This window comes from Salvelinus namaycush, chromosome 10, assembly GCF_016432855.1.
Source record: "Salvelinus namaycush isolate Seneca chromosome 10, SaNama_1.0, whole genome shotgun sequence".
In the NCBI taxonomy this organism is placed as follows: domain Eukaryota; kingdom Metazoa; phylum Chordata; class Actinopteri; order Salmoniformes; family Salmonidae; genus Salvelinus; species Salvelinus namaycush.
The window spans coordinates 12016768-12071631 of NC_052316.1; the positions used below are offsets into that span (position 1 = coordinate 12016768).

A 54864-nucleotide genomic window follows, 5' to 3' on the forward strand; every position below is an offset into this window, starting at 1 on the left:
AGTTCTTGTGTTGACATTGCTTTCAGAGGCAGTTTGGAACTTGGTAGTGAGTGTTGCAACTGAGGAAAGGCGATTTTTACTCGCTACGGTCCCATTCTGTGAGCTTGTGTGGCCTACCGCATCGCGGCTGAGCCATTGTTGCTCCTAGACATTTCCACTTCACAATACCAGCACTTAGAGTTGACCCGGGCAGCTCTAGCAAGGCAGAAATTTGACCAACTGACTTGTTGGAAAAGTGGCATCCTATGACGTTGCCACTTTGAAAGTCACTGAGCTCTTCAGTACGGGCCATTCTACTGCCAATGTTTGTCTATGGAGATTTCATGGCTGTGTGCTCGACTGTATGCACCTGTCAGCAACAGGTGTATCTGAAATACCCGAATCCACTAATTTGAAGGGGTGTCCACATACTTTCGGCCATGTAGCGTATTTCACACCTAGCCACCTGCCTCTTGCAACTTCAATAGTGACACAAAAGTGTGTAGACTATAGTGGAAATCAGTTTCCATTAATAGCTCAGTGTTCATGCAGACGGATCTTACATCCACAAGGAATTCCCCCAAGTAAAGCATTACTTCAAAGCCGCTGCCAATCTAAGCATAAAAACGTTTAAAACATAGAAAATTATCCGCTGAACAGCACAGCGGGCGACATCTCATGTCACCCCACCCCCCCTTTCAAAAGATCAAAAAAGGCTTTGCTGCAACTTCAAATAATATTGAGGTAATATTATTCAATGCTGGTCATTTTTCAATTAAATATTTTTTGCCTTTTGCGCTCTGCAATAAGAAAGGTACTTCAAAAACAAATAGTCTCACGATTACAGATCTCTTGGATCCAGAGCTCACCACTTCAGAAACTTTCCTCTGATATCCCCATGCCACTCAACTCCACCAGACTTCTAGTTAACCACCCGTTTCTGAAAAGACCTGTTGAAAAAGCCAAATGGTTCCGAAGGCCATCAAAGGCATTTCAATTCAAAGTTCTTTATTATCAGACTTTAGCGGAGAAAACTTTTCAACTCAAAGTTGAACGACGACGTGAACTGCCACTGTTCCTCTTGGAGACTGTTCCTCTTGGAGACTGTTCCTCTTGGAGACTGTTCCTCTTGGAGACTGTTCCTCTTGGAGACTGTTCCTCTTGGAGACTGTTCCTCTTGGAGACTGTTCCTCTTGGAGACTGTTCCTCTTGGAGACTGTTCCTCTTGCGGTCATTTGATGAGATTTCAGGTCTGAGAGTTGAGATCAACACCGCCACTCGTCCTCCACATCAATCCAATCAAATGAGTCTGGGTATCAAACGGGTTTGGCAAGCGATCAACATTGAGGTGAGGATGTCCTATGTTGCCTGCTTGAAGTGTTCCACACCTTCCCCCCTCTACTTTCTTGTTATCTGCTTTTGAGAGTTAGTGGAAAGTGCTCCCCCAGCCAAGTTGCTTGAGAACTTCTCTTTCTCTGTTAGCTGATCAAAGAGCAAGGTCCTCTGGATAACTGGTCATTCTCTCAGACAGAGGCGTGAGGTTGGAAGGGGAGGTGGGAAAAGGGTTGTGGATGGAGGGAGTTGTTCCTCGTTTCGTCTTCCTCACGACAGCTCGACCGCTGGCCACCGTCTTCCTCTCGCTTTCGTTCCCATGTGCCGGCAGTGGTCCCTCACTCCCACACGTTCCCTCTTCCTAGTCGTCCGTTCTTTCCATCACTTTCTCTCTCGCGATTGGTTGGTTTCTCTCTCCCGTTGATTTCACACGGTGGTGCTTCAGTTGTAGCAGAGGAAAACAGGTATCCATTTTTTGTTTTTATTATTACCCAGATTAAAATGCTGATGAACTAAGCTCAGCTCAAGCCTAGCTCCTCTTCCAACAACCTGAGAAAAGGAAACAATAAGGATATTCAAAAAGGCTTCCACCAACACGATTTTTGGAAGTACTCGTCTGTACAGTGGAGGTCAAATCAATAACACTTCTTGATTACTCTAGTACCGTGGGAATGGGAATAGTTATCTTACACTCTAGTACTGTGACAGTCCAGTCACCCCACCATGTTGGTATGCACGTTCACCCTGGTAAGTCGAATCCTGCGACAGAGCCACGTCGATCTGGGACTTGAACTCGTCACCTAAATAACTGTCCTGTTAAAACAGAAGGAGAAACACCCAATTACATCCAAAACATAATTCTTCCAACTAATGTTTCCTACATTTTTTCAGCACTGAGCAAATTTCAGGTCTGCTGAGCGCAAACTTGAATGTTGTGAAAATTCTGTGCAACTTCCAGCGTGCGTTTACTGTGAACACTGAGGCTGTACCCGGTTTAAGTTAGTTTTAACAGTGGCCAAGTAGGCTACTGTGGCTATTTGATCCTAATGTAGACCTACCAGAGTGGCCTACCATCAAAAACAATGGAGAAAATGCATCCCATAACATTTTAACATGGAAATAGCTGTTCTATCATTCAGCCTACAGTAGCAGCCAATGTGTGGTGTTCAATGTAGGCCTACATTCCATGAGACTTTAGAAAAGAACATGCAGGGCTTGACATTAACCTGTTTATCCACTTGTCCTTCAGACAAGGTGACTGAAAATGTTGTGTTGTTTGATGCAAGAAACCACTTTACAAAATAAAATGCATTATTATTCCCATAACATTATTACAGAGAATCAGACAAATTATGCTACCCTCTGCCTATTGGCTACTTAGCTTATTCAAGCCTGCCTCAAAATACAACATTGCCGGGCCTCCCGGGTGGCGCAGTTGTCTAAGGCACCGCATCGCAGCGCTAGCTGTGCCACCAGAGACTCTGGGTTCGAGCCCAGGCTCTGTCGCAGCCGGCCGCGACCGGGAGGCCCATGGAGCAGTGCACAATTGGCCTAGCGTCGTCCGGGTTAGGGAGGGTTTGGCCGGCGGCACACTAGCGACTCCTGTGGCGGGCCGTGCACAGTGCACGCTGACCAGGTCGCTAGGTGTACGGTGTTTCCTCCGACACATTGGTGCGGCTGGCTTCCGGGTTTGATGCGCGCTGTGTTAAGAAGCAGTGCGGCTTGGTTGGGTTGTGTTTCGGAGGACGCATGGCTCTCAACCTTTGCCTCTCCCGAGTCCGTACGGGAGTTGCAGCGATGAGACAAGACAGTAACTAATAACAATTGGATAACACGAAATTGGGGGTAAAAAAAAAACAAAAAAACCTGTCTTCTAGAAATGTACACGTTTTGTGTTCTTGTAGGAAGCAATCGCTCCCCTATTGCTGACTATAAATGATCTATAACTGGGTTAATAACTCACTAACTAGCAAAGGACATGAACAATATGTGCACACATGGCTAATCTACTCATGACTGCTCATGCTGTAAACTGTCCAGTTCAAAGTAAATGGCACAGATCCATATATGGCAATGGTCTATTTGCATATAGGCCTACTGCAGCTCTGATTGGTAATGCCGCACGCTACAACAAAATCTCTTGTGTAGTTAGTTTTGCATTCCAAGTCTTGCATAGTTATTTTTGTTTTGGTATGTTGCATTGAAAGTGGCTAATATTGCGTTGATTCGATCACAATTGCCACTAAAGGGAAACGTTGATAGTGTTAACAGGGAAAACTCAAAAAAGTTGAGTGAAGTTCAATCTCATGCTTCCCTCCGTGGGACGATACTGTATTTCTTCTGCGCAGTCTCAGGGGAGCTGCACGGCAGTCTCGAGGCTACTGCGCGCCAGCACGCAGCTTAAAGGGGACATTGCTTCCAACACATTTCCCTAAGAGTATCAGATGATGTCAGCAATATGAACCTCCACCCAGCAAATCAGAGGTGGCATTATTACCATATTGCTTACGTTATTATTACCATACTGCTTCTTGCTTGGTTCAAGCAATATGGCAGAAACATTACATCTAACTTATACCCATCTAATCCTCTCAGATCTCCACAATCACATAAAGAGTAAGGTACGATTTGGGATTGGGCATAGGAGTACGAGGCCAGATTCTGATTTGGTATTAGGTAGTAAAGAGTGGAGTTTAGGCCGGTCTTGTTACCTGGGAAAGTTCAGGCTGGGAGAGGCCAGGCTGGCTCATCTGGGAGGGCTGACTCATGGTGATGTAGCCCTGGGTGAGTGGCCCCTGGGAGAAGGGCTGGGAAGACACGTCCTGGCTGGCCTGGCTGTTGTGCCCGTTGGCCTGCCCGCTGCTACCGTGGTTCCCCATGCCGCGGGTCCTCTGGCGCCCGCCACGCCCCGCTTTGCCCTTCAGCGCCCCACCACGACCTGGGTGGCACAGAGAGAGTAAGTTCCCGCTCACTTGTCAAACACACGAACAAACAATGAACATGCATTACAGACGAGAAATAGTAGGGGTACGAGGACATCTCCAAACCCCCATAACATAATATCACCAACAACAGTACCACATGAAGAATACTCTGGTAAGCAACACTGAGACTTCTGGTTATTTGGATACTGTCCAACTTCACAGGGCCAAATACATATTCCACCAGCCAATATATGAACAACTAATGAATAGTAGTTGTTTCCCTTCCTGCTCACCTGCAGCAGGGCCGTTGGCCTGGGCCAGGTAGCCTGGCGGAGGCATGGGTGGCACCACCAAGTTGAAGGGAATAGGCATGTTCATGGCCGCCAGGTGGGCTGGCCCAGCCCCAATCATGCCGATCTGATCGTGGGTTTGGAAATACATGTTGGATGGACGCCCTGTAGAAAGAAACACACAGAAAACATGTCACAGTAGTGTGTGAGCAGTCCCATTGCTGTAGGATGCGTTTGTTGCATCTAGCAATGCAATAAATTCTGGTACCACCTTACAGTTCTAGCAAGGCATTAGCCTACAGTACCTTCAGAAAGTATTCACAACCTTGACTTTCCCCCCCAAAAATTGTGTTACAGCCTGAATTTAAAATGCATTCAATTTAGATTTTGTCATCAGCCTACACACAATACCACAAAGTGCAATTAAGTTTTTAAAAAAAATGAAAAGCTGAAATGTCGAGTCAATAAGTATTCAACCCCTTTCTTATGACAATTCTAAAAAAGTTCAGGAGTAAAAATGTGCTTAACCAGTCACATAATATACTGAACAAAATTATAAAACTCAACATGCAACAATTTCAAAGATTTTACTGCGTTTTTTTATTTATTTAACCTTTATCTAACTAGGCAAGTCAGTTAAGAACAAATTCTTATTTACAATGACGGCCTAGGAACAGTGGGTTAACTGCCTTGTTCAGGGGCAGAACGACATATTTTTACATTGTCAGCTCGGGGATTCAATCTAGCACCTTTTGGTTACTGGTCCAACGCTCTAACCACTAGTCTACCTGCCGCCCCTGCGCTACAGTTCATATAAGGAAATCAGTCAATTTAAATTAGAGCCTAATGGATTTATCTATGGATTTCACATGACTGGGAATACAGATATGCATATATTGGTCACAGACACCTTAAAAAAACAGGTAGGGGCATGGATCAGAAAACCAGTCAGTATCTGGTGTGACAACCATTTGCCTCATTCAGCGCGACACATTTCCTTCGCATAGAGTTGATTAGGCTGTTGATTGTGGCCTGTGGAATGTTTCCCCTCTCCTCTTCATTGGCTGTGTGAAGTTGCCGGATATTTACATTTTAATTTAAACTTTATTTAACTAGGCAAGTCAAGTGAATGTTGAACAATCCAGGTGTGGAAAGCTCTTAGAGACTTACCCAGAAAGACTCACAGCTGTATGGCGTCAGGGGTGTGAATACTTAAATGAAATATTTCATTTTCAATAAAATTTGCAAAAATGTCTAAAAACATGCTTTCACTTTGTCATTATGGGGTATGGATAAATGGCTGAAAACAAATATTTTGTTGTTAGTCTGTGAATTCAGACTAACAACAAAATGTGGAATAAGTCAAGGGGTATGAATACTTCGAAGGTACTGTAAAATGTTAGTGGGCTATTGAAGAGGTAGAACAAGTTAACGCATTATAAAACAATTAAAACGAAGTGGCTACGGATACAGAGTTTCTGTATCCCAATTTGCCCAGGCTAAAAATACAGATATATCTGCGGATGTGCAGGATTTTTTTAACGTAGCAGTGACCACTCTGCTGCCTACGTACTGCTGTGCTCAGTACTCCGCTGCCGCTCCCCCCTACTTGGTCGCCTTCGTCTGGTCACTGGTGTAGCCTACAAACTTCATGTTGTACACTTACCTGTTCTAAATATTGCATTCCATGCCTCAGTAAGCATAAGCACGACTTCAAGTAATTTTGTCAGGAGAGGAGTAGGCTACAGCTATGTACATGTTTTACACAAAATACATTAGACATGTTCGTACAAACGTTGTTGCCAGTATTGCAAACATAAGCATGACACAAACAGGCAGTCTAGCGATATCATGTTCTTAGCTGTGGAGTTACATGCAGCCATTTACTCTCGCCACGGTACAGAGGCATATATGGCATAACTATGGCACCGGGCGATGCAAAACAAACTTACCCATTGTCAGACTCTTTTTACTGGTCTGGATACATGCTCGGCTGCCCAGAGGTGGAAAGCAGCGAGACAGACACGCAGTGTAATTAGCCATTGAATTCAATTTTTTCCATCATCAACCCAAACACTGACTAATTCACACAGGAGGCAGACATGTATACGATATGGCAGCACCTATAAAGATTAGCCTACATCACACAACACGCTGATTGTTTTTGCTCCAAAGTGTAGGGCCTGCATCCTGCTTGTGCACCGGCAATATCCGTTACAACAGACAAAAGGTTGTAGCCTTCATAATATATAGAGCTGACCCCATTTAGTCCACTGGTCAATTGTTTTGTCGATAGGCCGTTGGTCGACCGATGTTTCTTTAGTCAAGCAGACGCAAATATATATTTTTTAATATGGACAAGACACCTGTCTGATTCACGCCTGTCTCAGTGGATTAATCCATTGTGGAGGCCGTGGGGATGGCACAGTCTATCGCTCTAAGACATGTGCTACTGAAATTGTATGTGTTACACCTGTCTGATTCGGCCAAACTGAGCAATCAGGGGAGAAGGGCCTTGGTTAGAGAGGTGACCAAGAACCCGATGGTCACTGACAGAGCTCCAGAGTTCCTCTGGCCAGACAGAAGCCACTCCTCAGTAAAAGGTACATGACATCTTGCTTGGAGTTTGCCAAAAGGCACCTAAAGGACTCTCAAACCATGAGAAACAAGATTCTCTGGTCTGATGAAACCAAGATTGAACTCTGTGGCCTGAATGCCAAGCGTCACGTCTGGAGGAAACCTGGCAACATCCCTACGGTGAAGCATGGTGGTGCATCAGCATCATGCTGTAGGGATGTTTTTCAGCAGCAGGGACTGGGAGACTAGTCAGGCTCAAAGGAAAGATGAATGGAGCAAAGTACAGAGACATCCTTGATGAAAACCTGCTCCAGAAAGCTCAGGACCTCAGACTGGGGCAAAGGTTCACCTTCCAACATGACAACGACCATAAACACACAGCCAAGACAATGCAGGAGTGGCTTTGGAACAAGTCGCTGAATAGTAAAAATTAACAATAAGGAGATCAAGAAAAAGGAGCGTTATTATTATAAAATATACTTTTTTGGAAAATTTGGAACAGAATAAACACTTAATAAATGATAAATAATACCAGAGGCTGTTCTAATGAAAAAAAAAGTGTAAAGCCTTTATTACAGCAAAGCAAAGATAAAAAAGAAAAAAAAAGAAAATGTTTACTTGACATGTCGTTGTGTGATGCTTGGTATTCATGGAATCAGTAGGCTAATTAAACAAACAATCAAACAGGCAACAGACGCAGGATCGGTCTTATTTCTGTAGATATATATGGATGATTTATAAAACCAGGTACATTTAACAGTTAGACTATTGATTATAGACCTAACTAAGTTGGGGTTTCCTCTCTCCTCACTTTTCTTAGACAATAAGGCAAAGGCTGTTTTCTCCTGCTCATTCTGCTGCTGCCTCCACCGCATTGTTCACAACACCAATATGCTGGGTAACTTTGCTATTATGCATAGCAACATGGTCTAGGAAAAGGCACCAATGTATTTCAGAACCGTGTACAGAGACCACTATCCAACGCGGGAGAAAGCTCATTTGTTATAAAATAACTATTTTTTATTAGGTTTTGCACCATTTTTCTTATGTAATATAACCATACAGCCCCCTGCACCTCTCTGATTCAGAGGGGTTGGGTTAAATGCGGAAGACATTTCAGTTGAACAACTGACTAGGTATCCCCCTTTCCCATTTACAATTTCAGTAGCACATGTCAGAGTGATGGACTGTGCCATCCCCATGGCCTCCACAATGGTTTAGTCCACTCAGACAGGTGTCTTGTACACCATGATAGATAGATATTTTGCTACTGCTCGACTAAAGAAATCTCGATCGACCAACATCCTATCAACCAAGCAATCGACAAGTCAACAAAATGGAGTCAGCCCTAAAATCATTCAATCATTTGTTTGTTCATGTCATCACACAGCATGAGTCATTCATGCTTTGAAATGCAAGCATTTTAGTTTTAAAATTAAATAACAATGGGAGCTTTGAATAATTGCTAATGTTTTCCATTACAACAAACTCTCTGGTACACTTATAATTTCTTACATTTTCTTTACAAATGTTCCAAACGGGCAGTAAAATAATATTGTAATCTAACAGAACCTGTTTGGCACACATAATACTCCCGCAGCACTTGCTGCTATACCCTAATTTTTCTTGATCTCCAGTGCTTCCACAACTAAGTCAAGTGTTCCACACATTGGACTTCCCCTTTCCCTGGTGAGCAACCAGTAAACATTCCCCCCGTTTCAAGTTTCTTTTTCACATTTTCCGTATTAATTTTGCTGATACATGTTATGGTGTTCAGAGTTTGTTATAACCAATTTATTGATGTGGTTATGATAGGCTATAGGTCAGGCCCTACTGGCCATGTGCATGCGATGCATACATGTTTCACGTAAAGAGAGCAAGGGTTGAGGGAATAGGAAATAATTTTCCTAAACAAATGAGGGACTTCGGTAACAGAACTTTTCGGTTAGAGTTTAAGAAACTAAATGGCTGTAATTATGTTGCAGCTTCAGCACAGACAGCACAATAAACACTTGCTGTGGTGTGGTGCCTTTTCGCTGCAACAGGGAGGATAGAGAGACAAATGTGCGACATTCACACAGGCACTCGCTGTAAAAAAAAATATATTACACAGTGTGGTCATCGGCCCCCGCTTGACTCATCCGTGTGTCTTAATTATTTAATCAAACAAACAGTGTGCTTAAAGCATCCGACCAGCTCTGTGCATTTAGTTGATTTCATTAAAAACACATAGGATGTGTCTATACTGTATATGGGGAAATACACGTTTAAAAACTTGACAGATGACTCTCGGTCGAGCAAGATTTATTTTGTCGGGGACAGCCCTAATAATATATATGTTTTGGAATGTTCGTTCAAATCGGTGCAGGGTTTTTAATTTAGCTGTTTAAAAATACGAGTCAGAGACATCATCATGGTTCAGAAGAGGGTGAGTAAAGAGCGAAACGTGAAGGGAGGAGTGTGAGCAGCAAATACGTTAGAAAAACGAATGTGTGCATAAAATAACACGTGCAGAAGGTGATCCGGAACTTTAGCTTAGAGAAAGAGGATTTCGGAGGGTGTGGGCAAAAACTCTGTATCCGTAGCCACGGCCTTATATAAAACACTTTCCCACTAACCTGCGCTGCTGCGATCGTAGGCAGACCCAGGGATGAGGGCCTCGCGGGCATCATACATGGCAGTGCTCATGAACCGGGCTCCCTGGAACACAGACAAGGGTTCAATACCCTCGAAAACACAGTGGAACTGCTGTACTGTTGTCATAACATTGCTGTAAATGGCATTACATATTGGCCAAAGTGTTACCGAGTTAAAAGTGTTACTGGGGAAAAGTGTTACTGAGGAAAAAGTGTTATGTATTAATTTAAAAAAGGATATGAGGGGAATAGACTCAACATGGGTTCAATACCCACACTCAAAACGTGCCAACTGTACACTCCGACACATCCAACATATAATGTGTGTTCATGCAAGTGTGATAACTCACAGGGTTGATGGCATTGATCAGCTTGCGGGGCCTGCTGAACTGCATCAGGCTCTCTCTCAGGTTGTTGAGGGGTCCCTCCACCAGAACCTTCTGCTCCTTGTAGTAGTTGAGTAAGTGGTTCCACAGAGGCTGCTTGGACAGGGCCTTTGGGTTGCCCACAATGATCACTCCATACCTGAAAACATACGTTACACACGCGTCAGTGGGAGAAATATATTTAAGGACAAGGCAGTCTCAAAATGCACCATTTTGTCTACGGTGTCAAGGATGAAAGTGGACAGTGATTCACATACATTTTTTGATGATGAATTCTATACTGTTCCACCGAGGCTCATCACAATTCATCATCAAGTCTTCTAAACTACCATGACTTTGAACACAGACATCCTATGAAGTAACTATTGCTAGGATCCCATTGTCCATTCTAGGTCTTTTATATGTAATTCTATGACTTTGTCCATACAGATTTGAAACTGTCCATCCAGAGAAGCTGTGGTGAGAATGAAGACTAATGGTCCAGATGCTTACTTGGCTCTGGTGAGGGCCACGTTGAGACGGCGCGGGTCATTAAGGAAGCCGATGCCCTGGTGCTCGTTGGCTCGTACGCACGACAGGATGATAAAGTCCTTCTCCCTGCCCTGGAACGCATCCACGCTGGCGATCTCAACCTCCTGATAGCAAGACAAGAGGATAGAACAGTGTTGTAACATTGGTCATCGAGACCTGTTGCATTTGGCATTGGTCAAATGGTAACAGGTATCGACATAATTAGTAACGCAATATTATTTTAAGATTTTATAAGTCTGCTACCATCTGCAGAACAATAATAAAGCAAACCGATATCACAAATCATGTTCTTGAGAAGACTGCGACAACAAAAATATATTGAATTGTTTTTTCCCAAGACAGTGCAAGTTCAGCTATACTGCCGTACCTGGTAGAGTTTTGTATGGAGGGAACCACTGAACTGCATGTACTGCACCAGGTAGGACCTCTGGCCCTCGTAGGGGGTGATGATGCCTATCTGGTCAGGCTTGGCCCCAGCCTTCAGCAGCCTAGTTGTGATCTTCTCCACGTTGGCCGCCTCAGTTCTGGGGAGAGAGGACAGTGTTTAAAATTGTTCCAGTCAAACTAAATGAAGAGACGCACTCTATGTGCATTTCAAAATAGCAATAAATTGTGTTGATACTTTGAGATTAACCTTGACAGGACTGTTAGCCGTACCTGTTCAGGTAGGACGTTCCAGAGCTGGCTATTTCCTCCTGGCCTTGAGTTACATAGAAGAACATGGGCTTGTCTGGCTGCGGCCACTGGAAGTCAAAGCCTTTCTTGATGCGGTCAGCTTCCCAGTATAAACAGAGAATTTGTCAACATGGTTAGTATGGGAATTGGTCTTCAATAATTCAGTGAGATTGTGAACAAACCTCAAATTGGCCATTTTATTCAACAGCAAATACGCGCCCAAAAGCAATATGCTTTGAGTTACATTCGATTTCAGAATGGCCTAACAAACTTCCACAGTAGAGTAAATGCTTTCTACTCAGTGTATGAACACAAACACCGCTTGAATCCAAAGCAGATCTACACTGCTACTTCTAGATCTTCTAGGGGTGAACAAACACACTTTCTACAAAAACGTCACATGTTCTAGATGCAAGACACCAGTACAGTGCTGATAATAAGTGTAAATTATTTATATTTTCTTTAATATATTTTTTTTACACATGACCAATTCAAAAGCTATAATATGACCAAGAAGCCTTTGTGAAAACCTCTAACTCACCAGCGGTGACTCCGTTCTGCAGGGAGCCCTCGTAGAAGATGTTGGAGGGGAAAGAGCTGAGGGCCGGGTGCATACGGTACTGCACCTGCAGACGAATGGGCCTGATGCCCAGCACCACCAGACGCTCAAACAGAGACTGGGACAGGCCTGCTTTGGCTGCCTTCTTACACATCACTACTGGACCCAGCTGGCAGTGGTCCCCCACCAGAATGAGCTGTGAAGGGGGGAATTAATGATGAAATGACAATCAATTAACCAAATATTCTCATGGGCTTTTACATTGTTTTCGTCTGGATTGAGTAAGTCACGGACAATTGACCTAGTTGAGCTGTTTATCTTGAGCATAAATTGGTGTGTGGTTGTACCTGCTTGGCACCCAGGACCACAGGCACCATGCACTCTGGCTCGGTGGCCTGGGTGCTCTCATCAATCAGGATTGAGCGGAACTGCATCTTGGCCAGGCGTGGATCTCCTGCCCCCACACAGGTACAGCAGATCACATCCGCATTCTGCCGAGGTACAGAAGAGGAACAGTGGTTAACAGGTTAACAGTTGGTTTGAAATTGAAGGAACGGGGAACCCATATCATCTTCGCTAGGTCAAAAAAAAACATTCTACTTGACAGCATCTGCCATACTCTTCTCCTAATACTGCTGTGACATATCGGGCGACAAAGGTGTAAGTGTTGTAAAAGAAAGTCCTCCTCACCGTGAGCAGCTCTCGCTCAGCGGTGCGCTTCAGGGCCCGGTAACGCTTCTCGTCAGCAGACGACAGCTCCCCGGTCTCATCCTTCAGCTGCTGCAGCTTCTGCAGCTCTGGCATACTAAGGGTCACACCAGACACAGAGCAGGCAAAGTGGGTTGAGTCATTAGTAGCCTTGTCGAGAACCTGGCTACCCTAATCGGAAAACCTGGTGAAGTTAATGGCAGAAAGTAGTTCCAAAGGGGTATAAAGCCGGAGTGAATCAGTGATGCCTCGCAACACCTCAAACCAATGAAATGCCTTGTTTGGGCGGAGCTCTGAAGGTGCCCACTAGAATAGCGCCGTAGGAGCAACGGTTCTCCATCTCACTTCAAACCGAGCATGCGGCGGCGATTCCTTGAGAGTGAAGGACACAAACCTGATCCTTGATTATTGACATCAGATGAGAAACTACTATTACCATCGATTTCTCCACTTTCAATAAATCAGACTGCCACACTAAACTATTACCACAGCCTGTAGGTAGACACGCCATAGCTTATCTTTTTTTTGTAGGGTGCAGAGAAGTTGTAATGCCTTCGACTCGATGTGTATAGAGCACATTTCTGCCAAAACAGAATTCATTTTTTTCTTCAGGTTCTCTTCTATTTTCTGCGATGTTGCAAACTAGCATACGCAACAACTCTCTGCAAGTGTGGCCACGGTCACATGTGAGTGACGGTTCTTGAAATTGAACATCCAATAAAATGTAGCCGCTGGAAGCCATCAAGACATTTCGAATGATATAAAATTCTCCAGACCTCCAAATGAGGTGTGACAACAATGCGATTTGGAGGTATGGCTATGCGAAACTAAGTCTGTGGTTGCATTCCCCTGCTCAGACGTTACATGCATTAACCAATGTTTACGTGCCAAGTTATCGACAGTGTCATCGACTTACAGATTGCTATAACAATGTGGTTAGCGGAAACTTAAAATACTTACCCAGGCGTTTTAAGATTTGGCATGAGTAAGCAAAGCCTGAGCAGAGTAACACACCCATTAGAAACACACAGAATTAGAGTTATTATATCAAAAGTCTGGCAGATCTATTCAATGGTTCTGTTGGAAGTGCTTAAAAAATCCATCCTTCCCTTTCCGCAATTCTTTGATATTCAAAACAGGGATAATACATTGCTACAAGCATTAACATGAGTGATTACGAAAGCACTACTACGTGTAGGATACAATTTCAGACAGTGCTAACAAAGACTTCATTTCCCAGAATGCCCCACCTGTCCATGTTGCGGATCTGGTTGTGCAGCGCCAGGAATGAGACGGGGGAGTCGATGGCCTCTCTGCTCTTAGCACACAGCCGGACCACCTTCAGACCTGACATGTGGATCTTCTCAGTCAGCTGGTCCACCGCGATGTTACTGGGAGCACACACCAGCACGGGTCTGCAGGAACCAAACACAACAGATGAACGCAGAAAGCTTGGATAACATGGAGATGCTTTTGATGAGCGTCGCTTCAGATGCTCGTTAAGTACGATACACTTGCTGTAAGTCGTTCTAGATGAGAGCTTCTGCTTAACGACTTGAATGTAAACTGCACACGAAAATGCTTTAAAAAAAGACACATATGCATAGTGAGTGTTACCCATCTTACCCGTTGCCCTGCCTGGCGAGCTGGTACACTATGGTGGCAGAGGTGACAGTTTTCCCAGTGCCAGGGGGGCCTTGGATAAGACTGAGGGGTCTTTGCAGCACTGTCTTCACAGCATACACCTATTTTAAATACACAAATCAAAACATTTATGAAAGCTGCGCAAAGAGCACATAGTAGTACGGGGAATTAACATCTAACTCCAAATTAAGTTCTTCATGATTATAAGATGACATTACTATAATACGGTTTCCCCATTATAAGAGGAAATGTCAACTTTTTTGTGATCATTCATTCACTAAAATGAGTTTCAGGCAGTCAGGTTGGGTCAGTGAGGTGGTAAGAGTATGTGTGTGGGTCAGACCTGAGAGTGGTTGAGATCGGGCAGGCCCTGGGCAGTGAAGCGTTTGGGCAGCTGACACTTGATGATGACATCCTCTACCTCGTGGCCCAGCAGCTTGTGGTAGATGTAGCCTGACACAGACGTCTCGTCCACAGCAAAGGTCTTCAGGGCACTCTGCATTCTGAAACCCAGTGGAAACCAATGGGTTATAGTGGCGATAAAGAGTGATGTGATTAACAATAATAATACAAGCTAGTACCTTCATATCATGTCTTATTCATTCAATTCTTCAATATACGTCAGGAGTTATGTTAGGGATAAATCATGTGAAATGCTGCTGAGGCTAAAGAAAATCAGTACTCTGGAAGTCACGTTAAGAACACCAGAGCATCAACAACCAAAGTAGAACTGATTAAATATTCTGATCTGCTTGTCACACCTGTCAAAGGAAGTGGACTTCCACACGAAATCCACCTGGTAGTTGTGGGTTATTTCCACAGGTGCTCCGACACTGCTGCGCAATTCTATAGCAATCTCATCTCCATAGTCTTTCACAAAGGGTGCTAAGGAAATAAGTACAGCAAAATAGCCTTTCCTCCTTGTGGAATGTTAGAAAGAAAAAGACGTCCCCCCCACACACTTGAACGGGGCTAATAGTAGGGAAGAAAAGCAAGGTCTACAAAACTGTAGATTTTCCCCTACATTAGCATATATCAGATACACAAGACAGGTGCAAACTAGAGGGGCATTAACTAATGGATGGGCTTCTCCTAAGGGAGTTCTATGGTGTAATGAACCCTTAATAATTTGGTTTAAATTAGGTAATTATCTCCCAATAAAATATAATTTATTTCTGCAAGCCTTTGAACATTGCAACCCAATAACATGGCTAGTATCATTAGACTGATTAGCTCACGTTTTGCATTGGTTACCAAGAACTAGTCTGCATTTGAGACATTGAGAATGTTCAGATTGGCTGATAAATTGAGACACAAAATTGCTTCTTTTTTTTCTGACCCCCATCATGGAAAAATAAAGATGGAGAGGTGGATCCTATTTGTTAAAAAGGGACCACTTTGAAAAGGTGGTCAGAAGGTAGAGATGAGCAACCACTGAAGAATTAAAGTTTTTCTTCAGAATGGTCTTTTAGTTAAAGGATACTGTCTGGGACTTTGATGACATGGCCGATGCCCTTCCAAAGTGGGGCCAGGTCTCCTTTGTAGCGCAGACAAATCTCATCTCCCTGCATCAGCCGCATGTCTGTACAAACCACCACAAACAGAGACACATTAGAAACACTTTGCTCAAAACTATACCACAAAATATACGAATAATGGTTCCAATGAGGCGGAGAAAATACAATACCGTACACACACGGCACGACACAAAACGAACACACCACCAGGGATGCAGGTATGGGATGCAAGGGTTCTCTATGCACAGCAGAAAAACTGGTAGACAGAGAAAAGTCAATTGAAAGAATTACCACCTGAATCCGTCTTGGGCAAGGAGAAATAGGCAATCCGCTTTTTATTCAGCCCCAGGTCCCACCTGACCGTTATATTATCTTGGGTCTATGAAGAGTTCCAGATGAGAACAAGGGAAACAATAGGACAAATTATTAGTCATACTGTTATTAGCTACATAAAAGAAAACTCAGCCCTCCTGCTATGTTCAAGTACAATTTCCTTTTCTTTGAACATGCATCGTTCCCTGAACATGTTCACTGATTTGACAAATTTGGCAGGGTTGTAGCAAGGTTTCGACCATTACGATTTTACCTCACACAAGACAGATAAAGTACTGCATGTAAACATTTAATAGTTGTAGTATGTTGTAGTAGGCAGTCGCACAGTAGACTCATGTGTGACTGACCTTTTGTTGACTTAAAGGGGAGCTTATGGATGATCTTGGGCCCTATAAAATCCATTTTATTTTTTGACTAATTCTGTTTTTCCATTTTTAAGATTTCCTGCCATTTTTCTGGTTTTCGCTCTCTAAAACACACGTAAAAATATATATATATATAAAAAAAAACTACAAAATTGGATGTTCCAAATCTACAACAATGCTTAAACTGCATCAGAAGACCCCATTTGAGGTCTGGGAGAAAGAAAGAAAAATCCAAAAATGTAAAATTCTTAGGTGTAGATACCCTTTAATTCAAGTGTGCACCAGCAAGAGACTTGTTTGGTTTTTCTGTAGTACACATGTGCGTGCAGAGTTTGCTAAACAAATCACCACTGGATTGATGCAAATAATCATGATATCATTCTGCCAGGTAGTCGTAATCTACTTTGCAATTAATATTTAATAGAGAACGTTTTTGGGAAAGCCTTTCCATCTACCAGATGATAGTTATCATTAGCATCATCGCTATCGGCCACACAAAGTGGGAGACAAATGCGCACACAGACAGGGGCATTCCCATGCTGCCTCTTCAGAATGTTGAAGGAATAAACGGAATCAACACATGACTACAAAGTTCAATACATTTAGTCGATTTCCTAATATGTTCAATACATTTTTGAATATTGTTTAATGTCTGCATTCTGTGATTCCGTCCGGGTTCTCCGCATCGCAGATTTTTAAAGGGCCTTAATTATCTAAAGGGGACGTGGAGGATATACCTGGGACTCTTTAAGCTTTTTGTCGTAATCGGCCTCCAGTTTGACCAGGGGGCCGAAGATGTTCTGGTACTGGTAGGCATCCTCATAGCGCAGCAGCACGTGCTGAGGCTCCTCATCTACACCGGGCTTCTCCAGATCCTCCAGAGTGGCTGTTGGATTGTCCTGAGACAAGAGGATGCACAGGTTCAAGCTTTCATGCACGTCCATATATAGTAACACTGACTGATTCCTCCTACAGCTACTAATAGGTGTTGGTAGGGACTGTCCCTGCCTAGTTTTGTTGCCCTTCTGCCCCAAAAGAGGCCTTGATTTGTTGAATGAACCCCCCCCACCCCAGTATGATGCTGTGGTGTTTCATGGTTATTTCTGAAGTTAAACTACATGTACAGTGCGTTGTCTACTTCATGGCCCTGGATGGGTTGAGTCAGCCCAGTACCTTCCAGAGCTCCTCTAGCTTGTTGATCTGTTGGGCGGTAATCTGACGGGCCCGGAGCTGCTCCTGCTCCGAGGGGATCTTCACCAGCCAGGACAGGAAGCAGCGGTCCTGGATCAGCGGCTGCCACTGGGAACTGTCCCAGTTTATGTCTTTCAGGCTGCTCTGACTGGCACATGGCTGCCTAAGAGCACAAACATTTGGATACAGTCAATATACACTTGCTTTATCGAAAGTCTGTTCGACAGAAGATTGTGCTGATCTCTTGCCATAATAGGACATACTCAAATCAAAGTTTATAAGTCACATATACAGTTTACAGCAGGTATAAACAGTGCAGCGAAATGCTTACTTGCAAGCTCTTCGCTGCACCTTTTAAACATGCTGTAAATGGTGTAAGTGACAAATAAGCGCTGATTTGATACTTACGTTTACATCACGGTCTATGGCAACACACGTGTGTATACTGTCAAATCTATGGTAATAACACACACACAATCAGTCTCTCTATCACACCACACACTATACAGCCCATTATACACACCTGCACAGCAGCACCACCACAGAGTCGGCCTTGGCGGGTATGAAGCCCAGGAGGAAGACGTTGCGACAGCCACAGTTGTAGCACTCCAACACCGTCTCGCCCAGCGGCCCGTCTTTGTGCAGAGTCACCTCTTTGCATTTGGCTCTCACCAAGTGGTTTACGATGTGGCTGAACGAGAGCATGGGAGACGATCAACTTACATGCGCACGCATGTTATGAATAAATATTTTTTGGTGGATATGATGCTGTTGTGTAGCATACCTGCCAGATGTATTGCCACGTCCATTGCAGAACCACTTCTTGCTTGTATTGCAGTACACCACACACGCAGGATCATGGATGCCACAGTAACTGAAAAAAGAAACATAGCAACAGGCCTTTTTATGACTTCTAGGTCATACGTATTTACTCATAATCGGGTGCAGCAGCACTGAAAGCAATAACAGAGTTATAATACGTTTATATTACAACAGTTATTATTTTACTTAATTTACAAACTACCTGCAGGCATGCAGTGGGAGGTCTTTAGTGTAATAGGTGTCCTCTTCATCCTCCTCAAAGTTCAACTCAGAGAGGAGTTGGCTCGCCTTGGCAACATCATCAACCCCTCCATTGTGAAGCCCTTCATTAGGACCATTCACCTACAGATAGAGTATGGTTGAATTAAGACTGTAACAAGGCCAAAAATTGAAGTATTGCTATGGCACTAGGTAACGTTAGAAACATATTTTATTTGCCACTACTATGAACACATACAACTTTAAAAGGGTACATACGGTGGGTAAAACAACACAAGCAAACTTTTCATTTGTGTACGAATTTTTTGGTTTGTAGTCAAACCACTTGATGAATACTTGGAACTGCTGCAGAACGTCGTTACCCACATCGGTACTGTTGTTGTTAGTTAGCAATTTTAGCATGACCAACATTTAGCAAGTTTTTGGCCTTTCATCTTGGAGGAGGAAGTCAATGTGTGGTGATACGGTGGTAGACAAGAAGCTAAGTTAGCTAACGCTACCTTATACTGCTAGCTATCACTAACTAACTTTGTAATAGTCAGCCAAGTGACGTGTAAACAGTTATTGATACATAACGCTAGTTAGTTAGCAATATTCCAGTGTGTTAGCAAGCAAGTTAGCTAGTCAGCTAGCTAGTACGATAACTGGCTAACAACGCTTTATAATATTAGCTGGCTAGCTAACTGTTGATAGCGTAAGCAAACAGTCAACATTGTTGGTGGTGGCGAGCAAGCAAACTAACGCGTTACTTGTTAGCTAGCTAACTGTTGACATGAAGAATACAAACCTGATTGTCCAGCTGACTCTGGGTGTGGCCTTGAGTTTGTGTCTGGCTAGGTAGGGTAAAATCGGTAAACTCGTACTCCGAGCCCTGGGTATCTGCTCCAAGTAGCTCCGCTTCTTCGGTGTCCAGGAAGGTGAGCGTTTGAGAACTCGGCCCGTACGCTTCCACACTCATCTCGACACAAGTTGCGCTGACTAAACGGACTCCGATGCGGCGATGAATATGATCAAGATCCTCAGTGATATGTTTATCAATGCTGATATTTGTGATCACCGCTTCTGCTTCGAGTCTGATTTGAACCTAAACAAAATTCTAACCGCACCAGAAATTAAACCGAAAACAACTCGAGGCGCCTGAACTCCTACACCAAACAGTGACGAACTTCCTAGCCACACAACGTGCATAGAGCACACAAATGCAAATGAAGGAGGATGAAACTATTATTGATGGATTGATTGATATTGGTGACAATCTATTTTTTATCATGTAAAAAAAAATCAGTAGCTGTCAACTAGAAGAGTTGACTATGAATATACTTATGATTGGAAGAGAATTAACACAAGTCTGTATTGTTAATGAGGGTAATCTTTTTCAATGTTTATTTTTGTTTACAAAACCAACCACTAAATAGAAATCCGGGAAAATACAGAGGAATTTGATATACATCTAAGAACAATAGGCCTACACATTGAGACAGAGGAGCATCTATAGGTTGGTATAGATGTTAGGCATACTGGGATCGATGTATGTAGGAAGTTTATTTCTAAATAGTAACTTAGTGAATATTCTACAGCCCTTTCCATTATTACATATGGCACAGGTCAGAAGAGTATCTCAAAGGAAATTGGTCAACTCAACAAGCATTTGGGGACATAGGCTTTCACATCTGAGTATAGTCACATTTTAATCACATTTGTAATAACCAGTATGTGACAGTGTGAAGGAACACATAAACAACACACAAACACGAATCTCCATGAATACAGTCCATAAACACTCAAATACCCAGTAAACACAAAACATATTCTAGGCAACAAAATTGCATATGATAGTTGTTCTGGGAAGAAGATTCAATTCATCTGGATCAGTTACTGTACGTTATTATGTGGTTGTACCACGAGAGGTATGACATGTCTTTTAAAATATAGATACAACACGGGAAGAACCCGTAATGGGAGACAACTGAAAACAAATACTGTGTTATGACAAAAATACAAGAACAAAAGTAAACCAGCTCACTGACGTTCATAAAGCTGAAACATCCAAAACGATTCGGTCAATAAAGTAAAAATGAAAGTGCTACAGAAATGAAGAACTGGGTCCAATTCTCACCTGGCTGCCTACCTGCCCACTTCATCAAATGAAATCCTCGGCTGGAATAAGCATACTGATCTGATGAAGTTCATTGAACACATATCTGCCATACAGCTATCAATCAAAGTTGGGCCCACAAACTTGAAAATATGAGATAGAACCAAACCGTTCCCTGATATAAATAACCTTAGTAAAAGAAGGCACAACTACAACTTCTTATAAAAAGACTCAAGAAACAATAAGAACTCCATGTAAACGAGCAACATTTGGCTTTTGCAAGTAAGAGAAACTATCTGAAATTGCTGTTTTTTCCCCCCAAGAAAAACAACAAACAAAAAAAGTTTAGATAACGTTGGGGGGGGGGATATGAAAACACAATATGCAGTTCACTTTAAATAAAAAAGTCTGCTCTACAGAACATTTTTCAGGTACATTCTGAAAATTTCTATACAACATATAAATCCAGCTAAACACCTTATGAAAGCACCATCAGAATCCCCTTTATTCACTAAGTACATTTACAAATACTCAGTTGTACTTGGTGATATGGTGCCAGCTGCTAGTGATGACAAATTTTAGAGACAGAATACAGACAACGAAGTTTACACACATTATATACAACTAGGTAAAGTGAACATAGAGAATGAGCAGATATACAAATGTACAGTGGGTATATGATTGATATACAGTGGATGTACACATTTACAGTATAAATCTATCTAAATGCAGAGAGATGGACAGAGTGAAATGCAGTTATTTTGTATACAGTTCAGAGATGCACTCTATGCTGCACACCGCATCAGGCCATAGTGCTTTAGTCTCTATGGGCCAGATGGCCGGTTGGTGAGGGCCACAGCCTGGGCGAAGTAACTATTCAGGTGGCAAGACATTTTGATCATGTGTTGCAGTTTGCCCTTGCAGTGGGCAGACCCAAACCAGACAGTGATGGAGATGAAGGATGGACTCAACGATTGATGCTTAAAACCGGATAAGGATTGGCTGGGAGATTTAGTGTTTAGCTGCCGCAAGTAGTACATCCACTGGTGTGCCTTCTTGGTGACCTCTGTGATGTTGGCCTCCAATTTGAGGTTGTGGGAGATGATGGTCCCCAGGAATTTGAATGATTCAGCCGTGCAAACAGCTGAACCAACAATCTCGAGGGGGAGAGATGGTGGGGGGCGTTTTCTTAAGTCAACCACCATTTCCACGGTTTTGTCTGTTGAGTTCCAGGTTATTGCGACTGCACCAGGCCACTAGTTGGTTGACCTCTCCACGGTACATGTACTCATCATCGTCGGTGATGAGAACGACCAGAGTGGTGTCATCTGCAAACTTGAGTAGTTTGACAGATGCGTTGTTAGAGGTGCAGAGTTAGTAGAGTACAGGTGAGAGCACGCATCCTTGCGGCACTCCGGTGCTGAGGGATAAAAAGTCAGAGAGGTGTTTTTCCCCAGCATCAGGTGTTGCGTCCTGCTGGTTAGGAAGTCAGTAGTCCACTGATAGATGGAGCTGGACACGTTCAGCTAGGACAGTTTGTCTTGTAGCAGTTCTGAGATGATGTAATGAAAGCAGAGCTAAAGTCCACAAACAATGTCCTTGTATATGTCTATGGGTTATCGATGTGTTTGAGGATGTAGTGTAGGTCCATTTCGACAGTGTCGTCCACAGACCTGTTAGCTCTGTAGGCAAACTGCAGTCGGTTGAGGGAGGCGTCAGGGATGGTTTTGAGATGGGACAGTACCAGGCGCTGAAATGTTTTCATGATGACCGAGGAGAGCACTGCAGGTCTGTAAAAGTTCAGGCAGGACACCTTTAGTTTTTTTGGGGACTGTAACAATGATGGAAGATTTGAAACAGGCAGGAACAGTGCATTGCTCTAATGACTGGTTGAATATGGTCAGTGAAAACGGGAGAGCTGGTCCGCGCAGTGCTTTAAACCTAAATATCTAAGCCATTTGAGGGGAGGGTTACTAAGCTGACATAACATGTGGAATTGTTTTAAGATGGTCATACCATGGATCATTTAGCTATTTGATTTGGAATTTTAGCACACCTTTAGGTGTAAACATTTTTTAAATAAAACATGTGTTGATAAAATATTGAACTTGGCCATTACTACTATATCCCATAGAAACGCATTGAATAAACATTTATAAATGGCAACAACAAAAAATGTCCGAAAATAAATCATAAGGTTTTGAAGGTCGGATACATATTTAACCCCTTATTTATGTTGGCACAAAACTACTCCCATAACCCATACAAATTAATGGAAGTATCTTAAGATAAGTCCCGTGACACGGGAGAATACCATTGTGTTTATGAGAGTCTGCTCATTCCATTAAGTGGTTATTATAGTTTGTAGGCCAAACCGTTCACGCTACAGATGTTTTCGTGAGAAACCAGATTTTTCAGGATGTCTCATGGTCTGACAGCTCTAGCTCTGTTACCTTCCACCGCAGATGCGGTAAGGCCGCCATAGGCGGATGCGGTGGATTGAGACGTAACCCATGTAAAAAAATTGGGGATTTTGATGATTTTTAAAATTGTATTAAGTTGATGCACGTGTGCGTCAATAGACTTAAGTATTAAGTAGAGGAGAGAGGAGCCTGGAGAGGAAGGGAGGGGTGGGATGGGGTAGATGGGTGAGAGGGGGAAGTGGCAAGGAGGGGTAGGTGGAGGGTGTGTCAAATCTGCAGTAGAACTAGTTTAGTTTATTCGGCAGTGAGGAGTTAGGGTTTGTAGCTTTAGGTTTCCAGTTGGAAATTTGTTTCAGTCCTTTCCAGACAGACGAGAAGTTGCTCTAGCCTGTCTTTGTACTGCTGTTTGGCTGCCTTCATTCTTGAGAGTAGCTTTTTCTTGACCTCTATAGAGTACCCTGGTCTTGCTCTTCGGCACTGTGGAGAGCCCTAAGCTCACCAGTGACCCATGGCTTGTCGTTGAGGTGTGATAGAAAAGTATTTGATGGTATGTAGTTCTCCTCACATACACTGATGTAGGATGTGAATCTGTCTGTGTAGTCGTGTATGTTGGCATTGCTGTCCTTGAATATGTTTCAATCTGTGGTGTCTAGGCAGTGCTTTCACTGGTGCTCGGAGCGATGTAGACTCCAGCCAGAATTCACGGGGTGAATAAAAAGGTTTGCAGTGGATGAAAATAGATTCCAGATCTGGAGACTTAGAAGTGTCATCATTGAACCAGCCTTGGGTGACGTAGAAACACAAACCACCTCCTTTGGAGACGCGATCAGCCCCGTAGACCTGGAAGCTGGCTAGACCCACAGCATAAAAAAAGAAATCAGAGGTGAGAGCGAGAAGTCCTTTTTTATCCTTATCAGAAGTTGTAGGTCGCTGGTTTTGTTGGCGAGTGGAGAGGAAAAGGCCGGGCATTTATATACATCAAATCCAGGAAGTACCAGCATGCCTTAAGTTGCACCAACAAGTGGACGCCTAAGACTTTAATGAAAAAGCTGGTGACAAAAATAACTCTTCAAGATGATGAATAACAACCACAGACAGAAATTCCCTTTAAATAACTAGATAGATACCAATAAATAATGTGGAACTTGTACATTGAGTTGATGCAAAAAAGGGCTATTCCATACACTAACCCTGTGTCTGAGATAGCAGTGTAAGTATGGATAAAGAGTCAAAACCATGGAAGCTTCTCAACAGATTCAAAAAGAGTAGCGCTCCTAGAGCAAGCATGTGGCTCACTTCTGTCAATTCCTGTTATTCCAGTTCAATTCGTCTTGCTCAATCTCTTCTATGTAGACAGAATGTGGGGAAAGCTCGTTACACCAAAACACCGAACCAGCTTTACTCACCTCACCATAACCATTAAGATAAAAAATGTAAAAAAACGGGCTAGGTCAAGAGCTTGAGGAAACAGCAACGAAGAATGTGACGAAATGGCTGTGAAATAAGTCAACTGGAAGTGTCTGTATGGTTGCCATTTTTGAATTTGCACCAGAAGAGGTAATGAAACAAAAACGTTGTTTGGCTATTTGTGGTTAAGTGCATAATCTCTCGTGTGTAAGGGATTAAAGGCAGTTGGCTTTCACAGGTAAATTAGTGCACACGCTGGCAGTGGATCTTCTCTTCGGTTTGGTCGAGCATGTCCAACATCTCTTGTATGATGGCTTGGAGGGCCCTACCCAAGTCCACTCCACTATAAGGCTTCTCTATGGGAGGCACGTGGACGAATGCTGAGTGCCCATGGCTCAGGTACAGAGAGGTGTAGTAGGTGAAGTCACAGAGGTATCTGTCAGGAAAGACACAGGAATTAATATAATGGTGCTAAGTGGTGGTTCTACAGTAAGATTTGGGGGGGGAAAAATAGGCCTACAACTTTCTTTGAAATACAGGTGTATGCATGCAATTTACCTGCCAGCATCTTTTGAGACGGACACTGCTACTCCTAGTCCAGAGGCTGTCACTCTTTTGCAGACCGATTCCATGTCAATAACAGAGTCAATGCAGTCTGGGCCCCCCTCAATGCAACACTGAGAATGGGGACAGAAGCGGCTGTTGTCCAAACCCTTGTAGCCATGGTTACGGCCACATTTCTCTAAGGTAACGGTGGTGGCCATACCTGAGACTCCAACATGGACCACTAACTGATTCCCCATGTAGAGAAGGATACAAAACAAACAAATTCAAATATGGTGCATATCAAGGTGCATAATTGACCAGCAGGAAAGGAGATAAGAGCCCATTCATTGCCTTCTTACCTGGGGATGATACTGCTTCCATAGTGATGGAATCAAACTCTGGACTGCCTGGTAGTCGACAGGCACCTCATACACATGCAGGTCTATGTCCTTTCCCAGGCCCAGCTTCTTCAGTTCCTTAAAACAAAGAGAAGAGTAGACAGGTGATTAATATTCATAAAAGATAATAGAAATGTCTTCATCTTATTTTGAAACTCATTGCTTTTAAAATAAATAGATGTTTTGTAACATGTTAGACATTTCCTTGTGGTCATCTTTACTTTGTCTATTCAGTCCATAAAAAAATGTGCACAACAGAAATATGATTGGCTGATATCCTAAAAATACAAATTGGGAAAGCACAAACAGGAAAAGATGGAAAATGTCTGGAGGAGATGACATTTCTAAAGTGTAATGTTCACAGCTGGCTCTATAATTTGCTACAGGACAACTGGCCATGGCTACCAGGCAAGTTCCCATAAACATTTAAAAGTGGCGTGATTGACCAGCCACAAAGCAGCCCTTTGTTTGATTTGAATATCCTTATCAAGTCTGTCTAGACACCCTGACAACCATTGTCCCCATCACATTTCCCAATACAGCCCCACACCACCACTTCGGCCCTATAATGCTTCTCTCACATTATAGAACGTGTAAGAAAACATTTTCTGAATGAGATCCCATGACAACTAATGTGTTCTACCAAACAGGCTGAGCATGAACAAGGTAGGCAGTTTTGTGTTATTGTCAGGGAAATAAACCCTTCCTTATAGTTATAAAGAAGACAAATTAATTAAATTTAGCCTATGTGAAATATGCAAAATATACATACCTGGACTGCTACCCAACTGGCATTAATAGTGTGCTCTCCAAATGGCTCAAACCCTGCAAAATATGGCAGCATTTATAAAATCAAAATAAAGTGCCAAACTCAAATAGCAGATTCAATTAACTTGAGATTGATGCTTACTTATAGGATTGCTTGGCAATACATTTGCTTGAAGGGAAATAACTGTCCTAAGAACCCATGCTCGAAGGGACACTAAAGAAATATGCACAATCCAATAAAAAGCTCCCTTTATATGATGTGTTCATAAATGTGTGAGTGTAGCTGCAGTAACGTTGAGACATCACTCTGAATCCCTGTGAAATGAATGGGCTGGTGTGTTCCCTTGGGGACACAGGGATCTGTCTGTCTGGCAGGAAGGTGAAAAGGAGAGAGCGTGGGGTCGGCAGCTGCTGGCCAGCTCTTTTGTGAGGCCCTCTGTTCCCAGGCAATCTAACATATTTTATCAGGCCATCCCATGTTCAACTGGCCTTTGTGTCTGGGAGACAGGAGAATTCGGGTGTTTTCACACTTGGTCCCTTTCGGACAATTTTTGTGAACTCAGCACGGTTCGCAACATTTGTTGTGCACTGTGAACACTCCAAAGGAAGTCAGACACCTCAAAAGAGCCCCCGAAGCGGTTCGCTTGAATTCCGTGGTCCGGTTCCCTCTTTTAGGGAAATGTGAACACAAAGCTCCCCAGGTTCGTTTGTCATTATTCCCACACCACACACTTGAATACTTCAACACCGATTCCCCTGCCATTATCCATCATATTGGTGCCACAAAAGAGAGAAGATTATGTGCAGGTTCGTACAAAAAAATGTTTTGGGTTACTGATTAGGGGTGTGTTCCCTTGGGGACACAGGGATCTGTCTGTCTGGCAGGAAGGTGAAAAGGAGAGAGCGTGGGGTCGGCAGAAATTCCAAAATGTGTGTTTTTAGTTCAAGATTATTTGTTTGCAATATGTTATCTATAGGCTGAGAGCTTCATAAAATGTTTATTTGATTGTGCGTTTTGAAAAGTGTGAGAAGACAACATAATTTGGTGAGAACAACAACATACTGTAGGGTACAAAATCAATTCTAGCTATTAAAGGGGCAGTCGCCTATATTGGGTGTACAATTTTCAATTACAGCATTATTTAAATCTGCAGTTATTCTTCTGCTATTTATTATGTTAGCAATAAAATGTACATGTTAATAGTATCTTCTAATTACAATTATTATGTCACATATTTTAATTAAATGCAATCTATTAGCTTCCAAAATGTATGTATATCTAGTTGTCCAATAACACAATTCTGATTGAATGGCTTGTCCTGCACTTTGTAAAAACACAGATTGCATGTTGGAAAAATATCTTGGTTCCTTTCTAAACATAGCAATGTGAGTGCAAAGAGGACTCAGCCCACAAAATAGGTGAAGTGAACTGGAAAAAAATAGTTGAGTCCTCATTCAAAGGCAAGGGTAGTGTGACTACAAAGAGAACTGTGTTATTTTTATTTCATTTAAATGTTTTACCCCAATTCACTTTAAAAAGAGGACTGAGATCATTTCTTTTAAAAAGAGGACTATGTGAAAACACCCTAAACGTTTCACAATTCTGTTTAAGACTGCTAGTGTGTAAAGCAAATGTTTATTGAAACTAGAATGTTGCTAAACACAAGGAAGACATTAAAAATGAGGCAAATTGCCTAACAAGTGCATGACTGGAGGTCTGAAATATTACAACTTCCATTTTATTCTGGTACATACAGGGTCAAGTAGGTCATACCATGACACGTTCCTAAAGTTATGCAATTATGTCCATAGGCAGTTATCCATAGGCATACTATTTTGGAATACAATAAACAAATTATTGCCAATTTGACAAACACTTTGAAGGTATGCTTGCCATTATACAAATAACAAACTGCAACTATTTGGACAACTCAGCTGCATGTCCTTCACACAACTTTTCAACAGAGTAACATTCTTGACATGCACGCCCTTGTTGGCTTTGTCGAGCTAGAAACTACGTACAGTCGAGCAAGTAGAGGAAACCCCACTAACCTGTTACAACAACAGTTTGCTTACTATTGTCCATATTTTTCTTAGCTGTAGGGAATGTTTTCGTTTGTTATTCTAAATTTTACCAGGGATGCAGCTGTCTGGGATTTTGCTGTCCTTTCACAGTTGATCAGTCATCTGTTTCTGTGTTTTTTTGCGTATTTTTTTTCTCGGCGAGTCTGACGTAATGACGTATGGTAGCTACACATTTTGGCGACTACTTCCGTCCAACGGAGTTAGCATTAGCAAACAAAAATAAATTACGTTCAGTTGACCGGATAGTTTGTAATATAATCTGTTATAATGGTAAGTATATATTTTATCGGGTTACAGTAAAATGAGGACTGCTATGTGTGGGACTGTGGAATAGCTCGAGCACAAACGCGTGGTTGTTTTGTTTACCATGCAGCTTGGATAGTTAGCTACTGTAACGTAACATGAACGTAGCTACATGGTTAACTCATTGTGTTAATGCTAGCTAATAGCTAACTAAAAATATAATAGTAATCTAGTTAAAACATTGACATATGTTTATTGTTATAGTATCTAAACACATGGTTTGCATTTCAAGTCAAATTTGACCTAGCTAGTTAACTACACTAAACAAACAATATAAACGCATCATGTAAAGTGTAGGTACCATGTTTCATGAGCTGAAATAAAGTATCCCAGAAATGTTCAATAAGCACAAAAAGCTTATTTCTCTCAAATTTTGTGCACAAATTTGTTTACATCACTGTTAGTGTTCATTTTTAATTTGCCAAGATAATCCAGGTGTGGCATATCAATAAACTGATTAAACAGCATGATCACTAGACAGGTGCACCTTGTGCTGGGGACAAAAAAAGGCAACTTGCTCTGCAAGGGCCGCAGCTTTTGTGGCGGGATGGGTAACGATGCTTCGTGGGTGTCAGTTGTTGATGTGTGCAGAGGGTCCCTGGTTCGAGCGAGGAGAGGGACGGAAGCTATACTGTTACATTGATGCTGTTGACCCGGATCACTGGTTGCTGCGGAAAAGGAGGAGGTCAAAAGGGGGGTGAGTGTGGCCGATGTGAAATGGCTAGCTCGTTAGCGGTGGTTTCAATCGGTGACGTCACTTGCTCTGAGACCTAGAAGTAGTTGTTCCCCTTGCTCTGCAAGGGCCGCGGCTTTTGTGGCACGATGTGTAACGATGCTTCGTGAGTGACTGTGGTTGATGTGTGCAGAGGGTCCCTGGTTCGAGCCCAGGTTGGGGCGAGGAGAGGGACGGAAGCTATACTGTTACATTGACATCAGCAAACGTTGTGATATATGGTAATGGTATAGGCAGGCATAAGCTACGGACAAAGAACACAATTGCATTTTATCTATGGCAATTTGAATGCACAGAGATACCTTGACGAGATCCTGAGGCCCATTGTTGTGCCATTCATCCGCCGCCATCACCTAATGTTTCAGCATGATAATGCACATCCCCATGTCACAAGGACTGTACACAATTCCTGGAAGCTGAAAATGTCCCAGTTCTTTCATGGCCTGCATACTCCCCAGACATGTCACCCATTGAGCATGTTTGGGATGCTCTGGTTCGACGTGTACAATAGCGTGTTCCAGTTCCCGCCAATATCCCACAACTTTTCACAGCCATTAAAGAGGAGTGGGACAACATTCCACAGGCCACAATCAACAGCCTGATCAACTCTGTGAAGGAGCTGCCGCGCTGCATGAGGCAAATGGTGGTTGCCCCTACCTTTTTTATAAAGGTGTCTGGGACCAACAGATGCATATCTGTATTTCCAGTCATGTGAAATCCATAGATTAGGGCCTAATGACTTTTTTTAATTGACTGATTTCCATATATGAACTAACTCAGTAAATTCTTTGAAATTGTTGCGTTTATAGTTTTGTTCAGTATAGTTGGCTATCATACCAGCTAGTTAGTAAACCTTTTCAAAGCTAGCTAGCTAATTTAATCATGTGTTAGCTAGTGAGGAAGACAACATGCGCAATGACTTTAAAAAAACATTGAAATTCACAGCTACCGCTATCTTTGCTGAAGACTGCACAGAACCACCCTATGGTAAGGATGGATTCAACTCGTCTAAGTTTTTGTGATATTTTACTCTTACTTTGTTTCTTGAGTCATGTGAATTTCTCACGGTTGTTCATGTAAATGTGGTCATTGGCTTTTGTGGTACAAACATGAAACCACATCGCTTTGATTTCTTACTCATGCTTCTTCCCTTCTTCCCTCATGCTCCTCAGCTGGTGGAGTTGAAGAATGGAGAGACGTATAACGGACACTTGGTCAGTTGTGACAACTGGATGAATATCAACTTACGAGAAGTCATCTGCACCTCAAGGGTAAAGGGTTTGTCTATAAGTACTTGTCGACACTCAAGAGTTGTGACCACTGATCTGAAATATGTATATGGTTGCTTACGTGACAGCCACGAATGAAGAGGCTACATGGCTGTCTTTTTCACAAATCAGCTATCAGAAAAATGTCCATGTCTAGCCACAAGATGGCACTATTGACAGTCAAAAGATTCAGCTTTTAAGAGTGCTTCTACTAAGACTAATGCTGAAATTCTCCCCTAATCCCATCCCTAATCCCATTCACTCCTATCGTTTAGGATGGAGATAAATTTTGGAGGATGCCCGAGTGTTACATCAGAGGAAGCACCATAAAGTACCTGCGTATCCCAGATGAAATCATCGACATGGTAAAGGAGGAGGTGGTGTCCAAGGGCCGCGGGCGAGGAGGCATGCAGCAGAACAAACAGCAGGGCAAGGGCCGAGGGGGAGGAGCAGGAGCAGGTAGAGGTAAGATGGAACCTCTCTTTCTGTGGAGGCAAATGGGTAACATTTGGTTGAGGTGCTGGTAGTGTGATGCAATTGGGACTTATATTTATGAGCTAAGTAAACACAGTGTATATATTTTTTTTCTTTTCATTATTGAGTGATTCCATACGAAACCAGGACCAAAAAAAGGCCTTGATATTGGGGATTTAAAAAAATGTTCAATGTAATCCATAGAATGGTCCTTTGGCAGAAGGATTGTTAACATATGTATCGAAACGCATAATTGAATTGACATTGTGGCCTTACCCAGGCCCCCTTTAAGAGTCCATAATGTTTCATCTGTAGGTGTTACAAAGCAAAAAATATAAACAGAAATATTGAAAATTCCGTGTTTGATTTGGTGAATTTTGTGTATGTATTGTTGAACAAAGTATACTCTAAGGCAGGGGTCAGAGGCAGCCTTTTTTGGGGGGGCCCACCAACCATCTGCCTCGACAAAAATCGTCCCGCGACTGAATCTAGTTGCCTACCCTCAACATTGAGGAGTTTACTACATCTGTACATGTTTCAAGCAGACCACTGTGGTCCCTGTACCCAAGAATACCAAGGTAACCTGTCTAAATAACCCCCCCCCCCCCCCGATAGCAGTCACATCAGTAGCCATGAAATGCATTGAAAGGCTGGTAATGGCTCACATCAACACCATCATCCCAGACACCCTGGACCCACCTCAATTCTCATACAGCTAGGCTTGGGCAATATACTGGTGTACGGTATGACGGTATGATTTCCAATACCCCCCCCCCCCCCCCCAAAAAAAAGTTGTTTTATATATATACTAGAAGGCCAGCATCCTGGAGTCGCCTCTTCACTGTTGACGTTGAGACTGGTGTTTTGTGGGAACTATTTAATGAAGCTGCCAGTTGAGGACTTGTGAGACGTCTGTTTCTCAAACTAGACACTCTAATGTACTTGTCCTCTTGCTCAGTTGTGCACCGGGGCCTCCCACTCATCTTTCTATTCTGGTAAAGGCCAGTTTGCGCTGTTCTGTGAAGGGAGTAGTACACAGCATTGTACGAGATCTACAGTTTCTTGGCAATTTCTCGCATAGAATAGCCTTAATTTCTCAGAACAAGAATACAATGACGAGTTTCAGAAGAAAGTCTTTGTTTCTGGCCTTTTTGAGCCTGTAATCGAACCCACAAATGCTGATGCTCCAGATACTCAACTAGTCTAAAGAAGGCCAGTTTTGTTTCTTCTTTAATCAGCACAGCAGTTTTCAGCTGTGCTGGTTTTCTAATGATCAATTAGCCTTTTAAAATGATAAACTTGGATTAGCTAACGCAACGTGCCATTGGAACACAGGAGTGATGGTTGCTGATGATGAGCCTCTGTACGCCTATGTAGATATTCCATTAACAATCAGCTGTTTCCAGCTACAATAGTCATTTACAATATTAACGGTGCCTGAACTGTAAGTGACCCCAAACTTTTGAACGGTTGTGTGTGTGTGTATGTCACTTACAGTGCAGACATTGTTAAAATTGTAAATTACTATTGTAAACTTGCATATATTCGTGTACCAGTCAAATGTGTGGACACCAACTCATTCCAGGGTTTTTCTTTATTTTGACTATTTTCTACATTGTAGAATAATGGTGAAGACATCAAAACTATGGAATCATGTAGTACGCAAAAAAAGTGTTTAAACAAATCAAAATATATTTGACAGACACATCTCAACATCAACTGTTCAGAGGAGACTGCGTCAATCAGGCCTTCATGGTCGAATTGCTGCAAGGAAACCACTACTAAAGGATACCAATGAGAAGAGACTTTGGTTCCAACCGTGAGACGCAGAGTAGGTGAACAGATCTCCACATGTGTGGTTCCCACCGTGAAGCATGGAGGTGTGATGGTGTGGAGGTGCTTTGCTGGTGACACTGTCTGTGATTTATTTAGAATTCAAGGCACACTTAACCAGCATGGCTACCACGGCATTCTGCAGCGATATGCCATCCCATCTGGTTTGCGCTTAGTGGGACTACCATTTGTTTTTCAACAAGACAATGACCCAAAACACACCTCCAGGCTGTGAAAGGGCTATTTGTCCAAGAAGGAGAGCGATGGAGTGCTGCATCAGATGACCTGGCCTCTCAATCACCTGACCTCAACCCAATTGAGATGGTTTGGGATGAGTTGAACTGCAGAGTGAAGGAAAAGCAGCCAACAAGTGCTCAGCATATGTGGGAACTCCTTCAAGACTGTTGGAAAAGCATTCCAGGTGAAGCTGGTTGAGAGAATGCCAAGAGTGTGCAAAGCTGTCAAGGCAAAGGGTGATTTTGATTTGTTTAACACTTTTTTGGTTACTACAGGGTTCCATATGTGTTATATTTTTGATGTCTTCACTATTAGCAAATAGTAAAAATAAAGAAAAACCCTTGAATGAGTAGGTTTGTCCAAGCTTTTGACTGGTACTGTGTGTATGTGTGTCATATATATATATATATATATATATATATATATATATATATATATATATATATGCCAAGATGTCGTTAATCATTTTGTATTTATTCCTTGTGCTTGTCTTTAAAGGCTATTGTTTTGACTGCATTGTTGTTAAGGGCTGTATGTAATAATGTCACTGTTCTACGCCTGTTGTTTACGAAGCATGTGACAAATACATTTTGATTACCGCTGCTCTATGGGCACATCAACGTTTCCGAGTGGGATCTCATTCTATGAATTGCATTTTGTGAAAATCCCCGAAATCATTGTCTTTTTAAAAAATTATAGTTTTGTATGAAATCACTCTAGTCTTAGGTGAAATGGTTTGTGTCATGCTCTCGCATATGCTCCCAAATATTTTGCTGTGCAACCTGGAATTTTAATTTGGGAGCACCAGTGCGCCTATTAAAAAAAAATATTTAAAAAATTCTCCCAGATAATTGTTGTAATGATTAGGCTTCGCTGTACCATTTGTTTCCGAGTGCCCTAGAGAGAGAGAAAAAAAAAGAGCGCTGATCCGTTAGCGTCATGGTTGCACAATTGCTACAACAAAAACGGCTTGTTTCTAGCTACAAAAATTCTAAAGATCTGGCTTGGCACAACATTTTTGTCCTCCTATAGCGGATAGACGTGACAGAATTTTATATTTATTAACCAGTTGGCCGGTATAAAACTACTCGCAGGCCTTGAACCATTTGTTTACACTTTGTTCAGTCATGTTACTGCATTGGCTAGCTAGCTAACAACCTGAGGGGTATACTACAAATCAGGATCAATGGCCAGCTAGCTTTGATGAACAGCCAAAAATAACAAGATTTTCTGATTCATTTAAGTAAGCTAAACTTATGTTTGTGTTTTTGGTTGTTTAGTTAATGAGACCATGCCCATTTTTTTTAAGCTCATCTTTAAAAAATTAACACTTATGCAAGTCAGCTGGCTAACTCATTGATTCTGCTTTGTAGTATACCCCTCTGGTAACTTTACCAGTATATCCAAACATTTGGGGGCATAGAAAGAAAGGAAAAAATATAGCTTCTTCAGGAGATCAATGAATGAATGACTGATCTCCTGGATTCATCACCACAAACCTGCCGTTCTTAGAGTGTACAATGTTCAATGTTATGGATCTCAATAGGAAAATGCTGCTTTTACTCAATGTAGAAACCTAATATAACCCAAATGACTTTGTAATTTCAGTGACTGGTATTTTAGCAACATGTTAGCTTTTATAATAAACTGTCTTTACAGTGTTACATAATAATTTCTAGCGGACAGCATGTGCTTCAAAAGTAGCTAGAATTCATATAGGCCCAATATAGGCTGTCAATCAAGAGACGTGTACAATTTTCAATGTAATGCATCGCAATAGCAAAATTAGATATACCAAATTTTCCACAAATTACTTTGTCATTTCAGGCCTGCCTGCATGTATTTTGCGTACCATGCACGCAATTTGAGGTCAAAGTACATGACTTTAAAACGACCCTAAAATACACAGAAAAAATAGGCTTCTAGTTGGCACGTTGTGGTTTTTGACTCAACGGTCGGAAGTTGGAGCTGAGCCAATCTGAGGACTTGGGTTAGGAGAAAAATTCTCTAGCTGTAAGCTCAGGCCAGCCCCTGTAGTCATAGTACTATTTTCCACCCTTGAGCTGGATGGCAGATGTCCACATCATCCGTTGATACCACTGATGTGTGGGGGGGAAAGGGTACGAAAAATGGAGAATGAACTGTTTGCCAAGTATATTTTCAAGGTAAAAGTCTGTCGTTCTGCCCCTGAACAAGGCAGTTAAACCACTGTTCCTAGGCCATCATTGTAATTAAGAATTTGTTCTTAAATGACTTGCCTAGTTAAAAAATAAATGTTTCTAGGGCACAGTGTATGCTTCAAAAGTACCTAGAAATTATATTTGCCCAATGATAAGCTGTTTGTCAATCATTATTTTCTGGTGCTCCTAATGTGGCTTAACTTTGGTCATGCTGTATGTCTCTGCTCAATGTTTAGGTGTATTTGGAGGCCGTGGCCGGGGTATGCCAGGAGTGGGCAGAGGCCAGCAGCAGCAGGAGAAGAAGCCTGGTGGTGGCAAACCTCAGGGAGTCAAGAACCAGCACTGAGGAGAGGGACAGACAGACAGGTCAGACGTAAGAGAGAGTGTAGTTTTCACAGAATAACAACTCAGTGGAGATCATCTCACACAATGTCTTGTATAATGGCCATTACTGATCCCTCTGTGCTTTGTTTCTAGCTATGCGTGTTGTGTGAGAACTATGAATAGTCCGTTCAGGTCAGAAAATGCAGGGTTTTGTTTTATCAACAATTTTCTTTTCCCCTACTTAGTTTTTGTTAAGTTATCATTTTAGGCCACCATCAAAAACGTATAATTATCGTCCAGAAGTTTGTTTTTATTGTGCCTAGAGACATTTACATTCAACTGATTCTACCCAATTGTTTTTAATGTATATCCAATTGTTTTCAACTTAAAGCACATTTTATGCCCTTGGAATTTGAAAACTTAAGTTGATTGGGGTATATGAGCGAAAAATACCTAGTTGGTTAAAGAGTCCCAATTGGGTGTTTCTAAATGTTCTACTTTTTGAATTTTATTTGCATTTTGTAACCCAAGAAAATAACTTTGTAATTTACTTATATGAGAATAAACAATTTTATGTTATACACTGTACTTTATATATGAAAGAAGAAAAAACGAATTCAGATCTGTTTGAATTGGTCTACATACAGAATTAAAAAGCCTTTTGTTACACTCATGCTCACTTATCTCCTAAAGTGACAAAACACAATTTGCATATTAGGTTTATGTTCTTGTATAACTAGCTGTAAAATAAGCAGTCGTTGGTCAACAAACAATAAGGCGTGCATATAACAAAGCTGGTGTAACCCTCTAACCCCCTAAAGCACAACCTCAATCACAGAGCTGCTGAATCGGCAATAATGCAGCCAAGATTTTGCGTGACGACTCAAACTGAATTCTTCCACTGCTCTAAGTTCGTTGCATACGTCAGTCTGAGACTGCCATCGTTGAAGTCGTTTGTGGTGATGTCAAAATGAGGGGTGTTGTACAAAACAAAGTCCTTAGCGATTGGATCATCTCTAACCAATCAGAGTATCAATGCAAATGACTGATTTTCAAAACGCCGCTTTACCCACGTGTGTTCTGGCTCTGGCCCAACCGGTTTCTGTTACCAATCAGAACGGTTAGAATGTGTTTGCGTTCTAGAAATCATCTGCAAGGTACTTAGATCCAGATTCTTAGATCTGGTACTTAGATCCAGATTAGAGTACCACAGTATGAGTCATAATACCAATAAAACCTAGCGGTCCAACAGGGAAATCGTTCAAATAGTTTTTCCATTAGGTGATTTTAGAAACATTTAAAATAAGGGCTGTGTAGGCTTACCGTGACGTTTTGATAACCCTGTAAATCTTTCTAGGAGAAGGTGACTTCTATCAATATATTTGCCTGTATTTACCCCCCAAAAATGAAATGCTAATGTGGTTATCATAAAGAACTACAAATGACATGATGATCTGGACGAGACTGCCTAATCGAGGCAAAGGTAAGAATCTCTGGATTAACTATCGAATGTTAGCAAAATGTAGTAATTAATAAATTGACAAAATGTATTTAAATGGACAATTCTGTGAACTGCCTTGTGCAAGTTTTAAATTGACACAATACCTGTTAGCAAAGGTGTCTGCCAGAGATGATTTGCAGGGATTTGTAGTTTTGCATGATGTCTACTTTGATGCTAATTAGCATTTTCAAATCTGAGAGTAAATATTTCCGAATATATTAAAGTCACCTTGTCCGAGAGAGATTTGCATGGCTATCAAAACATCACGCGAGCGTAAGCCTATACAAAACGCAGACCTTATTTTAAGTGTTTCTAAAATCAAATGTATTTATGAAGCCCTTTTTACATCAGCCGATGTTAGAAAGTGCCATACAGAAACCCAGCCTAAAACCCCAAACAGCAAGCAACGCAGATGTAGAAGCACAGTGGCAAGGAAAAACTCCCTAGAAAGGCAGGAACCTAGAAAGAAACCTAGGGAGGAACCAGGCTCTGAGGGGTGGCCAGTCCTCTTCTGGCTGTGCCAGGTGGAGATTATAACAGTACATTGCCAAGATGTTCAAATGTTCAAAGATGACCAGCAGGGTCAAATAATAATACAAATCACAGTGGTTGTAGAGGGTGCAACGGGTCAGCACCTCAGGAGTAAATGTCAGTTGGCTTTTCATAGCCGATCATTCAGAGTTCGAGACAGCAGGTGCGGTAGAGAGAGAGAGTCGAAAACAGCAGGTCCGGGATAAGGTAGCACGTCCGGTGAACAGGTCAGGGTTCCATAGCCGCAGGCAGAACAGTTGAAACTGGAGCGGCAGCACGACCAGGTGGACTGGGGACAGCAAGGAGTCATCAGGCCAGTTAATCCTGAGGCATGGGCTCAGGGAGAGGGAGAATACTTAAATTCACACAGGACACCGGATAAGACAGGAGAAAGACTCCAAATATAACAGACTGGTCCTAGCCCCCTGACACACAACTATTGCAGCATAATTACTGGAGGCTGAGACAGGAAGGGTCAGGAGACAATGTGGCCCTGTCCGACGATACCCCCGGACAGGGCCAAACAGGCAGGATATAACCCCACCCACTTTGCCAAAGCACAGCACCCACACCACTAGAGGGATATCTCCAACCACCAACTTACTACCCTGAGACAAGGCCGAGTATAGCCCGCGAAGATCTCCCCCACGGCGACAACCCGGACAGGAAGATCACGTCAGTGACTCAACCCACTCAAGTGACGCACCCCTCCTAGGGACGGCAGGGAAGAGCACCAGTAAGCCAGTGACTCAGCCCCCGTAATAGGGTTAGAGGCAGAGAATCCGAGTGGAGAGAGGGAAACCAGCCAGGCAGAGACAGCAAGGGCGGTTCGTTGCTCCAGTGCCTTTCCGTTCATGGAGCTCTATAGGAGAAAGCCCAGTCTCCAGCTGTTTGCTTAGAAATTGTAGGGACAGTAAGGAGGCCTGCGTCTTGTGACCGTAGCGTACATGTAGGTATGTACGGCAGGACCAAATTGGAAAGATGGGTAGGAGCAAACCCATGTAATGCTTTGTAGGTTAGCAGTAAAACCTTGAAATCATCCCTAGCCTTAACAGGAAGCCAGTGTAGAGAGGCTAGCATTGGAGTAATATGATCAAATGTTTTGGTTCTAGTCAAGATTCTAGCAGCCGTGTTTAGCACTAACTGAAGTTGGTGCTTTATCCGGGTAACCGGAAAGTAGAGCATTGCCGTAGTCTAATCTAGAAATGACAAAATAATGGATACATTTTTCTGCATCATTTTTGGACAGAAAGTTTCTGATTTTTGCAATGTTACGTAGATGGGGAAAAAAGCTGTCCTTTAAATAGTCTTGATATGTTTGTCAAAAGAGAGATCAGGGTCCAGAGTTACGCAGAGGTCCTTCAGTTTTATTTGAGACGACTGTACAACCATCAAGATTAATTGTCAGATCCAACAGAAGATCTCTTTTGTTTCTTGGGACCTAAAACTAGCATCTCTGTTTTGTCTGAGTTTAAAAGTAAAACATTTGACGCCATCCACTTCCTTATGTCTGAAACACAGGTTTCCAGGGAGGGCAATTTTCGGGCTTCACCATGTTTAATCGAAATGTACAGCTGTATATCGTCCGCATAGTAGTGAAAGTTAACATTATGTTTCCGAATGGCATCACCAAGAGGTAAAATAAACTCTGCAAAAAAAGAAACATCCCCTTTTCAGGACCCTGTCTTTCAAAGATAATTCGTAAAAATCCAAATAACTTCACAGATCTTCATTGTAAAGGGTTTAAACACTGTTTCCCATGCTTGTTCAATGAACCATAAACAATTAATGAACACGCACCAGTGGAACGGTCGTTAAGACACTAACAGCTTACAGACGGTATGCAATTAAGGTCACAGTTATGAAAACTTAGGACACTAAAGAGGCCTTTCTACTGACTCTGGAAAAACACCAAAAGAAAGATGCCCAGGGTCCCTGCTCAGTTGCGTGAACGTGCCTTAGGCATGCTGCAAGGAGGCATGAGGACTGCAGATGTGGCCAGGGCAATAAATTGCAATTCCGTACTGTGAGACGCCTAAGACGGCGCTACAGGGAGACATGACGGACAGCTGATTGTCCTCGCAGTGGCAGACCACATGTAACAACACCTGCACAGGATTGGTACATCCAACCTGCGGGACAGGTACAGGATGGCAACAACAACTGCCCGAGTTACACCAGGAACTCAGAATCCCTCCATCAGTGCTCAGACTGTCCGCAATAGGCTGAGAGAGGCTGGACTGAGGGCCTGTAAGCCTGGCGTACGGCAGGTCCTCACCAGACATGACTGGCAAAAATGTTGCCTATGGGCACAAACCCACCATCTATGGACCAGACAGCACTGGCAAAAAGAAAGTGTTTTTCACTGACGTTTTACGGTTTTGTCTCACTAGGGGTGATGGTCGGTTTCGCGTTTATCATTGAAGGAATTTGCGTTACACTGAGGCCTGTACTCTGGAATGGGATCGATTTTGGAGGTGGAGGGTCCGTCATGGTCTGGTGCGGTGTGTCACAGCATCATCGGACTGAGCTTGTTGTCATTGCAGGCAATCTCAACGCTGTGCGTTACAGGGAAGACATCCTCCCTTATGTGGTGCCCTTCCTGCAAGCTCATCCGACATGACCCTCCAGCATGACAATGCCACCAGCCATACTGCTCGTTCTGTGCGTGATTTCCTGCAAGACAGGAATGTCAGTCTTCTGCCATGGCCAGCGAAGAGCCCGGATCTCAATCCCATTGAGCACGTCTGGGACCTGTTGGATCGGAGGGTGAGGGCTAGGACCATTCCCCCCAGAAATGTCCGGGAACTTGCAGGTGCCTTGGTGGAAGAGTAGGGTAACATCTCACAGCAAGAACTGGCAAATCTGGTGCAGTCCATGAGGAGGAGATGCACTGCAGTACTTAATGCAGCTGGTGGCCACACCAGATACTGTCTGTTGGGTTTGATTTTGACCCCCCCCCCCTTTGTTCAGGGACACATTATTCCATTTCTGTTAGTCACATGTCTGTAGAACTTGTTCAGTTTGTCTCAGTTGTTGAATCTTATGTTCATACAAATATTTACACATGTTAAGTTTGCTGAAAATATATGCAGTTGACAGTGTAAGAATAGTGGTCCTAAAACGGAACCTTTGGGAACACCAAAATGTACAGTTGATTTGTCTGAGGACAAACCATCCAGAGACAAACTGATATCTTTCCGACAGATAAGATCTAAACCAGGCAAGAACTTGTCCATGTAGACCAATTTGGGTTTCCAATCTCTGCAAAAGAATGTAGTGATCGAGGGTATCAAAAGCAGCACTAAGGTCTAGGAGCACGAGGACAGATGCAGAGCCTTGGTCTGACGCCATTAAAAGGTAATCTACCACCTTCATGAGTGCAGTCTCAGTGCTATGATGGAGTCTAAAACCAGACTGAAGCGTTTCGTATACATTGTTTGTCTTCAGGAAGGCAGTGAGTTGCCGCGCAACAGCTTTTTCCAAAAAAATTGAGAGGATAAAATGAATGGTGGAAAAATGATTTTAACAGCTAGGTTTTATGGGTATTATGACACCTCCACTGTGGGGCTCTATTGCGGAAAAGAAACTGATGTCTGTGGCGTGGCGTAGCATTTGGCCAGAGCAAGGGGTTTAGCTAGCAAAGCAAGCCGTGATTTAACATAGTTATAATTCATGAAGTTAAATATCACATGATGCTGACTGATTTAGGATGCTGTTCCATGAGTTTTATTACTGTAGTGTTGCAAGTATTGTGGCTGTTTCTAATGAATTGAAATGGAACATCTGTATTAGTTTCAGTAACCACATGAAACCCCCAAAAAGAACTCAAACCTCACCTTCATTTGCATGAAAAGCCAGCTTCAATGTAAAATGTAAAATGCATAAGTGTTTTTTGACAATGGGTTGCTGGAAATTATGAGGAGATGGTTTCCCTACCTCTGAAATAAGGTGCCTTCGGAAAGTATTCAGACCTGTTCACTTTTTCCACATTTTGTTACAATACAGCCTTATTCTAAAATTGATGAGGAACATTTGAACTTTTATCAATATACACACAATACCCCATAGTGACAAAGCGAAAACAGGTTTTTAATACATTTTTCCAAATGTAATAAATTTTATAATTTTTTTTAAACCTTATTTACATAAGTATTCAGACCCTTTGCAATGAGACTCGAAATTGAGCTCCGGTGCATCCTGTTTCCATTGTTCATCCTTGAGATGTTTCTACAACTTGACTGGAGTCCACCTGTGGTGAATTCAATTTATTGGACATGTTTTGGAAAGGCACACCTGTCTATGTAAGGTTCCACAGCTGACAGTGCATGTCAGAGCAAAAACCAAGCCACGAGGTCGAAGGAATTGTCCGTAGAGCTCCGAGACCGGATTTTGTCGAGGCACAGATCTGTGAAAGGCTACCAAAAAAGTTCTGCAGCATTGAAGAAGTTTGGAACCACAAGACTCTTCCTGGAGCTGGCCTCCTGGCCAAACTGAGCAATCGGGGGAGAAGGGCCTTGGTCAGGGAGGTGACCAAGAACCCGATGGTCACTCTGACAGAGCTCTAGAGTTCCTCTGTGGCAATGGGAGAACCTCCCAGAAGGACAACCATCTCTGCAGCACTCCACCAATCAGGCTTTATGGTGGAGTGGAGAGACTGAAGCAACTCCTCAGTAAAAGGCACATGACAGCCCGTTTGGAGTTTGCCTAAAGGACTCTCAGACCATGAGAAACAAGATTCTCTGGTCTGATGAAACCAAGATTGAACTATTTGGCCTGAATGCCAAGAGTCACGTTTGGAGGAAACCAGGCGTATCACCTGGCCTAAACCATCCCTATGATGAAGCATGGTGGTGGCTAGGGCTGTTGAGGTTACCATATTACTGTCACACCGGCGGTCACGAGTGATGAAGGCAGTCAAATTCCACATGACCGTTCGGTCATGGTAATTAGGCTTCTCCAAGCTCTGATGCTGCTGCTGGTCTCATTAGTAGCCTACCAAACGTGCTAACTGCCTGGTACTCAACACTATTGTCCCTCTAATCACACTGACATCAATGCAAATGTAATTGAAAATCTAATCAAACACTTCATGAGATCCCATGAGCTCATGTTGCACAACATTTCTATAGGCTATGCAATTACATGAGAAAACAGAGTGATGGCCTCTTCTAAAAAGAGGATCCCATCAGCTTTCTATAGGCTAGGCCTACTATATTTATTTCTCAACTTTCCTAATATTAAGCACATTACTTATTTACAACAGGAGTATAGCCTACCTGGCTGGCATGAAAATGAACCACGGAAAAAGTGTCCTCCATTCGCTATTTATGTGCATAGATGACATGTATTTTTTTCCTGCTGCCCCTGTTTCGATAAAGGTGCATGATAAATGTCCATTCTAAATCAAAACAAATTTCACACATATATTATTTAGTATATGCAAAGACGATTAAATCAAGAGTAGTCTGATGGGTGACAATATTAGCCTATCACTTGTGAATGATGCCCAGCATAAGAAACAAAGCCTTTTTATTTATTTATTTTTGGCTCATTTTCAAATTAGCCTAGCCCTATATGTTTTGATAACTTCTTAAAATTTAAGCATATTAATCCGCTTTACAAGGGGTTTAGAGCCTAACTGGCATACACAAGCAGCGCATGAGTTTCAAGTTTGGGGAAGATTATTTTCACCATAAAATTGCACCTTTTATAATAAAAGCATTACATTCATAATTGCTTTGCGCCACTTTTGAGAATGGTGTTTTCCTGCTAATGGAACATTCACGCCTAGCCTACTACCATGTGCCCATTGCTGCGCTTATAAGGTGAAGAAATAGACTAATAGTTTATCAACATTTTAAGTAAACGTTCTGATCTGCTGCGTCAGCCACATTGCGTAAAAAAGTTTTATTTGATGCTAGTGGTTGTATTAATTCGGGATCTATCGCATCCCACAATTGTCCCAGACTATGTTTGGAATATTTATTTCTCGAATAGAATAGGTCGACTTTTGTACTATGGGGGATAGTAGATTGACATAGGCTAGTGCTTTTGCTGTTCATTTGGGCTACTCATCTTGTTGGCTGACTAAGTAAATGTGGACAGTTCTTCCAACATCTTCAATATGCACCTCAGAATTAGATAAGGATGCACGCAGTTGCGTCCCCTATTTGTCTGTCTTCACTTGTAGCCTGTGAAAAAGACCCGATCACGTGATGGAGAGTCATGTGAGTGAGAGGTGATTCTGAGCGAGCAGCACTCAGGGAGAAGGGCACAACGGCCACTGGCCGCAAAAGGCACAGATTTTGTTTTAGGGTGCATTACAGCCACACAAAGGGGATGCTGCCGTGAAATTGTGAATGAGTGACTGATGTAGAGTGTATGTCCTGCGCAACAAATAAAGCACACAAAGCAGAGCTCATGCCTTTTTTAAAGCAACTTTTTTCAAATCATCTTTAGTCACGTCATGCAGCCTTACAATGTATTAAAAATCAAAACATATAGATCCATGTTTGTAGAACAACTAAAGTTACAATAATAACTCTAAATTAAGCATATAGGAATTCCTATATCTTTGTTAACACAGAATTGCGCACTCTCAAATTGTTTGGAGTAAATCGCCTTTCTATTTTATTCAGCTTTGTTCAATTGTATTCTTCATACTAAAAAGATTATATAAAATAATCACAAGGAATTCTAAGCAAATCTTGTCTGCTAAATTAACTAATGTAGCCCACAGCCATTTGGCATAGCCAGATCAGAGCCTAACATAAGGACAACTCAGAGTATGCTATTCTGTTCTTCTGAATTCGATTTTCTTCATATCATACTTCTTTAGACCTGTCTAAAATAATAATGGATTTATTGCGAAGGTGTAGGATATATTACATGGATTTATTAGACTGTTTAAAATATAGATGTTCTGCATCAGGGGAGCCAGGAGATGCTAAATGTGTTTGTTAATTAACGGTAAGTTACCATGAGACCGACAGGTATTTGCTTGACAATCACCAGCCGACTAAATTTTGTGACCGCCACAGCCCTAGTCAAATCAAATTATGAGTCACATGCGCAAAATACAACAGGTACCTTACAGTGAAATGCTTACTTACGAGCCCCTAACAAACAATGCAGTTAAAAAAATACAGATAAGAAATACAAGTAGCAAGTAATTAAAGAGCAGCAGTAAAATAACAAGAGCGAGACTATTTACAGGGGGGTACCGGTACAGAGTAAATTTGTGGGCACCGGTTAGTTGAGGTAATATGTACATGAAGGTAGAGTTATTAAAGTGACTATGCATAGATGATAACAGAGTAGCAGCGGTGTAAAAGAGGGGAAGGGAGGGGGGGAATGCAAATAGTCTGGGTAGCCATTTGATTAGGTGTTCAGGAGTCTTATGGCTTGGGGGGTAGAAGCTGTTTAGAAGCCTAGACTTGGCGCTCCGGTACCGCTTGCCGTGCAGTAGCAGAGAGAACAGTCTATGACTAGGGTGGCTGGAGTCTTTGACAATTTTTATGGCCTTCTTCTGACACCACCTGGTATAGAGGTCCTGGAGGGCAGGAAGATTAGCCCCAGTGATGTCCTGGGCCGATCGAACTACCCTCTGTAGTACCTTGCGGTCGGAGGCCGAGTAGTTGCCATACCAGGCAGTGATGCAACCAGTCAGGATGCTCTTGATGGTGCAGCTGTAGAACCTTTTTGAGGATCTGAGGACCCACCCATGCCAAATCTTTTCAGTCTCCCGAGGGGAAATAGGTTTTGTCGTGCCCTCTTCACGACTGTCTTGGTGTGTTTGGCCAATGTTAGTTTGTTGGTGATGTGGACACCAAGTAACTTGAAGCTCTCAACCTGCTCCACTGCAGCCCCGTCGATGAGAATGGGGGTGTGCTCGGTCCTCTTTTTCCTGTAGTCCACAATCATCTCCTTTGTCTTGATCACGTTGAGGGAGAGGTTGTTGTCCTGGCACCACATGGCCAGGTCTCTGATCTCCCTATAGGCTGTCTTGTCGGTGATCAGGCCTACCACTGTTGTGTCATCGGCAAACTTAATGATGGTTTTGGAGTCGTGCCTGGCCGTGCAGTCATGAGTGAACAGGAAGTACAGGAGGCGACTGAGCACGCACCCCTAAGGGGCCCCTGTGTTGAGGATCAGCGTGGCGGATGTGTTTTTACCTACCCTTACCACCTAGGGGCGACCCGTCAGGAAGTCCAGGATCCAGTTGCAGAGGGAGGTGTTTTAGTCCCAGGATCCTTAGCTTATTGATGAGCTTTGAGGGCACTATGGTGTTGAACGCTGAGCTGTAGTCAATGAATAGCATTCTCATATAGGTGTTTCCGATCTGTGGATCGGTTGGGGCGGTATGCAAATTGGAGTGGGTTTAGGGTTTCTGGGATAATGGTGTTGATGTGAGTCATGACCAGCCTTTCAAAGCACTTCATGGCTACAGACATGAGTGCTACGGGTCGGTAGTAATTTAGGCAGGTTACCTTAGTGTTCTTGGGCACAGGCACTATGGTGGTCTGCTTGATTATTACAGACTCAGACAGGGAGAGGTTGAAAATGTCAGTGAAGACACTTGACAGTTGGTCAGCGCATGCTCGCAGTACACGTTCTGGTAATCCATCTGGCCCTGTAGCCTTGTGAATGTTGACCTGTTTAAAGGTTTTACATCGGCTGCGGAGAGCGTGATCACACATTCTTCTGGAACAGCTGGTGCTCTCATGCATGTTTCGGTGTTATTAGCCTCGAAGCGAGCATAGAAGCTGTTTAGCTTGTCTGGTAGGCTCGTGTCACTGGGCAGCTCTCGGCTGTGCTTCCCTTTGTAGTCTGTAATGGTTTGCAAGCCCTGCCACAACCGTCAAGCGTCGGAGCTGGTGTAGTACATTCGATCTTAGTCCTGTATTGACGCTTTGCCTGTATGATGGTTCGTCGGAAGGCATAGCGGGATTTCTTATAAGCTTCCGGGTTAGAGTCCCGCTCCTTGAAAGCGGCAGCTCTAGCCTTTAGCTCAGTGCGGATGTTGCCTGTAATCCATGGCTTCTGGTTGGGGGTATGTACGTACGGTCACTGGGGACGACGTCATCGATGCACTTACTACTGAAGCCAATGACTGATTGGGTGTACTCCTCAATGCCATTGGAGGAATCCCGGAACATATTCCAGTCTGTGCTAGCAAAACAGTCCTGTAGCTTAGCATCTGCTTCATCTGACCTTTTTTTATTGATCTAGTCACTGGTGCTTCCTGCTTTAATTTTTGCTTGTAAGCAGGAATCAGGAGGATTGAATTATGGTCAGATTTGCCAACTGGAGGGCGAGGGAGAGCTTTGTTATGCGTCTCTCTCAGGTGGTCCTGAGTTTGGTCAAACGGATTTAAATTTCCCTGCATTAAAGTTCCCGGCTATTAGGAGCACCGCCTCTGGGTGATACAGCTCATTCAATGCTGTCTTAGTGCCAGCCTCTGACTGTGGTGGTTTGTAAACAGCTACGATAAATACAGATGAGAACTCTCTAGGTAGATAGTGTGGTCTAAGTACTCTACCTCAGGCGAGCAATAGCTCGAGACTTCCTTAGATATCGTGCACCAGCTGTTATTTACAGTGGTGGCAGCATTATGCTGTGGGGATATTTTTCAGCGGCAGGGCCTGGCAGAGACTAGCCAGAATTGAGAGAAATGTGAAGTGAACAAAGTACAGAGAGATCCTTGATGAAAACCTGCTCCAGAACGCTCAGGACCTGGGGCGAAGGTTCACCTTCCAACAGGACAACGACCCTAAGCACACAGCCAATGCAATGCAGGAGTGGCTTCGGGCCAAGTATCAATGTCCTTGAGTGGCCCAGCCAGAGCCCGGACTTGAACCCGATCGAACATCTCTGGAGAGACCTGAAAATAGCTGTGCAGCGACGCTCCCCATCCAACCTGACAGAGCTTGAAAGGATCTGCAGAGAAGAATGGGAGAAATTCCCCAAATACAGATGTGCCAAGCTTGTAGCGTCATACCCAAGAAGACTCGAGGCTTTAATCGCTGCCAACGGTGCTTAAACAAAATACTTATGTAAATGTGACGTTTCAGATTTTATTCATAAATTAGCACAAATTTCTAAACTGTTTTTGCTTTGTCATTAGGGGGTATTGTGTGTAGATTGATGAAGGGAGGAAAAAAACTTTCATCCATTTTAGAACAAGGCTGTAACCTAACAAAATGTGGAAAAAGTTAAAGGGTCTGAATACTTTCCGAATGCACTGTATTTGTATGAGGCAAAAGTGTTACCAGAATATACCAAAATCCCTAGGCACTGGTTTTGTGTCCCATAAATGTTATGAGACCAATGTACCACAGCTCTCTTGAAGGATACGACCCAGGATATAAAAGTTATGTAGCACTTATATTATTTTACATTTAAGTCATTTAGCAGACGCTCTTATCCAGAGCGACTTACAAATTGGAAAGTTCATACATATTCATCCTGGTCCCCCCGTGGGGAATGAACCCACAACCCTGGCGTTGCAAACGCCATGCTCTACCAACTGAGCCACACGGGACCATATATTATCAAATTAGCAGAATGTTGTTCTCCATATTTGGCGCTCGGTCATGAAAAATGCTTGCTCTCCTTTTTCCTGCCTGTGGGGAATGTGTTTTTGTTTTTTTACAGCACTTTTGGGACGTCGTGAAAGATAACGTTAACAGACGTTTCATGCTAATGGGCTTTCTTTTTCCGACTTTTAGTTTTTGGAGGCCTCGATTGTGAGATACTTTAATGACGGTTGAAGTTACCCTGTACCCAAATCCATGGGTATAGCATTACTCCTATGTATTATATGTCCCTGTAAGCTACAATTTCACACCATTGTGGGGGACTACTTAAGAGAATGTGTGTGTGGGTAGGTGAGTGTTTGTGTAGCAATGTATGAGGGAGTAAGATATTGTGTTAAGAGGTTTGAGCTAATGTCCTCTGGTTGGAAGATCTTTTCCTCTGACAGGTTATGCCACAGTACTGCTAAGCCCTGAGATAAAGACAAATGGTTCTCTTCAATTAGAGCCCAATGCCCTCTCATCTGCCTTCTCAAAAGGGCCAAGACAAAACTTACAAGCTTGACTAATACAGGCCTACCTTTGCTGTCTTTTTCAGTTTCCAAATGATACCCTTAGAGTTAATTACAACCTTAGAACTAGCCTATTTCTTTGCTCATAGTTTTAAACCTAGCAGACAGCAAAACATGTCAAACTAAAATTACTACAGGTTGCAATTATTTTATCCCAATACCAGCTAACTGGAACTAGTACATCTAGTACTGGTAGACAATGGACAGTCAGTCAGAAGGCCTGTGACTCATGCCTGATGATAATGGCCGTGTATGAATTAGTGCAGGGCGGTATATAGTATTTTACGATATACCGGTATTGATGCACAGACCGGTTTTGGTTTTTACTTTACCTTCTATAACTGTATTGGAATGTTTGTTAATTGGGACAAGCCGCGTGTGAAGTCCATTTTTATAGTTTACTTCGCTACTTGAGTCATCTCTCTCTGCTCTCTCTCCATGCCACTTTCCACACAGACCTAGCCCCACCCCCTGTCACTCAAAGAGCGCCATTGTTGTTCCTAGACCATGAGACACTTGCATTCAGTCTAGTCTGCATGGTCAATGCAGCACATGCAACAATGTTGATGACAAGGTTGCTGTTTTCACTTTGCTTCTTTAATATAAATCCACTACCGTTCTATAATTACACTTAGTTTATGTGTCTTACATCTGCAAACAGATAGTTTGTCTTTTTCTTAGCAAGTTGGGCCTAAATCTTGTTAGCCACTAATCGCTAGTTAGCTGGCTAGCTAGCTAACAAATGTACTGAGTCAGAGCAAACGTAATTAGCTATACAGCCTGATAATACCAGTGATGGTGTAGACCTAAATCAGCATGTTATTTGTGCAATAGTATATTCTAAATCAAAGCGGAATACGCAAAGCATGAATATGTTAGCTACATAAAGTAGCTAAAAGAAAATGTAGCCAAAGATTATAGGGTCTCCTAGGAAACACTTGTCAACACTTTGGTTACTACCCTGTCACAATAACTCCTCCCTGGCATTTTAATTCATTGTCATGTCAAACACTATTCAAAGTGCCCAGTATTATATTCTAAGTGTAGAATTAGAATAATCATTTTATTTCTATGATTCCAGCAGTTCACCCAAGTGTTTTTCACTAAATCGCAAGTCAAATCGGAATTGCAACATTTGATTAAAAATAAGGCCTAGGTTGTTTGCCCATATCGTGGCAGCCCTACATGGCAGTGTGGAAAGGATCTCAAAGGAGTGCGGGAAATGCAGAAATTGATGAGTCTTAAATAATTTTTGGTTGAATTGAACAGTATAAAACAATCAGAATGGAGAAAGACCCATTGAAATGACTTGTATTTGTTGCCACCCTAGGGTCACGCACTACTCATAAAGCAAATGTAAGAACTTCTATTATTAAAAAACATAAAATACCATCCATATTTTTTTTTAAATAGCTTGATATGATATTTTGGCCATATTGCCCAACCCTAGTAGGAATGTAGGTGTACATACATTGGCAGCCAGATATACAGTTGAAGTCGGAAGTTTACATACACTTAGATTGGAGTCATTAAAACTAGTTTTTCAAACACTCTACAAATTTCTTGTTAACAAACTATAGTTTTGGCAATTCGGTTAGGACATCTACTTTGTGCATGACACAAGTCATTTTTCCAACAATTGTTTACAGACAGATTATTTCACTTATAATTCACTGTATCACAATTCCAGTGGGTCAGAAGTTTACATACACTAAGTTGACTGTGCCTTTAAACAGCTTGGAAAATTCCAGGAAATTATGTCATGGCTTTAGAAGCTTCTGATAGGCTAATTGACATAATTTGAGTCAATTGGAGGTGTACCTGTGGATGTATTTCAAGGCCTACCTTCAAACTCAGTGCCGCTTTGCTTGACATCATGGGAAAATCAAAAGAAATCAGCCAAGACCTAAGAAAAAAATTGTAGACCTCCTCCACAAGTCTGGTTCATCCTTGGGAGCAATTTCCAAACGCCTGAAGGTACCACGTTCATCTGTACAAACAATAGTACGCTATTATAAACACCATGGCGCAGCCGTCATACCGCTTAGGAAGGAGACGCGTTCTGTTTCCTAGAGATGAACGTACTTTGTGAAGATGCTGGAGGAAACCGGTACAAAAGTATCTATATCCACAGTAAAACGAGTCCTATATCGATATAACCTGAAAGGCCGCTCAGCAAGGAAGAAGCCACTGCTCCAAAACCGCCATAAAAAAGCCAGACTACGGTTTGCAACTGCACATGGGGACAAAGATTGTACTTTTTGGAGAAATGTCCTCTGGTCTGATGAAACAAACATGGAACTGTTTGGCCATAATGACCATCGTTATGTTTGGAGGAAAAAGGGGGAGGCTTGCAAGCCGAAGAACACCATCCCAACCGTGAAGCACATCTTCAGTCAACGTGATTTTCCTGTGTCATATATTTCCACACTGGGGTTGGAATACATTCACAATTTAGTCATTTAGAAGGTGCTCTTATCCAGAGTGACTTAGTTAGTTCATTCATCTTAAGATAGCTAGGTGGGCCAGCGACGTATCACAGTCATAGTAACTACATTTTCCTTAAAGTAGCTATCAGCAAGGTCAGAGCTAGTAAAGGGGGGGAAAAAAGTCAAGTGCGAGTTAGTTCACAAAATGCTTTTTTTAGGGGGGGGTCAGGATGCTGTGGGATTATTTAAAATGTTAAATAATGTTTCAGATGTTTTCGGAAGATGGGCAGGGACTCTGCTGTTCTAACTTCAGGGGGAAGTTGGTTGGGGGCACTAGGACAGAGAAGAGCTTGGACTGGGCTGAGTGTGAGCTGCCATCTTGTAGGGGTGGGAGGGGCAAGTGACCAGAGGTGGCAGAACGGAGTGGTTGGGTTGTAGGGTTTGAGCACAGCTTGAAGGTAGGGAGGGGCAGTTCCCTACCTACAGGCTATGCTCAAACCCTACACCCCAACTCGAGCACTTCATTCTGCCACCTCTGGAATAATACTGTGAAAATGATAATGGTCTTTTAGTGATGTTTGAAAAGGCTGTCTGAAATTTCAGCCTGTTTTGGTGGGATGGAGTATTAAATTTAGTTAATAGACCAATAAGAAAGAGTTCCTAACCTCTCTGCCAATAACAGCTACATTTCAGTTTTCCCCTCCCCACTCAGACCACTCCCAGACAGTCCTGGCAAAAATTGTTTGAGAAATTGCTCTTTGAAAATAATACATTTTTGTTTCTTTTTGACCATTTCAATTAAAAATCACAGTACGGTACTTCATTGTTACACGGAAATGATTTGATATTGAGATAAAAAATATTTTAAAAGTCTGCATTGGACCTTTTTAAGTTTACAATGTTAACTAAGAAAATTTAAACGAATGGTAGCATGGACAAAATTATTGGCACCTAGGAGCTAATACTTGGTTAAACAGCCTTTGGTGAAGATAACTGCATTGATGAGCTTGCTGCAGTGTTCTACTGGCAGTTTGGCCCACTTTTCAGCTGCAAACTGCTCAAATTCTTCAATGTTTGAGTGGTGCCTTCTACCAACTGCTGTTTTCAAATGATCTTGCCATTGATTTTTTGATGGAATTCAGATCTGGACTTATCGCTGGCCACTCCAGATCAGTCCAGTGTTTATTCTTGGAACCATTCCTGGGTGCTTTTTTAATGTGTATTAATGTTGTCCTGCTGGAAGACCCTCAACAGAGACTACCTTTTTGGACACTGGGTTATACATTTCACTCCAAAACACCTTGATAATCTGCGGATTTCATGATGTCTTGCACACATAAGGCCCCCATTACCAGAGGCAGCAAAGCAACCCCACAGCATTATCAAACCTCCCTGATATTTGTTTATAAGGAGGATGTTGTGTTCTTTGAATGCTTAATTTGGTCGTTGATAAACATAGGAAGACCCCCACTGCTGAAAGAGACACCAGAAACTCAGATTTGAACTTTGCAAAAATCCACCTAAACAAGCCTAAATCCTGGAGGAAATGTTCTGTTGACCAATGAAACAAAATTGGAGCTCTTTGGCAATTCAAATCAGCGTTATAGTTACCAATGACCAAATTAAGCATTCAAAGAACACCCTGACAGAAATTACATTTTTTTTCTCATTTCAATTTATTTTAGAATAAATAAATACTTATTTAAAGACCCAGTGCAGTCAAAAATGTGATAATCCTGTGTTATATATATGCTGTATTTCCACACAGAGGTTGGAATAATACTGTGAAATTATGATAATGCCCTTTTTAGAGTAAGAGCTGTTTGATAAGACCGCCTAAAATATCAGCCTGTTTTGGTGGGAAGGAGTTTTGGCCTGCCTGCTGACATCACCAGGGGATAAATTTGTTAATAGACCAATAAGAAAGAGTTCCAAACCTTTGCCAATAACAGCTAGTTTTTAGTTTTCCCCTCCTACTCAGACCACTCCCAGACAGTCTTGGCAAAATTCTTGCTTGAGAAATTGCTCTTTACTTAGAAGCAATTTGTGTTTTATTTTTTACAGTTTTAATTTAAAATAACAGTAAGGTACTTCATTGTTACCCAGAAATGATTTGCTATTGAGATACAAACGGCTGCATTGGACCTTTTAAGAAATGTGCAAGGGTGCCAATATATTTGTCTGCCACTGTATCATGCGTTGTATGTGGAGGATGTATCGTAACTGTATGTGGGTGGATTATGCTTTATAAATTGTCCCTGAAGGGATCAATAGTGGTATTGGAATTAATCAAATCATGCTAGAACAAGGGAAGTACAGGGTGCCCAAGGAGTTGAAGATTGGAAGGATATTAATTTTACCATCAGCTTTCATGTGGTGGATCAATCTGTGTCATGCCATATGCATTGGAATACAGTTTCCCACTATCCCTACAATACCATATCTGTGGGTGTACTAAATCAAAGGAAACCTCTTATAAAATCAAAAGGATTCGGCATCTCTGAATCACCAGTGTTAAGTGTGTTGCCAAATGCTTTTTTCTTGCTGCATTGGAATTAATTCACTGTCCAGTTTCCCTTTCATTCTGAGAGACAGAATTTCACCACAAATGCAGAACAATATAAAAAAAAAAATGAATTGCTAAGGGAGGAAAAACATTTGTTCTGCTTCTCAGACATTGCTCAAGGGGTGTGCGGATCAGATCTTCGGTAATTGCTTCGCTGAAATTTTAGCTGTGATAACTGGCTTTGACCTGGAGGGTGGAAGTCATCTCAGAGATGGTCTTTATATCCTCCTCTTCCTCTCCCTCTCCTCACATCCTTGCTCCCATCCTCCCACGCATTGTTTGCCCACACAACACTGCACCAGCCCATCCAATCGCAGCCTCACTCTCCTCTGCCACACTCTCCTGCGTCATGCTGCATGTAGGTGTTGCCATGGCGATGGTCGACAATGCCCCCCCCCCCCTGCTACCCGAGGATGATGATGACGACTGCTGATGCAGGCAGGCTGTGGACGTCATCACTTCCCTTTGGAATCGGGGCTATTTTTACTGCAGGGCACAGATATACCAGCCTGCCCATGTATTTATGGAAACTTGTATCTAATGCAGGCTGCCAGGAAACATTTTTAGTTTCTCTCACCGATCACATTAAAGAGAAGCTTTTCCTTTCCTGTAATTTTGGTCTATTTGATTTCAGTGTAAGTGGTGAAATAAGATTATTCCAGTGCTGCTGTTTTGAAAGGCGTTCTATTACTTTGGATAATGTCTCCTGAGCAGTTGTCTGAGTTTGTTTAGCATCCTGTGAATGGATTTAACACTCACTGTGAGACATGATGTTACAGGGTCTTTTCCTTATACTAAGTACCTGGATGGACTGATCTGAGACATCGTAGGCCTACAGAATGTTCTCTTGTAAGGACATCTGTCAAAATTTCAAGCCCCACAAGAAAGACTCAATTTTTCCGTTTTGATTCCATTTTTATTCCGCTTTATTGAACCACTCTGACTTTTTTTAACCAAACATACAG

At 42.4% G+C, this 54864-nt stretch overlaps 3 protein-coding genes across 5 annotated transcripts; 1 reads left to right on the forward strand and 2 right to left on the reverse strand.

Annotated features, from left to right (window-relative positions):
* Window positions 1-313: 313 nt before the first annotated feature.
* LOC120054681 (regulator of nonsense transcripts 1-like) lies at window positions 314-19842 on the reverse strand. Of its 2 annotated transcripts, none has more exons than XM_039002220.1 (24): window positions 19476-19842; window positions 18672-18811; window positions 18432-18521; window positions 18171-18338; window positions 17630-17810; window positions 17194-17355; window positions 16050-16137; window positions 15725-15823; window positions 15003-15111; window positions 14585-14744; window positions 14224-14342; window positions 13848-14012; window positions 12580-12694; window positions 12237-12380; window positions 11872-12085; window positions 11313-11430; window positions 11023-11179; window positions 10617-10759; window positions 10089-10263; window positions 9721-9802; window positions 4529-4690; window positions 4023-4249; window positions 2002-2124; window positions 314-1860 (listed from the first exon to the last, which is right to left on the reverse strand). In XM_039002220.1, exons 1-23 carry the CDS (start codon window positions 19644-19646, stop codon window positions 2005-2007), a joined length of 3309 nt encoding a protein of 1102 aa, XP_038858148.1. In that variant the 5' UTR covers window positions 19647-19842; the 3' UTR covers window positions 314-1860; window positions 2002-2004. The 2 variants fall into 2 exon arrangements, with proteins under 2 accessions (XP_038858148.1, XP_038858147.1); XM_039002219.1 differs by having other exon boundaries at window positions 15003-15126.
* A 202-nt stretch (window positions 19843-20044) lies between these two features.
* On the reverse strand, window positions 20045-28546 carry LOC120054682 (pyroglutamyl-peptidase 1-like). 2 transcript variants are annotated; one of them, XM_039002221.1, is made up of 5 exons: window positions 28378-28546; window positions 26330-26382; window positions 25519-25635; window positions 25172-25404; window positions 20045-25049 (listed from the first exon to the last, which is right to left on the reverse strand). In XM_039002221.1, the coding sequence occupies exons 1-5, from the start codon at window positions 28409-28411 to the stop codon at window positions 24857-24859; spliced, it is 630 nt and encodes a 209-aa protein (XP_038858149.1). In that variant the 5' UTR covers window positions 28412-28546; the 3' UTR covers window positions 20045-24856. The 2 variants fall into 2 exon arrangements, with proteins under 2 accessions (XP_038858149.1, XP_038858150.1); XM_039002222.1 differs by having other exon boundaries at window positions 28461-28535.
* A 1-nt stretch (window position 28547) lies between these two features.
* Window positions 28548-36345, forward strand: lsm4 (LSM4 homolog, U6 small nuclear RNA and mRNA degradation associated). The gene is made up of 5 exons (XM_039002224.1): window positions 28548-28680; window positions 30392-30433; window positions 30619-30717; window positions 30990-31179; window positions 35675-36345. The coding sequence occupies exons 1-5, from the start codon at window positions 28678-28680 to the stop codon at window positions 35782-35784; spliced, it is 444 nt and encodes a 147-aa protein (XP_038858152.1). The 5' UTR covers window positions 28548-28677; the 3' UTR covers window positions 35785-36345.
* The last annotated feature ends 18519 nt before the right edge of the window (window positions 36346-54864 follow it).

Excerpts from the sequence above, each read along its gene's own strand:
- LOC120054681 (XM_039002219.1), bottom strand. The coding sequence starts at position 19,646 with ATGAGTGTGGAAGCGTACGGGCCGAGTTCTCAAACGCTCACCTTCCTG. Across the intron at positions 18,812-19,475 it reads AGAGTCAGCTGGACAATCAG|GTGAATGGTCCTAATGAAGG; the intron begins GTTTGTATTCTT and ends CTCTATCTGTAG. Across the intron at positions 14,013-14,223 it reads CTCGCCAGGCAGGGCAACGG|ACCCGTGCTGGTGTGTGCTC; the intron begins GTAAGATGGGTA and ends TGGTTCCTGCAG.
- LOC120054682 (XM_039002221.1), bottom strand. The coding sequence starts at position 28,411 with ATGGACAATAGTAAGCAAACTGTTGTTGTAACAG. Across the intron at positions 25,405-25,518 it reads GGAAGCAGTATCATCCCCAG|TTAGTGGTCCATGTTGGAGT; the intron begins GTAAGAAGGCAA and ends ATGGGGAATCAG. Across the intron at positions 25,050-25,171 it reads GTCTCAAAAGATGCTGGCAG|ATACCTCTGTGACTTCACCT; the intron begins GTAAATTGCATG and ends CTTTCCTGACAG.
- lsm4 (XM_039002224.1), top strand. Across the intron at positions 30,434-30,618 it reads CTGCACAGAACCACCCTATG|CTGGTGGAGTTGAAGAATGG; the intron begins GTAAGGATGGAT and ends CATGCTCCTCAG. Across the intron at positions 30,718-30,989 it reads AAGTCATCTGCACCTCAAGG|GATGGAGATAAATTTTGGAG; the intron begins GTAAAGGGTTTG and ends CCTATCGTTTAG.